This window comes from Myotis myotis, unplaced genomic scaffold (genome assembly GCF_014108235.1).
Source record: "Myotis myotis isolate mMyoMyo1 unplaced genomic scaffold, mMyoMyo1.p scaffold_m19_p_6, whole genome shotgun sequence".
Classification (NCBI taxonomy): Eukaryota; Metazoa; Chordata; class Mammalia; order Chiroptera; family Vespertilionidae; genus Myotis; species Myotis myotis.
Window position 1 is genome coordinate 55,690,155 of NW_023416368.1, and position 72,089 is coordinate 55,762,243.

Here is a 72,089-nt window from a genome sequence, read left to right on the forward strand (position 1 = left end):
CTCACACAGAGCCCTGGGCAAAACTGAGAACCAAGTAAAGTTTATTCTCAGTATTCTCTCTTTCTTTTCTTACCCTTCCACCTCCCCAGGTACCCAAAATAGGCCAAACTGCACCTCTCTTAGCCTTTGTGTACCCCAAAAGCAAAAAGAATCTACCCAAAGGCGGGGGGGGGAGGAGAGGGGGGGTAAGCTTGAGCTCAAACTAAACCTAAGATTATTGAGAGAGAAATTAGTCTTAAATAGAATCATACAATTTCATAAGAATATAGAGAACCAGTAACCAATTCCTGCCATATTACTAATAAAGTAACCAGCCCAGCAAGGTTAAAAATGAGAGTGCAATGAGTTACACTACAGGCATAGCAGACTAAAACCCAGGTCCACTGGCCTACAAAACTGAAAGAGCTTAATCTTTACTCTCTGTTGTTGACATTTGTAGCAGAACATAAAATTCAGAAATCACTGAGATGTGAAACTACCCAGTTTCTAACTTACAGTTCATTGCACATTCACCAGCACTAATTGTTTCAAGTATCTATCCAGGGATGATTTTATATCTGGAGTACTTGTACTATGCTATAAACTTTCAAGTCTTGGTGTACGAGGTGAAATTCCAAATAATCTTTCAATAACTAGAAGAAGAGCGCCCATAAAGAAAAGAAGATGGACAGACACAAATGAGGAGAATGAGAGAAAGTAAGTAGTATACAGGTTAACTACAATTTTTTAAAAAGTTGTTTAAAGAACCAGCATTTAAGTGGGTGACAAATTTTCATGTTAGAAAACTTTTTCAGATACTTCAGAAATCGGGATGTCTTCAAGGTTTGGCCTGGGGATGCAGACAGATTTTCTACCAAGTACAATAATCCCTGGGAGATACATTCCAAGACCCCCAGTGGATGATAGAAACCACAGAGTACCGAAATCTATATATTGTCTTTTTCTATGCAAGCACACCAATGATACTATAAATTAGGCACAGTGAGAGATTAACAACAATAGCCAATAATAAAGTAGAACAATTATAACATACTGGAATCAAAATTAGTTGACTTGTGGTCTCTAAAAATATCTAATGGCACTGCACTCACCTTTTCACATAAGGAAGTGCTTCACGGCTTCTCTTTGGCATATCTGAATTGCCAGCATCACGGCTCTTGGGCTTTGAGACCATAATTAAGTAAAACACGGGTGACTTGAACACAAGCACTGCGACACCGACAGTCTAGTCCAGTGATGGCGAACCTATGACACGCGTGTCAGAGGTGACACGCGAACTCATTTTTTTTTTGGTTGATTTTTCTTTGTTAAATAGCATTTAAATATATAAAATAAATATCAAAAATATAAATCTTTGTTTTACTATGGTTGCAAATATCAAAAAATTTCTATATGTGACACGGCACAAGAGTTAAGTTAGGGTTTTTCAAAATGCTGACACGCCGAGCTCAAAAGGTTCACCATCACTGGCAGTAAGCGAACGTCTACGGCATAAAAACGTAAAGATGTAAAGGCGTAAAGATGCAAAGACATAAAGACTCCGGGCAAAGGGGGACTCGCGAGATTTCATCATGCTACTCAGAATGGCGTGCAATTTCAAACCTATGAATTCTCTCTTTCTGGAATTTTCATCTTTATATTTTTGGGCTGTGGGTAATTGAAACCAAGTAAAGAGAATCCAACGGAAAGCAAAACAGCGGATAAGGTACGTTCCTTGTACCTAAAAAGGTGTCACGGGTTCAGACTTCATTCTCGTAAGTAATTTCTCCTTACTCTTTAATGTGAGATATAAAATACATTTACATGTACCAAAGCCAAATAAAAAACAAATACAGCCCGGCCTGCGTGGCTCGGTGGTTGAGTGTCTGCCTATGAACCAGGAGGTCACGGTTCGTTTCCTGGTCAGAGCACATGCCCGGGTTGCGGGCTCAGTCCCCACTGTGGGGCCTCCAGGAGGCAGCCGATCAATTATTCCCTCTCATCATTGATGTTTCTATCTCTCTCTGCTTTTCCCTTCCTCTCTGAAATCAATAAAATATATATATTTTTAAAAACACACAAACCATTAGCTAGCAAACTTATGATACTACTTGAGTACAATAAATAATTTGGTGGGGAGACGCTGAGTAGACCCAATCCAATACGGTGAAAAACATCAAATACAGGTTTTGGATTGGAGGATGGGGAATAGGCGTGATTCTTATTTTTCTGAGGTCCTTTTCTGAAAATTAGTATTTTGAATCCAGGAATTTTAATTGACTTTTCTGTCTGATTATAATATTGCTGTGTGTGTTTTTCTCTTCATTTAAGTGGTTGACTATTTTCTGTAAACTCTCAAAAGCCTCAAGATTCCACTTTCTTTTAAGACCAGAAGTTTGTATTTAAAAATCTTTAAGGTAGTTAAAGGTAAATAACACTTTTTATATGATTGCCCCAAATTATGCTTCTAAATTTAATATGATGATCATAATAATTGTTGAAGTTGCCTCAAGTGATATATAATAAATTAACACCATGACAAGATCTGCAGAGAAATCTAAATCAATAAGTAATATATACATGCCCCGCCCCACTCCCCGCCCCACTCCCCACACTCCCTCCAAAACTTGCCAAGACATTCTTTTCCCACTCTGTTGTTTCACCCCACTTTCAAAATTCCCAGGAAGTCTACATTTACTTCCAAAATTTAGCCGGTGACTTACAAAGCAATTATCATGTCATTGAACACTGTGTATTAGCTGCTTCCCTGGCTTCGTAGTTTCCTTGATAATAATTTTACCTGTGCTTCCTCAAGTTCAAGTCTAACATTATTAATGCTTAGCCATGTCCAGTTTCTACATTCTTTCTAGGAAGATAAGATCACACATAGATGCCACATGACAGGACTATTGCTTGCTAAATTGGCATTGTAGGAAAAAGTAGAGAATATCACATGCCAGCTTCAAAACACCACATTAAGTTGGAAATATGTTTTATCATTCAACTTGACCTTCAATATTTCATTTTACACTTGGTGGGTAGGCATTCCTCATATTGTTGATAAACACTACGCAGGTGGTGAGGTGGAACTAAATGTGCTGTAGCTACATGCAAAACTGCTTCAACAAAAAGAAGTGCCTGACATGTTAACACAAAATCGTTTCACATTTCATTGCTCATTTAAAGCACTTCCTTGGTGGCAGCCATGGGAGACTCCCAAGCTTTTCATTGTACAAGATTAGGCTCCTAAAGAGAGCTATTCACCTCTTTCTCAATTTCCAAAATTCCCAGGGAAGGATTCTGATTGTTCAGCGGACTAACCTTGAACCAATCAAAAGTGACCAAAATGGAGTCTCATTACAAGTGATATGTAATAAGAGAATATAGCACAGGAAAAAAAATAAGAAAAATGAGTATTGCTATGAAAACACACACCTACACTCATAAACCTTTAGATAATAGCAAAAAGGAGCCCAGAATTTAGTGCTCAGATGTGTGAAATAAGCAACTTAATCTATGGGACTTAAAGATTTAATGTAGCTTGAAGATAATAGAGGAAAACTTTCTGAAGGATGAGTGACATGAGTTGACCTCTGATGTGTAGGTAAGGTTTTATGTCATTGCTGAGAGCCCAAGGCTCAAAAGGCTGAGCAATCACAAACAGAGACTTCCAAATCAATTCAACAAAACTGTGTCAAGGATCTGTGCTGTATAAAGGATTGTACAAGAAAGCAAGGACCAAAGATCATCAGGAAGGGTTAGGGAATAGTATGATCATTTTGACTTACTTGTACTTGGTTGAAAAAATGAGCTCAGAGAATATTAATAGATTTTTGTCAATATTGAGGGAAGTTTCTAGTTGCAGTTTATGGAGTGTTATATTCAACTCTGACTCTTACACATTTTATCAACTTGAATAAAGGCATTTAAAGTATGCTTCCAAAATCTGCTGAGAATACACATTTGAGAAAGCTATTTACTAAATCAAAAATACTTCAAAACATTAAAATAATAGATCAAAACTAGCATAATAAAATTTGATACAAATCAATATGAAGTACTACACTAAGGATCAAAATGAAAACTGGTTTGAAGCTCAAAATGTGGCAGATCTGCAAAATAGCCATCATTTGGGGCAAAAAATCTATGATCTTTTGTTAACCGCAGCATTGCTACAATCCAGCCTTCTGAGAAGGCACTGACATATCAGATGCAATCTTTAGTGGGATTAATGGAATTATTGTGCCCCTAACAAGAGTGTCAGTAATGCTGCTTGCTGGGTCTGATCACATTTAGATGATTCGGTTCAAATCTAGATTCTGTATTCAAGAGACACATTGCCAAACACTTCCAAGGAAGGGGACCAGGAAGTGGAAGGATCTGGAAACCATATTATAAAGAATAACTAAAGGGTCCAAAGGAGGGTAAAGGAACCAAACAAGAAATAAGTTTCATGAGAACAACAATTAGACTAATTCTGAGGGTCTCCAGCCAGTGGAAAAAGTACCAATGAAAGGTAGTGTTGTGTTGAGTTTGCAAAAGAAATCAGTAACAATCACTGCTGCCAGAGAGAGAGAGAGACAGAGAGAGAGAGAGAGAAGAAACAAAAGAATTACCTTTTTAAATAGTGAACTGAACAAGTATCTGCCAAAGACCTGTAGATCATATCCCTGCAGTGGGGACAAGGTTGGGCTCAATGACCTAATAATCTCTTCCAATATTCTATATTCCATTCTCTTCTTTTTCTTTATATATCACACCAGATGTCCAGTGCATGAATTCGTGCACCAGTGAGGTCCCTTGGCCTGGCCTGTGGGATTGGGCCGAAACCGGCTCTCTGACATTCCCAGAGGGGTCCCAGTTTGTGAGAGGGTGCAGGCCAGGCTGAGGGACCCCACCAGTGCACAATCAGGGCTAGGGAGGGGCGCAGGAGAGGTTGGCCAGCCAGGGAGGGACTGCGGGAGGGCTCCAGGGTGTGTCCAGCCCTTCTCACTCAGTTCTGATCAGCCAGACCCCAGCAGCAAGCTAACCAGGGAGTATCTGCCCCCTGGTGGTCAGTGCATGTCATAGGAAGCGGTTGAGCGACCTTAGCATATCATTAGCATATTACGCTTTGACTGGCTGAACAAAGGACTGGATGACTGAACTCTTAGCATATTAGGCTATTATTTTCCTATATAATAAAGAGCTAATATGCAAGTGGTCATCGTGCCCTCACTTCCTCACACCAGGGCTGGGGGACCTGAGACCGCGCCCCCTTCCCTGGTGCTGGGGCCAGAGGACCTGAGGCCAGGCTGGAGGACCTGAGACCGTGCCCCCTTCCCTGGTGCTGGGGCCAGAGGACCTGAGGCCAGGCTGGAGGACCTGAGGCCAGGCCCCCTTCCCTGGTGCTGGGGCCAGAGGACCTGAGGCCAGGCCGGGGGACCTGAGACCGCGCCCCCTTCCCTGGTGCTGGGGCTGGGGGACCTGAGGCCGGGCTGAGGGACCTGAGGCCGCGCTCCCCACCTGGCGAGGCTTGACGGGGTACCTGAGGCTGTGCCTTCCTCCCTGCAGGGCTTAATGGGGGTTGGGCCGGCCTGGTCTGTGTCTCGCATGATTTCGAGGTGCACGTGGGTGGGCAGGGACTTGACTCTGGGTCCCACAGCATGCCCCAGACTCTGACAGGAGGGAGATTTTCATATACATTTTACTAATTTTCTTTCATCTCTGACACTTCTATTATAGAGAAAGGGCAAATAACAATATTAAAATATTTCCTCTAATTAATTCCCTTTTAATGTGCACGAATTTCATGCACTGGGCCACTAGTATAGGATATAAAGGTAGGGGGAGCTCCTTTAGCCAAACTGAATAAAGGAGCCAGCTGACATATATTGCCTTCAACACTTTTAGAATTCAAAAATTACCATCTGCTTGGACAAAATGTTTAGCAAATTTATTTTATTCTAAAACTTCAAATTAAATTTACCCAGAGAATAGATGTAATAATATCAATGCATGGACTGCTTACTTAAGTAGGAGTGAACCTAGGGAAGCCAAATGTAAACATTTCTGGCCTGAAGATCAAAACCATAACAGTGTCTACAACTCATTTCAGGACAAAATGAGGACTCCTATGTGCTCTGATATGGAGCTTTTATATGATGCTGATGAGGCACACTCTTCAAATAGAAACAGGATTTAAGTACTAGCTATGTTGCTTGCAGGTTGCTATTAACTTGGGCAAGTCATTAGACTGTCTGAAGTCTAATTTTTCATCTGGAAAGTAAAACTATTGATGCAATAATACGTCCCACATACCTTTTCAGAAATGTGTAGAGTTTAAACTAGGTAATACATGTGAAAATATTCATAAACTAAATACTAAGTGTTATATACAAAGGAAAAAAAGCATGTATTCAATTACAAATTTCTGCAGCTGGGATTTCTTACATTAAAACATTTTTAATGGCCCATAAAATTCCTGCTCCCACCTGCAAGGTTGCCTGATTTTACTATACCGAGTTACATTTTAAAGATATAACCATCCCCTGATTATGGTTGTTTCCTATATTATAAGATTAACTGCTACACTTTAGCACTGCATTGAGCAGCTGGCGCAACTTTAATGCTTTCTACTCAGACCGCACACTGATTCCTTTCATTATATTCCAGTGTTTCATATTAATTTTATATTTCTTAATTGTCCATTATAGTATTTCTGTCTTTTTTTAAAATTATGGAGTCAAATAAAACATATCCTGGAACCAGGGGCTACCACACAATCAGAACTTCAACTTTTCCAAATGAGTCACAACAACTTTATAAAACATAAACTTTTACAAAAGATAATAAAATTACTCAACACCAAGGCTGGGATTTCAATCTAAATTATTTATAAAGCAGAAGGGAAGGATTAGATATTGCTGAAACAAAGGGATTTTGCACTTGCAGTATTTTAAATAATTCTACATGCACAGTATGTTTTTTAAAAGTGTACTGATCCTACATTTAGTAATAAACTCCATGGGATGTCTGGCAGACATTCCCTGCCACAACAGTTTACATCAACCATCTGTGTCGGCAAGCAGCTTTCAGATACTCTGCCACCTGACTCACTGTCCCAACTCTTCTCACTTCTATTCACAGGCTTCGTTTCATTTCCATTGCATACTATATCTGCCCTAGAGAGGAAGAAAATATTACCAAAACAATACAGTGTTACATGTTTCTTAAACCAAAATAAGGTTGAAGAAATTGTAACAACCAATCTGATGTGTGATGGATGGATGAAGCTCTTGTTCTAAGTGCTGAGGATACATGTGCATCAGAAAACATTTACAGAGGAGGTGTCTTGAGAGAGATTGCTCAATCTACTGCCTGCCTTAGGCCTATGAGGAAACTGAGGCCCCACAGACTGATGTCGGTGAGCAGAGAGAATGTGGAGGGCAGGTGACTCCCTGCCCCGGCCCTTCTCAACACAGCACTCAGATTCAGTATTCCTAGTGACTTCCTCTATTCTGGACCCAAAGAACAGTCTCTCAATGATCCTTGTGGCTTTGGAGAAAATGTTCAAATATTTCCCCAAATTTCCAAATGCTAGCTTTCCTCAAAGGACTCTTTTTACTCACCCCCAGAGCCCTATTTCCCTTCACCCAGTGTCCCCAAACTCTTTGTTTTTCAATTGAGATGTAATTAGCATATTACATTTTGTTCTTTTGAGTCCTACAACATAATGATCCCATACTGATATATATTGCGAAATGATCACCACAATAAGTCTAGTTAACATCCATCACCACATGCAGCTACAATTTTTTCTTGTGATGAAAACTTTTAGATTTACTCTTTTGGGCACTTTTAAATATACAATACAGCATGAACTCTAGGCAGCATGCTATACATTCTTATAGCCCCAGGATTTAGCTATTTTATAACAGGAAGTTTGTACCTTTTGACCCTCTTTACCCATTTTCCCACTCCCCACCCACTTCCTCTGGCAACCACCCCCAGTTACCAGTTACCAGTGGATTAGAGGAAGGGCAAAATGGGTGAAGGGATCAATTGTATGATCACGGATGGTAACTAGACTTACAGTGATGAACAACACACTGTAGTATATACAAATAGCTAATTACAACATTGTACACCTGACATATATGTAATCTTGTATACCAATTTTACCAAATGAAAAGACGAGACTATATATATATATAGTCTTCTCTCTAGAAAAAGATGGCAACAATTGTAAGAATTCCAAAGCAAACTAATGCAAACACAGTAAAGAGAATTGGGGAAAGAGTGAGCTAGCTAATGAATAATTTTATTGTGTCAAAAGCAGCTGACAAGAAAATAGTAATATTACTTAATACCAACTGGCTTCTCAAAAAATAGCTAGCAGCCCCTGTCAGGAATTGTTATCACTGGGTCAAAGTCCACAGATTCATGTGGCATCTGGAGTAAACCCCGCATCTCTCAACATTCTGGACTTCGAAGAGCCCTCAGATGGAGCAGTAATCATGCCAGGTCTTGGGTAACTTCCCCATCTTGTATCATCTCCCCAAAAAACTGTGGGTGTAAGGCATTAATGTCTCAGGAGGCAGGGGTGCGGAGTTTTCTGTGTTAAAATGTTAACGTGGGCGTTTGAGTTTAAATGTTTAAAAGAGGACAAGCAGGATTTTCTAGAGCAAACAGATTCTCTTTTTTAAAATAATTTGCTTAATTGCAAAAGTAAGGCCCATTTATTTTCTAGAACTTGGAGAAGACAGACATGTGCATAGAAAATAAATGAAATCCACCCATAATTCCCTCCATCTTACTGTAACAGTTGATCATGATTTTTGCAATATAACTATTGCACCAAGACTATGATGTCAGGGCTAGTGGGAAAGGGGACACTTTGGCTGAGCCAGATGTACAATGACGTTTAGGGCAAGAAAAATGGGATTAAAAAAATTTTTTTTAAATGTTAAGGTTTATTTTGACAAAAACGTGATGGAACACGTTTCACAGCCTGACTGTCACACTCAACCAGTTCATAGGGGTGGAGACTGAGATGTGCACCTTTGCATCCTTAGCACCTAGCACACCTGGGAGGCAGAATGAGAGGAGGTCCTTTCTGTTTCTTACCTGTGTGCGAAACAGCTGGATCGCACAGTGCTGAAGCAGAATGCCTATCATTGCAATTTTTCCATTTAAGATTCACATTCTACACCATTTTTGTTTTCTCAGTTCAAAGTATCTTAATCCATAGCATGTCTATCCTTACCAGTAAATCCATCGCTTTCACGTGACATCTCTCTCTTCGAGGTATGCCCCAAAGTCCTCCCTGCAGCTGAATGGTGCATCACATACTCTCTATTTAAATAGAAAAAGCCCCTAACATACACCAAAATTGAGAGATACTTGTTCAGCCATTTTCTCACAGTATAGTAGTAGCTTACAATGAGAAATAGATCATAGTGGTTCGGTTCAGTTCAGTGCAAGAAATATTAATTATGTGTTATGTGCCAGCAACTATCCTAGAGATAAGCACATAAAAAGAAGGACATTCTCTCTGCTCTTGAAAACCTTGTTCTGAAGAAATTATTTTTGTGCCATGTATTAAGTGCAATTGTCTCTGGCACATGGTAGATAAAAGAAGGGCACTGTATTAACTTCCTTCAGTTAATTTTCTCCTATTTATAAGACTTACTCCTCCATTTCATTGATTTTGAGATATTGGGGGTTTGGAATTATTTTTAATTCATTTAGCACTTATGTATGACAGGCATTGTATTAAATTAGAAGTCTAAGAGAGGGAGCCATGAAGTCCTAAGGAGGCCCAAAATCATTTAAGGGTACACTGCTCTTTTTTAGAAATAACTTCATGACCATCCATGAACTGCTTAGCAACACAGCTGGAGGTTGTCAGTCCGGACAAGATAGAGAAAAAAGTCCAAACTCAACCAAAGTGGAAATCTTTTACAAAACCTGGGGTACAGGACAAAGCATGGAAGGGAAATGGGAGCAGCAAGTGTAAAATAGAAAAGGAAACCATTCATTCTATAGTTCCAGTTTTTAAATGGCAATGAAGTGGGTGTTTCCCTTTTTGCCTGACCATCTCCTAGGCACCTTGCATGTAGTACTGCATTTTATACTCACATGAACCCTATGAGATCAGTACTATTATGCCTCCTTTTGCAAATGAGGAAAATGAGGCACAGAAGAGCTGAGTAACTTGCCCAAGTTCACACAGCTGGTTAATGAAGGACTCAGAAATCAAATTCCGGCAGTATGGCTCCAGAGCTTGATCGTTAACTAACTGCTCTGCTCTGTCTTTAAACTGTCGATTTCTGGGAAGGCCATCCCCAGAAATGGGAAGAAGAAAGTGTCTGCAGTTAAATGTCTCCACCAAAGCCAATAAAGCAGAGTTTTCCAATCCAAGCAGGCAACTTGGAAGTACAAAACCTACCACCATTTGTTAGGGAGCGTCCCTGAGGAATCTCACAGATACGTCACCTTTGTAAGCCTACAACTCTGAATCACACCCTGACTCCTCCATAGTACCAATCTCCCACAAACCGCTGGTCCAAAAAGAACCTTCCTCATTCAAACATTATCAATAATTAAAATGTGTCACCATCAGATCTATGCTAAGATAGATTTTTTTTAAAATGACGGAGGGGAGAGGGAGAGGAGTCACACATGAAACTCAAATACTGGATAAAAGTAGCCACAGAGTCAATGAAAATTATCATCAAAACTCTGTAACATCACCCAGCCAGCATGGTTCAGTGGTTGACCTATGAACCAGGAGATCATGGTTCAATTCCTGGTCAGAGCACATGCCCGGGTTGTAGGCTTGACCTCCAGCAGGGGGCATGCAGGAGACAACTGATCAAGGATTCTCTTTCATCATTGATGTTTCTATCTCTCTCCCTCTCCCATCCTCTCTGAAATCAATAAAAAGTGTATTTAAAAAAAATTATGACATCAAAAATATATACTAGATAAGTAATAAAGACTTTTGTAAAATAAGAATTCAAAGAAAGATACAAGAATTTAGAAAAGTTAGCAAAATAAAAGGAGATGAAAGTAACCTGGCAGACCTTACAAAAGAAGTAAAAAAGGAAAATGAACTACCACCGAAATGAAGACTCATTTTGAGACAGTAAGACCCTGCTGGAAACACAGTATGGGTTACAAAAGACAGGAATAAGAAAAGTGAAAAAGTACAAATAAAGAGTAGAGAGAAAATGACTAATAGCAAAGCCAAAGGGAGATCCACCATAGGTGTTTGGTGGATCTAAATAAGAGAGACAAAGTAAATTTTTTAATAGTTTTAAGTCCAGAATATCATGCTAAGCGAAATAAGTCAGACAGAAAAAGTTAAGAACCATATGATTTCACTCATATGTGGAATATAAAACTGAAAGCAACAAAAGAATAAACAAGAAAAGCAGACAAAAATTCACAGACACAGACAACAGTATGGTGGTTACCAGGGGGGGAGGGGTATGGGGAGTAGCAAAGGTAAATGAGGTCAAATATATGGTGAGGGAAGATTATTTGACTTTGATGGGCACACAATGCAATATACAGATCCTGCATCAAAGAAATGTGCACTTGAAACCTATATAATCTTATTAACCTATGTCACTCCAAGGAATTTAATTTTTAAAAAGTTATGTCAAAAACACACAGTATAAATCAAATAAGATTTAATTTTAAAGACTTAAAAATACACCCTGTCTAGGAAAAAAATTAACACGTATCGCTTAACACCCAAACATATCCACATAAAATGAAAGGAATTTAAAGCATCCTTTAGACACTGAGGCATGAAAGAAAAGCCATCGAAGGAGGAAAGTCAGGATCAACTTAGATTTCTCCTCAGCAACTTTAAACACAAATACATAATTGGAAAAGCAAAGGTACCCCAAGGATTTAATAATCTCGAATCAAACAAGCCTTAAATATAAAGATAACAAAACACATTACTTGGACTTTCAAAAACTCAAAGAATATATTTCTCCCTGAATCTTTCTGGAAGATGCTTTAGAGAATGAACCAACCAAGAGATGAATAGAGGTCTCTAATAAAAAGAACAGACTGTGAGCATTGACTCTAGTCATAGGACTAAAACTAAAGTAAGTCTAGAAATTTAAAAGTGGAGACGAGTGTAATTACGCTGAGGGCCAAAAGTCATCCAATTTCCCTCTTCTTCCTCTGTCACAGAATTCCTGATTTTTAGCTGCATACGTGGCTTCATTTTCCTGACTCTCATACAGTTCACTGTGGCCTTGTGATTTAAGTACTTAGCCAATGGAATGTATGCAAGATTGGTATGGGCAGCTTCCAATAAGTGTCCCTAAAGGGAAAGGAGAGGCCTTCCTTTATTTTTCCCTCCTTCCTGTTGGCTGGAATCCCATGTTTTGTCCAGAGCTCAAAAAGCCATCTTAGACTATAAGGTGACCTTGGAAATGGAAGGTCATAGTGAAGCCATGAGGTAGAAAGAACATGAATCCCTCATATTATAGAATATTATACAAGCTCTGGAACTACTACCTCCATGGGAGAGAGATATAAACCTCAATTTTGTGTATTACATCATTATTTTACTGTATTTATTCTTATCAGCTGAGCTTAGTCCTAACCAATGCAGTTCCCTTTGTCCTAGTATTAAATCTTACACAAAAATAAATTCCAGAAGTCTTAAATATTTAAATGCTTTTAAAAAAAAAAAACCACAAAATTGCTAATAGAAAAAAAGGGAGAATTATTTTTATAATTTTGAAGGAAGAAGTCCTTTCTAAATATAACACAAAACCTAGACAATGTAAAATGAAAGGTTTTAAATTCAACTACATAAAAACTAAACAGCAAAAACAAAACACCATAGCCTGGTTACAAGACAAAGAAGCTGGCTAAAATATTTGCAAGGCACTTCGCATTAGACTAGGGCTAAATTTCATTCTATATGTTGGTCAATAACACCAAGCAATAACCCAATAGAAAAGCTGGCAATGATTATGAACAGACAGTTTGAACAAAAAGGAATGTGACTAACTCTTAAATATTAAAAGATGTGTGGCCTTATTCATAATAAGAGAAATACAAATTAAAACTACTAGGAAGTATCATTTTCTATTAGATTGGCAAAAATCACAAACTTTGGCAATATATTCTTTGGACAAGGCTTTGAGAAAGAAAGGTAGTTACATATTACTAAGTGTGAATTGGTACTACTTATACTGAGAGCAATTTGACAGTATCTATAATAATAAAAGCTTAATATGCTAATTAGACCGGCCAGCCGAATGACCTTCCGGACCTCATTCCAGATGTCCTTCTGAATGAAGCTCCGGTGGTGAAGGCTGAGGCAGAGGAAGTTAGGGGCGATCAGCAGGCAGGCAGAATGGTTAGGGGCGATCAGGCAGGCAGGCAGAGGTAGTTAGGGGTGATCAGGCAGGCAGGCAGGCAAGTGGTTAGAGGTGATCAGGCAGGCAGGCAGGTGAGCGGTTAGGAGCCAGCGGTCCCAGATTGTGAAAGGGATGTCTGACTGCCAGTTTATGCCCGATCCCAACCTAAACTGGCAGTCAGACATCCCCCGAGGGGTCCCAGATTGTGAGAGGGTGCAGGCCTGACTGAGGGACCCCTCACCCCATGCACGAATTTCATGCACCAGGCCTCTAGTATATCATAAGTACAAGTGCACATGCCTTTGACCCAGAAATTACGCATCTAGAAATGCATGCTACAATGCATGTGAATATTTGCCAAATAATGTATATCCAAGGATTATTCATCACTGTGTTATTTGGAAAGATTGGAAAGGACCTAAATGTCCTTCAATAGGAACTGGCTAAATGTAATGCAGTTTAATTATGTACCAGAATCCTATGCATCTGTTAAAAGGAGCTCTCTATACACTGATATGGAATGAAAAGAGATACATTGTTGTGTGAAGGAGTGCAGAAAAATATGTTTTATAACTCATTTTGTGTTTGAAAGTGTCCCCAAAAATGTATACACACACTTTGAATAATTATAAAGGCAATGTTTATTAAACAAAATATACTTTATTTTCAAAATTAAGCTATCAACTGTTACAGTGTGTATATATTTTTGGGGTATACCCTGTACATATATTTGCTTAAGTAATGAATATCTTTTGAAACATACACAAGAAACCCATAATATAAATTGCCTCCAGGGAAAAGAAGCAAGGTAGGCAAGAAATAGGTGAAGCTAACTCTTACAATTCACATCTCTGCGCCTGTTTTTAATATTGCAAAATGTTAATACATTACCTATTCAAATTAATTATTTAATTAGATTTATATGAAATAGAAGAAAAGGGAAAGTCTCACACAATGAAAATGATAAAAAAAAATTACTCTTTATAATCTCCATTTACATGTATCATCCTGGGCTAACATAAATGTTTGAAAAAAATTTAGACTTTCAATCTCAGGTAGTAGTCCAGATATAAGTCAAATTATATTTAAACTAGATAGCTCTATAGAAGACAAAATGTTAAAATAATTTGTTAATAACTAAAACTTAAAGAGATGATGTCATTTCATTGTATAAAAGCAATAGCTACAGAAATCCCAAAATAGTCTCCTGTTCTTTCATTTAAAGAAAACCAATAAATTCCATGACAGCAGATTCTTTGTCATGTTCCTGGCCATCCCCAGACCTGACACGGAATAGGGGCACAACAAATATTCACAGAACAAGTTAAAGGTTTCAGTGGAATTACACTGAAAGAAACAATAAAAAATGTAATGTCCTACTGTGTTATTGGAATTCATTGGCACCAGCTTTATCTTAGTGAGTATGAATCCAAGTTTCCAACATTCTTACTTTCATAGAGTCTTTTTACCTGTCACATTTACATACTGTTTGCTCTAGTGAACACACTGTAAGGTTTACAATTTCTAGGGGAAATTTTCTTGTTGTGTCACTTGCTCTTTTCACACACACACACTTCTCAGTTTTACTGTTGTCAGGCTGCTCACTTCTTCTCATACCAGCTGCTCCTCCCACCTGCTCCCCGAAATCATAATGTAAAGCTTCCATCTGATGCACAGAAGGGACATCAGTGAAGATAAGGGTAAATTTCCAAGGATAGTTCTATTCTCGACAGAGGCAGAGTGTTTTGAAAGAGCTCAGAAGCTAGGTAGCAGGCAGATAATATGATTTCTGGTTAGACACAAAAAATAGAGATGCTCTGGCTTCAATCCGAAAGTAAAGGCAGTTTTGATCTTGGGGAGGATTTTTTATCTTTTGGCTGAAGTCCCAAATCACAAATTTCTCCTTAGAAAGAAGGCAGTTAGTGATGAAGACGTTAGTCTCTTCTGAGAAAGCCGTGAGATTCAGTTAAGAAATATTCTCTTAATAGCAGCGTCTTAGTTTTCAACTTGCGATGAGATTTAATGACATCTTACGCAATAATTTTTTATCACATAAATTGACACAAAAAATTTAGGTCAGTGGTTCTCAACCTGTGGGTCGCGACCCCTCTGGGGGTCGAACGACCCTTTCACAGGGGTCACCTAAATACATCCTGCAGATCAGATATTTACATTACGATTCATAACAGTAGCAAAATTACAGTTATGAAGTAGCAACGAACATAATTTTATGGTTGGGGGTCACCACAACTTGAGGAACTGTATTAAAGGGTCGCGACATTAGGAAGGTTGAGAACCACTGATTTAGGTACTCTGAGGTCCTTAGAGCATATGAGGAGAATGTAGATACTTGTTCTAGAGAAACTTTCAAAAGTTGCTCATAGTGATGTAGATTTGTTAACCTTCAAACTGGAGTGTGGAATTTAAAAAGTAATTCATGTAATATTTTAAAAATTGCTAATTAAGATGAGTTACTATTGTAAAATTATCTTGTTTTTCTTTTGTGATAGGATAGGTTATTTTTGTTCAATTAAATTATTTTATTTTTAGTTGCAATTCATCCACTGTGGGAATTTAGAGCAGAGAGGAGGAGGAAGACCCAGTCAAGTCAGTGACAAGGGCAGGAACCATTGCTAAGAATGAAAGCAGCAGAAGCTGGGAGAAACCAGGTTAAAACCAGAACCAGACACAAAAGCTGTGGTGGAGAACCAGGCTGTCACAGAGCAAATAGAGCAAGCATCTAACAGAGCCACGGCCTATGGCCCCGCCTAATCAAAATAATAATATGAGAAGAATCCTATTAAGAAGCAATGTAAATATAAGCATAGAGGTATTTTCCAAGTGCTGCACTGCCAAGTGGAGAAAAAAGGAGCTACAATGGTCTATCCAACTGACTCCGGAGGGTCTTGTTCATACATTATCCAACAAAATATTAATTGTGACATAATCTGTGCAAAACACTATGCTGAGTGCCGGAGTAAATAAAGCAAACATGGTCTCCCACCTCATGAAGCTTATACTGTGTCAAGGGACAGGGTGGGCAGAGCAAAGAAAATAATAAGTAACCTGATTTGAAAATAAGAAATAAAATATTTCAGATGATAACAGTACAATGAAAGAAACAAGCACAATGCTGAGAGGTAGAGCAGGAGAGGGGCCCTATTGTAGAAAGGGTGGCAGGGAAAGGCTGCCTGCAGTGACCTTGAATTGAGGCATGAAGGATGAGAAGAAGCCAGCCATGAAAAAAAAATGGAGGGAGAGATTTTTAGTCAAAGAAACAGAAGCAAGAGAAACTCAACTTTATTCAAAGAACTCTGAGAAAATCCACGTGGCTCCATACTGGTGCTCCTCCTGCAGCTACCTTCTCCATCACAGTTTATACCCCAGTTCACAAGCACCCGGGAGTCAGAGCTGCCTGGAGTGTCTAAATTATTCCTCTTCTTGTGTTTCTCCTTAAGAAAGGCTGACTAAATCATGACCTCAAGCTGCTGACAAATAGAAGAAATGTTTCTTTAAAAGTTGTTTTGTGTTTTAGTATAATGATATACTTAAAATACTGAAGTGACACCAGGAAGTTATCTAATGAATGCAAATGCATTTGTATGTGTCTCTGCAACCACCCACCTAATTCAGAATCACTGGCCCTGCTCAGGAGGTTACCATGGCAGCCATCTGCACAGCACACAGCTCACTTACCAGCTAGCTAGGTGTTTCCCTGGTAGGTCTCAGTAGGAAGAGGTCTTTTAAGGAACACACACAGCTAGAAAGAATCAGCAGGCAGCCTAGACCTGATGAGAGAACAAAATACACAAGATTAAGTTACCCAGTCAAGTCCACTCCTCCCTGTATTCATCAATGGTAATGTTAACACTTGGAAAATAGATTATTTTATATATGAAAAATGTTTGAATTTTGGTCCACAAAACAAAAATACAAGAAATGACACATTTCTTTATTTCCTTTTTGTGAACCTAAATAAAAATCTCTGTCCCACCAAGTGGTAAGAAATTCAGTTTTATTCATTATGGGGTTTCTTTTCCTCCTACTCACTGCTACCTCCTACTCACAAGCAAGGTCATGCAAAGGGCTCATCTAGAGAGATCAGGAATGACTTTAAGGCTCTAGAACAGTGATGGCGAACCTATGACACACGTGTCAGAGGCGACATGCAAACTCATTTTTTTGGTTGATTTTTCTTTGTTAAATGGCATTTAAATATATAAAATAAATATCAAACATATAAATCTTTGTTTTACTATGGTTGTAAATATCAAAAAATTTCTATATGTGACACGGCACCAGAGTTAAGTTAGGGTTTTTCAAAATGCTGACACGCCGAGCTCTAAAGGTTCACCATCACAAAAGGTTCTAGAGTCTAGAACCACACCATCTACATTTGTATCGTGGTTCTGCCACATAACAGTGACAGTGGGTGACTTAATCTCTTTCATGATTAATGGGGATAATGATAGTAACTATTTCATAGATGGTTAGAGGAGTTCATATATACAATGTTCTTAGAATAATGTGTGGCTCGTATGTGTGCAGTAAGAATTTATCACCATCATCATCACCATTTCTACTTGATGTAAAAGTGTCTGGGGCTTTCTTCCAGTAACTGATCCACTGTGGTTATCAGAGATGCCCAATCTCCCAGCCCTAAGGGTTTCCTCATATCCCAAGGCCCTGCTGCTTCTGGCTGGAAGCACCTAAGCTTCTGAAATGTTGCCCCCACCCCAGGATAACACCGTGGAATGAGCCACAAGCCCTCACCAACGTGCCAACTATTTTCCAGGAATCTCGCTGCGAGCCTCTCCCCATCATCCCTCTCGGGATCCTTGAAAGACTCTCCTCCCTCTGAGAACCCAACAAAATGTGAGGTCAGCCTTCACAGCAACAACAGCAGCCAAACTAAGCTTCAGAAACGTCAAGCAATTGTTGTTGCTTGAATAAAAGACTATCTAGCTGCTTGGGAAGGGGTAGGAAAATGGAATAATACAGAGAGAACACATAGGAGTCTTCCTTTTCCTGCCACACTGATTGTCATGCTTGCTTAGGTGAACTGGCTCCAGCTTCACTATGTGCTCTCTCTTTTCCCTGACAGAGGTTACTTGGCCTCCTTTAAGTCTCAGTTTCCTCATCTATGGAATCAGGATAATAACAGAACCTACCTCACAGGGATGGTGTGTAAATTTGATAAAACGTGTATATAACTTGCAGCAAAACGCCCAGCACAGAGTAAGCACTCAACAAATACTAGTTCCCTCCCTTCATTTTTCCTTTTCTATCAAGAGACCACCACCTTTCTGTCTTTCTGACCTGAAAGTCTCATATAAATCATCCCTTTGAGTTTAGGCAGAAGTGTGGTCTTGAAAAGGCAATGATTAAATGCAATTTAGTTACTAAGGAAGGAGTGGGGGGGTTGGGCTTTTAACCCTTTCCTGAGGCCACATTAGTCAGGATTTTGTTTTATTAAGTGGCTTGTCTACTGTTTATTTTATTAGGAAGTAGCAAGAATTGCCTAGGGACAATAGGCATCAGACCCAAACATTTATAAACTTAGAAGTAAGGGAAGGGGCACGATCCAATGGCCTCTAACCAAGAGATAAGTATCAGGTCACAAGGGAAAGAAAATGAAGACACAGTTTTGTGAGTTCAGAATTCTGCCTAGAATCAGCCCTGGCAAACTGCATTGGAAAACAAAATAAAATAACACAGATCATTGTGATGACAAGTAGGTATTTTAATCTACTCTGCTCAAATATGTCAATAAGAACTTGCAAGCAATACTTCTTATCCTATGAGAATTAGCTATATTCTCTTTCAATGACAAGATTTCTCTAAGAGTAGAGAGTTCAATTTAGTTCAGCCAGCACCCATCATGCCCCTATTACATGCTCTCACACTGGAAGTTCTTGCAATGACAGGGAATCAGTTCTCTCAACTAGTAGTAAACTCTGAAAGGTCCACTCTGAAAGATCAAACAAGGGTTCAGAAGTAATGTGCTATTCACATAAACTTTAGGGATGTTTACACAGAATCCATTGTTTCTGTTCCACTTACAGTTGGCTTGTGACTGTCATATTTGAGAGAGAGAAGATGGCTGATGAGGGTGTGATTCTCAAAAGCCTATAGTGCTCTTCAAAAGAAAAGTCACCACTTTTGCGATAATCGGAGCCCAGCATACTGAAGAACTATGGAAGATATGGAAACCTGGGGTGCATAGAGAACTAAAGACAGGCACGAACTGCATGGAAGACTTCAAGAACAGGTAACTGGTAACCTGTGGGATAACATATGCCAAAGAATATCCGGGGTCTTGATGACCATGAGGGTCTCGGTAGCAGAGCAGAGGAAGGGTAAACTGTAAATGGTACTGTGTGTGTTGTTGTTTTTTAATTTTGTTTTCCACTTGTTTGTTGTCAGTACAGAGAAAAGCTATTGATTTTTTTCTGTGCTGATCTTGTATTCTGTGACCTTTCTGAACTCACTTAATACTAAGACTTGTTCATTGGTTGGTAGGTTTTAGATTCCTTGGGATTTTCTACATAGACAATCGTGTCATCTGCAATTAAAGACAGTTTTATTTCTTCTCCAATATACATGTATATTATTTCTTTTTCTTGCTCAGTTTCACTAGGACTTCAGGCACTGTTTACAAGAATAGTGATGGCAGACATCTTTGACTTGCTTCTGAAGAGGGAAAGCATTTTGTCTTTCACCATTAAGTAGGTTTTTGTTGAGACTCTTTTTGAGTGAGGATATTCTCCTGTATTTCTAGTGTACTGAGAGTTTTATTATGAATGAGTGTTGAATTGTGTCAAATGTGGGGTGTTTTTTTGGAAAATTGGTAAAGGAGTGTGATTTTTCTTCTTCAGTTGACAAGTTGTCTTACCTTGATTGAGTTTTAGATATTGAGCCAAACCTGTATACCTGGAATAAATCCCACTTGGACGTATTATTCCTTTTATACATTGTTCTATTTGATTTGCTAAAGTTTTGTCAAAGATTTTTATACCTAAGTTCATGAGAACTATTGCTCTGTAGTTCTCTTTTGGAGGCCATTTGTCTGGTTTTTTGTTATCAGGGTAAAACTGGCCTCATAAAATGAGACATGTTTCCTTCTCTTCTATTTTCTAGAAGACATTGTAGAAAATTTGTGTTAATTTTTTGAATGTTTGATAAAATTCAAACATGGGCCTGGATATTTATTTTTATAAAGAGTTTTTTTTAACATAATAAATTATATTCCTTTGATTATTGTTGGTCTATTCAAGTTGTTTATTTCATCTTGGCTGAGTTTTGGCAGATTGTGATTTTTAAGCAATTGGTTCATTTTTTTTCTAAGTTGTCGAACTTGTAAGTATAAAGTTGTTCATAGTTAATCCTTATTATCCTGTTAATAGTTGCACGACCTATAATTATATTCCTTGTCATTAAGTATATTGGTGACTTTTTTCATCTTTGTCAGTCTTACTAGAAGTTTATCAATTCTATTGATTTTTTTTCAAAGCACCAGCATTTTGGTTTATTAATTCTCTAATATTGTCCTATTATAAATTCTATTTATTTCTGCTACCTTGATACCTGCTATCCATCCTTCTGCTTCCTTTGCGTTTATGTTTATCTCATCTTTCTAATTTCTTGAGATAGGAACTCAGATGATTGATTTGAGATTTTTCTTCTTTCCTAATGTAAGCATTGAGTCCTCTCAGCACCACTTTAGCTGCATCTCATAAATTTTGGTACTGCGCTTTCACTTTCATTCAGTTTTATGTATTTTTAAATTTCCTTCGAGATTTTCTCTTTGACCCATGTATTATTTAAAATTGCTTGTTTCATTTCTAAGTATGTGGAGATTTTCCTGTTGTCCTTCTGTTAGTGATTTCTAGCTATGTTATTACATTATGGTCAGAAAGCATATTCTGTGTGATTTCAAATTTTTAGATTGCTTAATGTTATTTTTTTATGATCCCAGGATATGGTCTATATTGGTGAATTTCCATGGGGCTTAAAAAGAATATAGTCCTTTTGTGTTGGATGGTGTATTCTATAAATGTCAGTTGCATCCTATTGTTTGTGTTGTTCAGTTCTATAATAGTTATCAGTTTTTGAGAGTATAATGTTGATGTCCCTAATTATAAGCATTCTGTGTTTTAACAATCCCTCCAAATGATTATGACATGCACTAAAGTTTGAGAACCTCTGGCCCAGAGTAGAGTAACTCAATAAAGTTAGCTGACTTGAGTAAAACTTCACTATTTTATAAACTATAAATGATAATGTTTTAATGAACTTGATACTGTTTTTCAGTGACTAGAAAAAGTTATTCCACATTAGAAGGTAGAAATATAAGGGAAGCTTTCACCCTATTTGTTTTCCCATATATAATTAAAATAAGCAATCAGTTGTGCCACTACCTAACCCCATGGGGACAGGTCTACCGCAAGTAGAACTACACATGGGAGAGTACCCAGAAAACTTGGGAATTTTAGCTAAAGCCAAGTTTTATTTTTAAAACAAAACTTTAAACTTAAGTGATGATCCACTTAATCACTTAATTCATCATTTCTGATACTGGTCTATATATTTACATGTGCACTCAATTATTGAATGTTTTTTGATCTCCTCTTATGTTCCAATAACTGTATAAGGCACTAAAAATACAACAGAGAACAAGACATGGAGTTCAATATATACACAGATAATTATTTTGTTTGTAATTATAATAAATACTAGCAAAAAGGACAAAATACTAAGATAGCATATAACAACAGCAGGCCTAGCCTGGTCCAAAAAGATAATGGAAATTTTCCTGACTACCTGACAGGTAATCTGAAATTTAAAGGAAGAATTAGACTTGACCTAGTGAAGAGGAAGGAGATGAGGTTAAAAACCAAAGAAGTTGCATTTACCAAAGCTAAAAGAAATATCTTGGCCTTATACTGGGAAGTAAAGATACACTAGCAAGGAAATCAGGCTGATGGTAGGGTCTAAAGCAGTGGTTCTCAACCTTCCTAATGCCACGACCCTTTAATACAGTTCCTCGTGTTGTGGTGACCCCCAATTTCATTGTTACAAATTGAACATAATTAAAGCATAGTGATTAATCACAAAAATAATATGTAATTATATATGTGTTTTCCGATGATCTTAGGGGACCCCTGTGAAAGGGTCGTTCGACCCCCAAAGGGGTCGCGACCCACAGGTTGAGAACCGCTGGAAGGAAGGACCATCTACCTAAAATGGTCTATATGGAGATCACAGCTTTCAGCCAACTCAAGTGCATCTCACTAAGTCAGTGAAACAGATTTTAGTAGGCTCCTTTCACCAAACCTACTATGCTCCGGGAACAATACCAGGAGTCTGCTGAACATTCATGCCTGCAAGTTCGTGGGTCTACATCACTACGTTGGTTCTACTAGAATGAAGGCCATGTGGGGCATATAGGAAAGGGGAGAGGGAAAACAATCCAATTCTGCATTTGGAGACATTCCTCCATTAATCCCTGGGCATTGGAGAGGATAAGCAAGTAACCCAAAGATAGGAAAGAACATTAACTTTTGGGAAGTGCTTACTACATGCCAGGCACTAGACTCAGAGTTGTCTGTGTTTATCTCTTCTAGCCTTTATTACAACCCTAAGAAACGGGCAGTACTTTTCTCATTTTAAAGATTTTTTTTAAACTGGCTTATAAAGAGAGGGGAAGAGAGAAGGAGTGAGAAAGAAAGAAGCATTCGTTATCATCCCACACCTGTCAGAATGGCTATCATCAACAAATCAACAAACAACAAGTGTTGGAGAGGATGTGGAGAAAAAGGAACCCTTCTGCACTGCTAGTAGGATGCAGACTGGTGCAGCCACTGTGGAGAACAGTATGGAGATACCTCAAAAAACTAAAAATGGAACTCCCATTTGACCCAGTGATCCCACTACTAGGAATATATCCCAAGAAACCAGAAACGCCACTCAGAAAGGATATATGCACCCCTATGTTCATAGCAGCACAATTCACCATAGCTAAGATTTGGAAACAGCCTAAGTGCCCATCAGCAGATGAATGGATTAGAAAACTGTGGTAGGGTGGGGGAGGCCAGGGGATAGTCAAGGGCAGGGAAAAAAAAAAAACAAACACATATGTAATACCCTTTGTAATACTTTAAGCAATTTAAAAAATTAAAAAAAAGAAAACTGTGGTACATATACACAATGGAATACTATGCTGCGGTAAAAAAAAAAAAAAAAAGGAACTCTTGCCTTTTGCAACAGCATGGATGGAACTGGAGAGCATTATGCTAAGTGAAATAAGCCAGTCAGAGAAAGATAAATACCACATGATCTCACTCATTTGTGGATTATAGAGAACAACATAGACTGATGAAAAGGGACAGACCCAAAGACTGAGAAACAGCAATCAGGCTATCAATCCCCAGAAGGAAAGTAGGGGAGGGTGGGGGTAAGGGGAAGAGATCAACCGAAGGATTTGTATACATGTATATAAGCCAAACCAATGGACATGGACAACAGGGGGATGGGAGCATGAGTGTGTGGGGCTGGGGAGCAGGGGGGGGGGGGGAGGTTGGGGGTTAATGGGGGGGGTGAGGACACATTTGTAATACCTTAACTAATAATAATAATAAAAAAAAGAACAGAGAAAAACCAAAAAAAAAAAAAAAAAAAAAAAAAAAAAAAAAAGAAAGAAAGAAGCATTGATGTGAGAGCAGAACATCGATCAGCTGCCTCCTGCAGGCGCCCCCTCCGGGGATCGAGCCTGCAAACCAGACATGTTCCCCTGCCTGGAATCGAACCAGTAGGGAACCCAACCAATTGAGCCACAACGGCTAGGGCTATTTTTCTCATTTTAAAACATGAAAAGCAAGACTCAGAAAAGTGCAGTAACTTTCTCATGGTAAAAGCTGGTAAATAGCGAAGTCAAGAGCCGAATTCAGGGCCTTGTGTGAAAGCAAGCTGGGCTGATTTATACTTGGAGCTGCTGCCCTAGGAGCTATGTTCCATCCCATGGACACTAGTCTGATTTTTCTTCTATTCTCATTGTTCCTTTTCCTTGCTTTCTTGGTCAGCCTCCACCCCAGACCTGCCCCTGTATGGCTCTCCCTCTTATATCCACCAAACTCCTTCTGGAATACTCAAAAACCAAAGCAAGATTTTTTCCCCCAATATGAAAAACCTGAGAGCTAATAAGCATAATGTCAAGAATTGATACTGCCAGCCATATCACCTTACGAAAGTCCAAATCCATTATTTTACCCTCCCTCCTTTATCACAGTGATGTAAACAAAATTTTAGGACTCAGAGTCTTAAAGAAAACATTTTTTAGCTCTGCTACTGATATATTACTCTGTTTCAAGATCTTATTGCTATTGTATTGGTCTGATTTTATTTGGATTCTAATATTTCTTTGGGGGAATGTAACATCTGTAAAATATATTTATGTAGCTGCAATAAAAGAATTGAGATGGCTGTGAAGGGAACAAAAGAGAACAAAACACTAAAAGATTCTGGGAGTTAGTGTGGATATTCCATTTCTGTTATCTAGTATGGAATTCATACAGGAACAATTTCCTAAAGTACACAGATAAACACTGAAAAGCCAAAATATAATTTCAGTGGGGAATAAGGTTGTGTGTAAAAAAAATAGATTGTGTGTAGTGGGCTTTTTTTCTATTCTAGACAAATAAAGAATATAAAGTCCAGAAAACTATGTTTTCCAAGTTCTGGCATACACATTAATAATGACTTTAGATTTTAATCAATCGTGAAACACACAAACATAATTCACCCAGGCTGTAGTGGGAACTATCAAGTCGAATGAGTATAAAAACATGTGAATACTATTTGCAATAGGAGTGGTTTAGTTTGATGAAAAAAATACTAAATATCTATGAAGCTCGTGTATTTTATTTTCTTCATCTCTAGAACAAGGCACCAATAAGCATTATTTTAAAATGATCCAATTTTGAGTGTTGTTTCGAACAAAGGTTATTTTTTTATACTTTAGATGAACAAATGTTATACAAACATCAGCATTAGGTTGATATCACTGCCCAGCCAAGCAGAGTCCTGGAGAGTTCAAGGAAAAGGAATAGAAAACCAGCCCCACTTACTAGGAGCTGCCCAGGAATACTGGCAGAGCCTGATATTGTTGAAAAGTAGAGTGAATTATTTGGTTTCCTATGTGGCATTTACTTTTGAATCTCTACATTATAATTGGAACATAGATTTACATCCTTAGAGGGGGAAAACTGCCAAGAGAAATATTAACCTGACCCCCAGCGACCTAAATTAAAATGCTCATTCAGTGCTAATGAACAGACTCGGAAATCCTCTCACTCCAGGTTAGGGAAATCACAGGGGAGAGGCTCTTCACTGCTCTTAGAAAAAAACTCTCAGAGTTGACCTTTATCTAAAAGATATTCAAGTGGGTGGGCCTACACTGACCAATTGATTAAGTTACTACCCTAAAAGTGAGCATGTTTATATATGTGTATGGGCATGTGTGTCTGTGGTGATACTTAGGTAGGGGAGGAATCTGTCGTCACCCTTAATCAAATATCAGATATGCTGAGAGCTAGATCCTGATATCTATAAACTGTGTCTGGACCCACCTCCCTCACCAACACCTCTCAGATGCATTTATCTTATAAGGAATCGCCTGGATTACCACACACATATCCAATCAACCTAGGAACACATGTGTGAAGCCAATGTGATTCAGCCAGTCTTTACTGGTCACTTACATGCTGTGAGCACACATGGACAGCAGCGCTGGAGATAGGAGGATGAGTGGAGGCCTTGATATTTCACCAGCGAAGGAATAGTGAAGGGAATGAGGAGGACCCTGCAGGTGGAGTAAACCACATGAGTCATGGAAGCAAGGGTGTCATATGAAAATAGCAAAGCACAAAATAGTCGGGTTGGTCTCAATGTATCTATGAGCAATTAGGAGTCATTGAGAGGTTTTTACGGTTTCTGTTTGGGAAGAAATGAGAGCACCAGATCCATGTTTTAAATACATGACTCGGGCAGCACTGTGGGAAAGGGATTGGTATGGAGAAGTCTGGAAAGCAGTGGGAGAAGTCAAGAAGCTATTTTCATAGTGAAGAGATAATATAAGAGGACAGCAGAAGTGGAAAGTGGGTGAGTTTTAAGGAATATAATTTACAAAAACAATTCTGAAAGAGATAGAAAACCTAAAGAAAAGCTAAAATAGAAGAAATAGAAAATGTCAGAGTTACTACCACCCTCTCATCAACACAGATACACACGTACGTACACACACACACACACACACACACACACACACACACACACACACACACCAAAAGACAAATAATTCCAGTGCTACTTACATTATTTCAGAGTATAGACAAAAGCATGTGTAAATAAAACATTGCAGTAATACCTAAACCTGACAGAGCACAGCCCTGGACAGTGTTGTTCAGCAGTTAGCGTGTCAGCCTGCACACCTAAGGGTCAAGGGCCTGATTCTCAGTCAAGGGCATGTAACTGGGTTGCACATCTCTCTCTCTCTCGCTCGCTCTCTCTCTCTCTCTCTCTCTCTCTCTCTCTCTTCCCCTTCCTTCCACTCTCTTTTAAAAATCAATGGAAAAAATATCCTCTGGTGAGAATTAAAAACAAAATTATTTTAATAAAACAAAAATTACAGAGCACACAAAAAAATACCAACCTACAGATGAATAGTTCAAGAATGTCCAATGCAAATTGCCTAACTGAAGTATCAGCAAACAGAATCCAGAATTATATTAAATGAACAAGGGAAATTTATTTTAGAAATTAAATGCATATATTTAGTCACAGCTATATATTTAATGTTAAGAAATTATCAAGGATTATCTCCAAACATTCTGCAAATGCATTTTGAAAAATTTGGCATCCATCTGTTTATGACTTTACCTATTTTTCTATTGGGTTACAAGTCTTTTTTATTAATTTGTAGAGTTCATATGGGAAAAATATTAATTTGTAGGAGTGCTTTCATGCAAATTCCTCTGTGGCAAATATTTTCTCCCAGTCTGTGGTTTGTCTTTTAATTCTCCTTATGGTTTCTTTTGAAGAACAGAGGTTTTTAATTTTAATCTAATCAAATACATTAATATTTTCCATTTTGTTTCTTATTATTTAATCTAAGCATCATTTTCCAAAAATTCTGAAGAAGTTTTATGTTTCAACATCTGCTCTTAATAAAATTAAGATTTTTTTAAAGTATGTTTTTATTTATTTTAGAGAGAGAGGAAGGGAGAGGGAGAGAGAGTGGAGGGGGAAAAAAAAACTTCAATGTAAGAGAAACATTGATTGTACACACCCTGACCGGGGATCGAAGCTGCAATCTGCATGTGCCCTGACAGGGAATTGAACCAGTGTCCTTCCAGTGCATGGGATGATGCTCAACCAACTGAGCCACACCCGCCCAGGCTAAAATTAAGCTTTTAATAAAATGGAACACATACACCTTCTTAACATAATAAAACACATACATTCAATGACAAAGTTAGTGCCATGCTTAATGAGGAAATATAAGAAATATCTCATTAAAGACAAAACCTTACAAAGATGTTCTTCAAACCACCACTATTCAACATTTTTCTGCACATAACAGGCAAAGCAATTAAAGGAGAGAAAGATACATAAAGTATGTGAATTGGAAAGGGAGAGGTTAAATTACTTGAATATGGCAGGATCTTACACCTGGAAAATCTAGAAGAATTCACTGAAAAACTATTATAAACAACAAGAAAATTGGTCAAAGTAACTAAATGCACCATTAATATTCAGAAATCAATAACTCATTAATGAAACTAATAACCAACTAAAAAGTCTAGCCATTTTATACAATAGAAATACATTTTTTAAAGCCTGCAAGATCGACATTATTAAATGTTTAAAATGCTATGAAGACCTAAAAGAAGAATTGCACTGGAAAGTCATATACTCTCTGACAGCAAGATTAAATATTATGAAGGTGATATACCTGTAAATATAACATAATCCTATTAAAAGTATCAAACCAGCACAGCCAGTGTTGCTCAGTGGTTGAGCATCAACCCATGAACCAAGAGGTCCCTGGTTTAATTCCCAGTCAAGGCACATGTTGGGGTTGCAGACTCGATTCCCAGGTTCCCAGTAAGGGCCGTGTGGGAGGCAGCCAATCAATATTTCTCTCTCATTGATGTTTCTATCTCTCTAACCTTCTCCCTTCTCTCTCTAAAAAAATCAATAAAAACACATTTTTAAAATATCAAACCAATTTCTTTTAACTAGACACGCTTATTCTAACGAAAAATATACACAAAGATAGGATAATTCTGAAAAAGAAGAAGAAAAGGGAAGGCTAGCCCTAAAGATATTGAAATGTACCTATATAATAATGTACTAAAAATTAAAAGTGAGATATTGCAGCAATAACCAAGGAGACATAGCAACTCAACAGAAAAATAAAGTGCCAGAAAGAGGTCCAAACACCTGTAAGAACATGTTATATAATAAAGGTATTATTTCAAATTGGCTGGGAAAAGTTGGCACTGAGAAATGGCCAGCATGAGGTGATGGCACCACAATGGTGATATAGAAGAGCATGCCAACTTCCAGGGCCCCTGGATCAGGCCTTGTCATCTATCACTGGCCTGAAACATTGCACTCACCTACAAAACCTCCAGCTGTGTACCTGAATATCCCTGCTGAAACCGTCATCAGCCTCCACTGCCATGTGCTGTGGTGAGTCTCAGCATCCATAGTAATGCATGCCAACAACCAGTGTGCTCACAGTTAGGCCTGGCCCTTGCTGCCTGCCCAGGCCCCCACCACTACGTGTGTCTACAACCAGCCCCTGCCATTACACAGGCACCTGCAGCTGGACCCAGCAACCAAGTACCTGCACTCCACTGGCTCCAGCCACCACTGTTGCTGGTTCCTAAGTGCTGGACCTCAAGGCAACCCTGAGAACCCCCATAGTCCTTGCAGACACTGCAAACCAGCCCACAGTGCTCACTAAGGACCACAGAGTAGCCAGTGCTGTGAACCTCAGAGCTTGAGCCAAAGAGACATCATGCCCCCTCAGATGCCTGCGCTTAACATCCTGCAACACCAGACCCAGGCTCACAACACAATCCAGCACACACCACCTGCAGGTGAAAGTCTCCCTTACCAAGGTCAGTCCATAAAGTCTAGAAGAGGTGAGTGCTTCTTCAAAAATCACAGACACCTAGACAAAGTTACAAGGATCATAAAGAAGCAGGGAAGCCCTGGCTAGGTGGCTCAGTTGGTTGGAGCATTGTCCCATACTCCAAAAGGTTGCAGGTTTGATCCCCAGTCAGGGCACATATTTAGGTTACAAGTTTGATCCCTAGTCAAGGTGCAATAAGGGAGGAACTCAAGAAACTAGAAAAATGATTAAATAAGCCCCAAAACAATAAAATACATAAACTTCACCAAGGAGATAAAAGATCTGCACACTGAAAACTAGAAAACTTGATGAAAGAAATAGAAAAAGACACAAACAAATGGAAAGACAGGAATATTTTTGTATGGATTGGAAGAATTAATATTGTTAAAATGTGTATGGAACCAACAAAAAGAAAAGATCCCAAATATACAAAGCAATCCTGAGAAAGTGAATAAAGTTGGAGGCATCATGCTTCCTGGTTACAAACTATCCTACAGAGCTATAGTAATCAAAACAGTATGGTGCCAGTATAAAAATAGATACATAGGCCAATGGAAAAGAACTGATGGCCCATCCTATCTAATAAAAGAGAAACATGGTAATTAGCCATACGTCCGCTACCCTTCCCATTGGCTAATCAGGGCAATATGCAAATTAACTGCCAGCCAAGATGGCAGCTGGCAGCCAGGCAGCTTGAAACGAACATGGGGCTTGCTTGCTTCAGTGACGGAGGACTCCAACGTTCCCCACCCACCTTGCTGGCCTCTGAGCTTGCAGTCTGAAACATTGTTACAAATATAGAAGCTAAACAAAACCCCAGAAACCTGCTTTCAGCCAGCCGGGATCCCAGAGCTGGAGTTGATACAGTGTTTCGATTATAGAACCCAAACAAACCAGATACCTGCTTTCAGCAGCAGAGGCCTCAGAGCTGGAGCCAGAGCTAAAGCTGGCCCAGAATAAAAAAAAAAAAAAAAAAAAAAAAAAGAGTGGTTGGGAGCTTCAGTCACCCGCCAGCCTGAAAACAGCTCTCAGCCCCTCACCCAGACTGGCCAGGCACCCAAGTGGGGACCCCCACCCTGAAGGGGGTGTGACCAGCTGCAAACAGCCATCATCCCCTCACCCAGGCTGGCCAGGCACCCCAGTGGGGACCCCCACCCTGATCCAGGACACCCTTCAGGGGAAACCAGCCAGCCCCCACCCGTGCACCAGGCCTCTATCCTATATAGTAAAAGGGTAATATGCCTCCCAGCACCGGGATCAGCGGAGCCGAGAGGCCTCCCGGCACTGGGATCAGCGTGATGGGGGGCAGCGCCCAAACCCCCTGATGGCCCTGCGGCTCTGTGTGTGACAGGGTGCGGCGCCCCAACGCCCCCCCACGGGCCCTGCTCTGTGTGTGACGGGGTAGAGCCATAACCTCCCCATCGGCCCTGCCCTGAGTGTGAGAGTGGCGCGCCCCAACCCCCTGATCGGCCCTGCTCTGTGGGTGATAGAGGGCGGTGCCCCACCCCCCCCCCCCCACCCCCACGGGCCCTGCTCTGTGTGTGACAGGGTAGAGCCATAGCCTCCCCATCGGCCCTGCCCTGTGTGTGACAGTGGCGGCGCCCCAACCCCCTGATCGGCCCTACTCTGTGCGTGACAGGGGGGAGCTCCCCAATCCCCTGATGGGCCCTGCTCTGTGCGTGACAGGGGGTGGCGCCGCCACCTCCCCATCGACCCTGCCTTGAGTGTGACAGGGGGCGGTGCCCCAACCCCCCAATCGGCCCTACCCTGAGCGTGACTGAGGGTGGCATCGCAACCTCCAGATCCGCCCTGCTCTGTGCATGACAGGGGGCGGCGCCCCAACTCCCCAATCGGCCCTGCTCTGAGCCCAACCAGGGGCTGCAACTAGGGATTGGGCCTGCCCTCTGCCACCCGGGAGCGGGCCTAAGCCAGCAGGTCGTTATCTCCCGAGGGGTCCCAGACTGGGAGAGGGCACAGGCCGGGCTGAGGAACCCCCCTCCCCCCCGAGTGCACAAATTTTTGTGCACCGGGCCTCTAGTAAATAATATTTGACAAGGGAGCCAAGAATACTCAAGGGAGAAAAGACAGTCCTTTCAATAAATGATGCTATGAACATTGGATATTTACATACAAAAGAAAGAAAATAGACCCCTATCTTACACCACTCACAAAAATTAACTGTAAATGGATTAAAGACTTAAATGTAAGAACTGATACCATAAACTCTTAGAAGAAAACTTGGGGGAGAATCTCCTTGACATTTGTCTTGGCAATGATTTTTTTATATATGCCACCTAAAGTAGAAGCTACAAAAGCAAAAATAAACAAGTGGGGCTAAATCAAACTAACAGATTCCTACACAGCAAAAGAAACAATCAGAAAATGAAAAGTTAAATAATCCAATTTAAAAATGGACAAAAGACCCTGGCCTGTATGGCTAGATGGTTAGAGCGTGAGCCCATGCACTAAAGGGTCCTGGGTTTGATTCTAGTCAGGATTACATACCTGGGTTGCAGGTTAGATCCATGGCCCAGGTCAGGTGTGTGCAGGAGGCAATCAATTGATAAGTCTCTCTCACATTGATGTTTGTTTCTCCGTGTCTCTCTCTCTCTTTCTCTCTCTCTTTTCCCTACCCCCCCCCACTCTCTCTAAAAATCAATGAAGAAAATATCCTCAGGTGAGGATTAACAAAAACATTTTAAAATGGACAAAAAACTTGAATAGAGAGCTTTCTAACAGTGACATACAGATGACTAATAGGTGCATATTACTAATCATCAGGGAAATGCAAATCAAAATTTAAATGTAAAAAACTGAAACCAAAATGTATAAAAATTATTTTTCTATAATGTTAAAATTTTAAAAATGTATAAAATTTATTTTTCAAATATCAGAGTAGGAAAGCCTTTAAGTATAACTCATAACCCAAAAGTAATTTTTTAAAATTCTGAAAAATTCCAGTGCATAAAAATAAAACAACTTCTGTTTTAAATAAATAAATAAATAAAGCCATGGTAAATATGTCCAAACTAAAAAGTTTGCAACAATTATCATAGGCAAAAGGCTAATTTTCTTATTTAAAACATCAACATACAGGGGAAAAAATGGGCAAAGAAAATAAATAAAGAGTTCAGAAAAAAATACAGTTAGTTTTTAAATATATTGCTAAATGCAAAAGCTTACAAAGTATACTTTAAGACAATGTTAAATTAAAATTACACTACAGGGCTTCAAAATGCATGAAGCAAAAACTAGCAGGAGAAATAAACATGCAATTTATAATTAAAGATGTACTTGAGCAACACCATCAACCCTTGACCTAATTGATATTTATAAACCACTATACCCAAAACCAGCAGAATACTCTTTTCAAGTGCACATGGAATATTCACCAAAATATATCACATGGTAAGACATAAAACAAGCCTCAATAAATTTCATCGGAAATCATATACATTCTCTGACCAAAACTGCATTAAATTAAAATTTAAAATCAGATAGGTATTTGGGGAAAATCCCTATATACATGGAAATTAAAAAACACATCTGTAACACACCAAAGGGTCAAAGAAGAAATAACAAGGGGAATTAGAAAATATCTTCAACTTTAAAAAAATGAAAATAATTTATCAAAATTTGTGGTAGGTAGTTAAAGTGGTGCTTAGAGCAGTGGTTCTCAACCTTGGCTGCACATTAGAATCACCTGGGAATCTTTTTAAAATCCTGATTTCTAGGCCTCATCCTCTGGAAATTCTGTTTCCAAAGAAGAATTTCAAAGAAACAGAATTTCCGGAGGATGAGGCCCAGAAATCAGGATTTTAAAAAGATTCCCAGGTGATTCTAATGTGCAGCCAAGGTTGAGAACCACTGGCTTAGAGGGAAAATTAAAGGTTTAAATGATTAATCATAAAAGAAGGAAAATTTTAAAAGCCTCCAATTAATTATCTAAGTCCCTCTTAAGATGCTAGAATAAGAAGAGCACATTAAGAACCAAAGTATGTAGAAGGAAAGAAATAATAAAAATAAAAGTAGTAATCATAGCTATAATATACAGAAAAACAATAGAAATAATAGAGCATAGTAATCATAGATAGAGCATACAGAAAAACAATAGAGTCAATAATTCCCAAATTTGGTTCATTGGGAGAAAAAAAAATCAATAAAAAATAAACTTCTAGCTAAACTATTCAGAAAAAAAAAGAGAAAACAGATGATCAATATCAGAAATTAAATATTCCACCGACATTAAATAATAAGGGGAATATTGTTGACAACACCAATAAATTCAATAACCTAGATGAGATGAAGGAATTCTTTGAAAGATATAGACTACCAACGCTCAATGGTGGATCAAAGCTCAATGGCCTAGAATGGATGCTTCACTGATTAGTTCAGTGCAACAGTTAAGGCAGAAATGAAACCAAGCCCATACAAACTCTTCCAGAACATAGAGGAATGCCAAAGTCAGCACCAGATGTCCCTGACTAGAAAGCCTTCCCAGTGTTTCAGAGAGTGGCTCTCTCAAACCCTTAGGAAAGCACAGTTCCACACAGGGGGACCCCAAAAAATGTACACACACTTTAACAACTGGTTTCTATTACATTTTGAAAGTGAAATGTATTTGAATAAACCCTGCCTTTATAATTATTCAAAGTATGTCTACATTTTTTGGCGGGGACACCCTATAGATTAAGTGAAAGGAAAGAGTAAGAAATATGTGCAAATATCCTCTGCCCACTTTGTTACCCAGTTTGAAATCATCCAAACAGCTTCTTTGGTGTGTGCTTTGGTAAATGGTTTTTAAGACACTTCATCTGAGATTCTGATCTAAGGTGACCTACCATCCCCCTGTGCAGCACTGAGTCCTGCATCCTGAGAAACCTCCCAGTCCCAGGAACCCTGGAATGAGGGCCACCCTTTCTGACCCTGAATTCCCTTGCTCTGTAAACCCAAAACTTACTTTAACCTTCAAGGAAATTCTGCTTTTTTCATTTTGCTTCTTCCTTTACTCCCACAAATTCCAATCAAAAGATGATTTAATTACAAAGAATAAAATATCGGCATGAGGGTATCATTCTTATCCTCGTTTTATAAACTCCAGCCCCGGCTGTTTACAAGTACTACTTAACGTGATTTTTTTTTTTTAAAGAAGTCCTAAGGACAGAAAAGAAAATAAGAAAAAAACCTATAAGGGCAATTTTTACATTACAAAAGTTAGAATATTCAAAGCACTGTTTTTCTGTGAACCTAAGAATTTTAACAAAAGGCTTTAGGAAAACAGTATTTGCAAGATAATTGCATTCAGTTGCATCCAGTCCTGAAGGTATGGCTGTATTTACCTCTTATGTACACCAGATGGCAGAAATGAGCGCTATTTGTTTGCTTCTTCCCTTGTAAGATTCTGAATTGAGTTAGATTTTTCTCAGTTCAAAGTCATAAATCAGAACTGTCCTTAGAGTGACCTATGGATGTAAATTACCAGAATTTATCATCTGCTGTTACATATGTGGGATCCTTCCTGATGTCCTGCCTCAGAGAGTCATTTATTAAGTGTGTTCAAAAGGAACTTTTTCCTTTGAGGCCCCACAATGTGGTCACTGCAGTGGAGAGCCCATTTCCATAGTTAATGACATCCCACTCTCTGGGCAAGGGACAAAGATGAAGAACACTTGGGAGGCACGAGAAGGAGCAAAAGGAAGGGGCCAGATAACACATTCCATGTCTTAACATCTGTTACAGTCTCTACAATGAATATATAAACCGAAAAATAAAAAAATCCAGCATCTTAAGAAGTTCCGATTTCTCGTGACTTTCTAAGTCATCAGCTTTGAATAATGTCAATCTTCCTCTGTTCTTGGACCAAAGGCATAAGCCTGCGTCTTTCCATTTGTTATATGATTGGAGCGGTAAAATGTAAAATGCAGTAAAATGTATTCACACTGCACTGAGATATGCAAAGAAAAATATAGCTTCTTTATTTTTCTGTTATCTTGCCAACCTCCCAGTGGGTAAAGGAAAACTTTAAACTTCCTTGGAAATTACACACTTATTAAGCAGTCTGCTTTCAGTTTGCATTAGTTCTTCTCAGGTTAAACTCAGTCTTTTCAGAAAATTTCCCCTCTCTCTCCTCCCTTCTCCTCTCAAAGTGCCATCTTGGGATGGGGTTAAAAAAAAACACACACAAACTTTTGCTTATCCTGGAGACCTTGGAGTGTGACAAGAGAAAAATTCTGAGATGCCCCAAATTACATGACAGTGGGCCAGAGAGTGAGAGAAAGAGACAAAGAGTAATGAGCCAGCTAAGAGCTGCAGGCCAGCTAAGGAAACACTATTCACATACCTGAATGGATGTTGGCGCTCTGAATCAACTTCCAGGCAGCTAGCTAGAGAGGTAACTGACCCCCAGACCTCCACATCTTGCACATGCATGAACTTTCAGGAATACTGCCCTGAACCAATCAAAAAGTAGTAATTTTTTTTTTCTTTATGAACTGTGCACCTATCCCAGAATTGCTCCCGCTTCAACTTTTCCTGTCCCCCACCCCTTATCCATAGCCAATGTAAATATTTTCAAAATAACATCTTTCTTCCCAAAAACATGAAGTATAAAAGAGCCCAACAACTCCAGGGAAACGGACCTGTCTTTCCCACCTAGCCCTGCCATTCCTGGCCTAAACGCCACGCCCCGGAACCTGTTCCTTTCCCTGGCTAGCATATGTCTCCATCAACCCTATCTTTCAGAAAAGCTTTCAGCCGTGGACGGTTTTGTTCCGCAGGTGTTCCCCAGGCCCCTGCTGGCCTTGGAGAATGTTGTATTTTCTGCACCTGGTCACACTCACCCTGTGGGCATCCACACCTGCCATCCACTCTCTCCCTCCATTCCCTCGGGGCTCTGCAGACCTCCCTGCTGATTTAGCAACACCAGTCCCAGCTCTTTTCTCAACTAAATATCCCTCCTGAGATGGGCCTTTGGTTCCAAGGGCCAGTGATCCACTCTGCAGCCTTTGGTTTTAAGGTCCCCTACATTCCTAGTAGGATGACCGGCCTTCCTCGCCCTCCACAGGACAAGCCAGGACCTCTGGATGCCTTCTTCCCACATCAGAGATAAGGGCGTCTCTGAGGAGCCAGAGTCAGGCTCTCCCTCTGCCTAACCAAGTTATGCTCTGAATCTTACCAGTTGTAGCTGCTCTTAGGGTACCAAATGGGAAAGAAACCAAGGAACCCTCTGACTTCAAACTCTGTAGTATTCACACACATACAAGCACACACATACACGCACACACATACATACACACACATACATGCACACACACATTCTGGGGTTTTAGCAGAAGCAGGAAAGCCAGGACACACCTTGGATGTCCGACTGCTTCCCTGCCTCCCTCCCTCCTTCTCAATGTCCAGCCAACAGGGTGACACTTCCTTGTCCTCCCTGCCTTGGCCTTCCCAGTATCATTTTCAATTCTGGGGCCATTAAGCTTGGCAGTTCATCCCTTAAGTCTAATTATGACTTTAAGACTACTTTCTTCTACCTGACCTGACTCTCAATATGTGAAAGTTAGGTCTTTGTCCAAAATGCCTTATTTTCCAAACCTTTGCCTCTTGACCTAATGTAGTCAAGAAACAACGTAGTTACCTCTCTGTTCTTATCTGGTATCACTTTTCCTTCACTGGGTAAAGGAAGCCTCAGAGGATGGCCTCATACTTTAGCTGATCCTCTCTCTGGGTTGAGGTTAAAAGAGAATGAGATTTAGGGGGAACTGAATATAAATCATTTTTCACATATTATCACTTCCAGGGGTTAAGAACTCTATGTGTAAAGTGTTTAAAATAGGAGTTGGCACATAAGCACAGCTATTATCGTTATCAATATTATTTAATGAGTGCAAAGTAAAAGGCCTGCACACCAGAAATAAGGAGACAATGTGAGTTGTCTTGTTGAGATTGATTATTATGTAGGAAGGATTAAAAATGGCAGCAGAGTAAGTGGATGCTGCACGGACATGCTCCCAGGAACAAACTGAAATTACAACTACAATACAGAAAAGTTGCTTCAGCTATAAGTTTTATGGAATAATCAACGGAAGAGTCATAGGCGAGAACCCTGATACCTGAGGACTGAAAGTGGAGACCACATAGAGACTGGTAGGAGGGGCGGAGGTGCTTGCAGAGGTGTGAAAGGGCTGGCAGGGCCCCCACAGAGAGCAACTGAAGTCCCAGAGAGATATCTCAGCTGTGGGGGATTGCCACTGAGAACCCTGGGGTCTAATCCCCAAGTTGGGCCACCCAGCAGAGAGCACCAAAACTGAAGAGGGTACCCACATGGCATCTGGCTGTGAAATGCAGCAGGGTGCTGTCTGCCAGAGAGTAATAGCTGAAAATTCAGGTACCCTCTTAAAGGGCCAGTGCACAAAATTCCCTGTGGAGCCACTCACCTTGTGCTCCAGCAGAGGGAGGGTAGAGTGGACTGGAGTTGTGTTAGCAGAAGCCAGGATTGGGGACTCGAATTCAAAAGGTAGACACCCCTAGTTTCCCAGGCTGAGTCATTCCCTCACACAGCAGAGGACATCTCTCCCACACAGATATTTGCCTTGCCTGGGGGAAGACAGTGGACCCACCCTATTGGGACATGCCTTACCATAAGGCCACTTAAGAGATTAAAAATAACAATTAGCCTACAGGCAGAAGCAATTGCCCCACCCTGTTGAAAAAAAACTCTTCTTAGCCACACTTGAGGACAATTGCCTGGGAAAAGGGGGATTCAAGTTGAATCCTATGGGTCTGTAGGCAGAGGTGGTCTCTGGAGGCTTTGAGTCTTTGCCTGATCTAATTAGTCAGAAACAGCCTTTAACACTGGCCTGTACTAGAGATTGAGAGGCATAGAGGATCTACCTAGTACATAGAGATTGGTTATTATGAAAACTTACTCTTATGACACAAGGTACCTTTGAATTTCCATTTTTAAAATGTTAAAGATATAAAAAGTGAGAAAAACTTAAGCATGAAATCAGAATATACTTTGCATTGGCTCTGTGAAAAAAGGTTGATTGCCCAATATAACATCTGAAACAAGTAACCTCCCGTTTTCTTTCTTTTTTTTTTCTTACTTTGACTGCATGATGAATGAGTGTTGTACTTAAAAATGATACCAACACATTTTTTTCCCACATCAACATAAAGTCAGTTGCCTCACCTCAGAAAATAAGGGGTAATGTGGCACATAAAGGATGTTAAAGCAGCTACAGCTGGCAGCTAAAACAAAATCATTTGAAAAGAAAATTATCGACAGAAAATCATTGACTCCTCATGGTGGAGCCATTAGGGTGGGAAGGACAAAGAGAAGCTACACAGCTAATTACAGCTAATAGAAGTTGCTTCAGCTATAAGTTTTATGGTCAAAACATTCAAATTTGAAATGTACATGTTGTTTCTGTTTTTTCTCAATGTGACAGTTGCTAGCCCTGGTCCATTAAGCAGACAGGGCTGGGTGTGAATCTGCCCGGTGAGGTCATATTAACCTCTCTGACGTGGGTTTACCAACCCTCTGGTTCTAGTTTCTTCAGTTAATGAAGTTTTGGTGTTACTGTTTCCAACCTTCTCAAGGACATGCTTATAGATGCCACCTAACCTTTGAGAATAATTACACTCTTTGTTACACAGGACCTAGTATCTTAGAAAATCAATAAGACAATCCAAATGTATAAGACTAAAATAAAAAATCAGTGTAGTAGGAGGGCCAAGTATAGTCTCCAGCCATTTAGATATCTCAAAGGTTATATGATGTTAAAATATCAGAACCATTTGGGGGGACTACTGTTTTCAAGGTGTGGACTTCATAAAAGCCCTCAGGGTTTCATTGTTATGACATCTTTAGTCATCACTTAAGGAACCTGAAGGCCTTGCAGGGCTTCTTGGAGCCACAGTTATAAAACAGAACTGAGAATAAGAGCAGTGGCTGGTAATTTATTGTCTGTAGGACTCTCCCAAAAGTGTGGCCAGATCCCATTGGAAGGCAGAGTACATACAGAGTGCTGCTCCCCTGCGACTCTTCATAGAAGAGGAGTCTAGCTGGGCCTGATGCGTCCTGTGTCGCTGACTGTTATCTTCAGACAGGATTTTGCAAGGCCTGCTCTGTGGGGCCTGGAGGTTCTCCTGCAGTGCTCAGTGGCCACGGTGAGGACCCAGCAGGGCGAGGTTCTCAGTTATTCCGAAGAAAGGGCTTTTCTGTTTTAAAAACAGTTATAAAGCCACTATCCAAAGCCAGTTATCCCCACCCCCCAAACTAGTGTGAACTAAGAACATGTTTTGATAATTGGGGTATAAAAACAACTACAACTGATTGCATGAAAAATATCTTACTAACATTTATTTGAAAATAATGAGAGGTACACACAAAGTCATTCTCAATCCAAGACACACATCTGAATGACTGGGAACTTAAAAAAAAAAAAAAAATAGGCAGCCCTAGCCAGTTTGGCCAGTGGATAGAGCGCCGGCCTGTCGACTGAAAGGTCCCAGGTTCCATTCCAGATAAGGGCACATGCCCAGGTTGCAGCCTCAGTCCCCAGTGTGAGGCGTGCAGGAGGCAGCCAAATCAATGATTCTCTCTCGTCATTGATGCTTCTATCTCTCTCTCCCTCTCCCTTTCTCTCTGAAATCAGAAAATAAAAAAAATTAAAAAAAAACAAACAGGTACTCACCTGAAAAGGTTCTGATTTAATTGGCCTAGAATGGAATTTAGAAATTTGAATTTTTTAAGTTTCCCAGTGATTCTAGTGTGCAGTGGGGATTGATAACCACAGCATTGCAATTATGTGAAGAGATTATACACCCAGAGAGCAGAGAGCAGAGGTACCTCTTACAGGATCCTGAAGCTTCCAGCCAGGCAGAGGCCTCCCAGCATCTGCGGCACTCGAAGGCCACCTGAGGAACAGCTGTTACTCCTAAATATTAATGGAAGCACTTTCCACACCTATGTCAGTCTTAATCACACTATCATTTCCTTTGTCACAGTATTTTCAAAACTTATCATCTTAAGTGTCTGGAATTTCAAAACTAAAGATTCCAGGCTCTCCTCTTCTTGACTCTGATTCAGTGAGTCCATGCCACAGCTCAGGAATCTGTATCTTCAAATGCACCCCAGGGAGCCCTGGCCAGTTGGCTGGGCATCATCCTGTGCACCAAAGGGTTGCCAGTTTGATTCCTGGTCAAGGCACATGCCCAGGTTGTGAGTTTGATCCCCGACTGGGGTACGTGCAAGAGGCAGCAATTGAAACACACGTCGATGTTTCTATCTCTCTCCCTCTCTTTTCCTCTCTGTAAAAATCAATTTTTTTAAAAAAAATTATTAATAACACCTCAGGTAATGCTTATGATTTGACAGACTGGGAACCCCTGCTCCAGAACCTAAATTGCTAAAAGAGCCTCTCAGTACCAGTCTTAAAATTTCGCCATTTCAAGCCATCACACACACCAATTCTAGATCAAGTTTGTAACTTCCTATATCCATTATGGCATTCTGTGCTGCCTAGTGTGGCCTTTCTAGATATTTTAGCTCCCCTCCCCTCTGGGAATTCAGGAATTAGGTCTGGGAAAGAGGGTTCCATCTGGTTTTGAGCCCACAGAACGTGGAGGTTAGGAAAATCCAAAAATTTAACAAAACAAGGCTAATGAAAGGAAGAAGTCACATTTGGAAGTCAAGCAGACAGTACAACTGAAAAGCCTACTGAAGTGTGCTAGCCCATGAGTCCCACCCATGCACCTGCTGGCAAGAAGCAAATGCAACAATAAATAATGAGATAACATTTTTGCACACTTGATGCTGAGCGCTTTACATATATTATCTCATTTAATCCATAGTCTATGAGCTGCATAGTATTGTTGTCCGTTTACCTAGGAGAAGACATAGATGTGTAAACTAAGTAACTTGCCCAGTGACACCCAATGGTGAAAAACATAGACCCAGGAAGCAGGTCCCAGGCTAGGTTGCCTCTGAACCACTGAGCAATACAGTCTCCCACTTACAGAGAACAGAAGCAAGCAGGTTCAGGAAGGAGCCTCAAGTCCATTGTCATCCTCATCCCCTGCTTCCAGGCAACAATTGACCTAAAAAAACACCTAAGCTTAGGCTAGAGGCTAGTGTCCCAGGGAGATGGACGCCCCAGGTATCCCTCTCATGCCTCTTTTGATTAATGATTTGTTGTTGAAAGTTGTTGAACAAAAGTATGTGTTAATCAAATGCAATCTCCTTAGAAATGACTGTATTCCCAAGTATGAGAGGTTTGTTGGGATCCTCTTTATTGCCTGACAACAAGACCAGAATTCTGGTACCTAGCCAGGGTTCTGTGTTCTGCTTCACATTAGTTTTTCATCACGATTCTGAGAAATGGGGCCATTCTCTTGAATGTGTTTCTTGTAGTAAGAGGTTCCAGAACATGGTAATGAGAGAGAGAGAGAGAGAGAGAGAGAGAGAGAGAGAGAGAGCCCACTAAAACCTGGTGTCTCTCCTTTCCTGAGGAATCTGAAAGGAAATCCTTTAGGAAATGGACTATAACGTAAGGAATAAAGGAAAATAAATGGATTGGGAGCTAAACACAGCAAGCTTGGCCTCACTGTGAGCTGTGTGCCCCAGATTAATGACTTCCCTCTCTAAGCTATGATGCTTCATCCTGAAAGGAAGGATAGTATTACCTATCCACAGGCCAAATCTGGCTCCATTGGACTGGTTTTTAAGGCCCTCTTTCCGAACAAGTTTAATTCTTATATTTTTTAGAGGTTGTTTAAAAAGAAAAAGAGGAGGGAAAGATGAGGAAGAAGATACAACAGAAATCCTATGTGACCTGTGGAACTTAAAATATGTACTATCTGGCCCTTTGTAGAAAAACTTTGCTAACCCCTGACCTAAAACCAAGATGATCTGATCTGCTCAGGTTATCATAAACAACAAAGCCAAGATGGGCTGCAGAACCGATATTGTAAACAGTCCTCTAATTAGCTAATTGGCTCCCAAGCAGTCTCTCAGTACTTGACATTCAAATTTGTGCTTCAGCAACATTTCAAATGACCATGGGGTCCCTCACAAATGAGAGAACCCTCAGAGTCATTCTGTGAAAGGCAAAGATCCACTCCATGTTGAAACTACATCCATTATTGCTAAGCACCGAGTAGCACAGAGGTCTTATAACAGAGAAAGAGAGGGGACTGGGAATCCATGCTCCTCCGAAAAGTCACACACAAGCCTAAACAAAGAGAACTGGTGGTGTTCGGAGGGGAAGGGTCAGCTGAACCCTTGCTTGACCTTTCCGGGAAGAGCCAAGAGGCCAGTTTAAAAACCCTGAGGGAGAGAAAAGAAATGGACTTGGATTTGAGAGGCTTCGTGGAATCCCAGCTCAGCCAAAGTTACTACTTTCATAAGTTTAGGCAAGTCCCATTCCCTCTTTAAACCAGTTTTCTCAATTTTAAAAGGTTATCTACATATCTTTTAGAATTGTTTTTTTAATCTAGTATTACTATATGCAATTCATATATGACCACAAAGAATATTCGTCATATATACATTAATCAATTATATATCCTTAATTTGTTCAAACTTTGTAACATATTTTATATTTTCAATTTTATACAAATATAAATAATTTTATCTATAATATATACTTCAAAAATTGAACAAAATGCCATTAACATGCTAAAAAGTACAATAGAAATGCTTACAATACCATGCTAAAACATAGGATAGAAATGCTTATAATAACACTAGAGGCCCGGTGCATGAATTTCTGCACCAGTGGGGTCCCTTGGCCTGGCCTGCGGGATCAGGTCAAAACCAGCTCTCTGACATCCCCCAAGGGGTTCTGGATTTCTAGAGGGCACAGGGCAGGCCAAGGGACCCCACCGTTGCACAATCTGGGCTGGTGAGGGACACGGGAGGTTGGCCAGCCAGGGAGGGACCATGGGAAGGCTCCAGGACATGTCTGGCCTGTCTCATTCAGTCCTGATCGGCCGGACCCCAGCAGCAAGCTAACCTACCGGTTGGAGCGTCTGCCTCCTGGTGGTCAGTGCACATCATAGTGAGTGGTTGAGCGGCCTTAGCATTCATTAGCATATTACACTTTGATTGGTTGAACAGACGACCAGACAACTGGACACTTAGCATGTTAGGCTGTTATTATATAGGATGCTAAAAGGTTGAATAGAAATGCAGTATATTGTGAAAGTCTGAACTTCCCCTCATCAGTATGGTTAGAGAAAAGTAAATGTTTTAGCCAGAATGTGGAGAGCTTGCATTCTCTATGGCTGCCTCCAGCCATCCCCTCAGTGTTTCTGGTTAAGGAACTCATATCCGTCACAGGGAAATTTAGCTTCCATCCAAAAGGAGGGGGAAGAAAACAAAAACAACTCCACTGTAAAACAGAAAGGAAAATGAGTCTGACAGATTTATTCCTTTCTGCATTTCCTGTTGCTGCTTCCCAAGGCCGGCTTTCAAAAGCAAGACTTAGTCCCATGAGACTAACCCCTACAGCGGGGCAGCCCTCAGAGAAAGATCTGCCTCTCCCCCTTCATTTCTTGAATTTAAAAAAAAAAATTCTGGAGCCAAAACAAGTTCCAGGTGTCCCGTGTGTCCAATACTCACATGTAATGATCTCTTTCCCCTGTTTGTATAAGACTTTAGAAAAGAAAGAGGTGAAAGTTGTCAGAGTCCCAAGGATAGGGAAGGGGAACTCAGAGGCACTCCCAGAGGGAAAAAGAGCCATGTGATATTTTCAGAACAAACAGAAATAATGACAAACTAACACTTTCCAAAAAAATGAGAACCATTCTCATTCATGTGTCTGTTTAAAAATGTATGTTTTGTAAGTACATGTAAGTGATACCCCAAAGACAGATTCAGGAGATTGGAGATAGGCAAGCACATAAGGGCAAACTCAGGCAAAGGATGGAATGATTCCATGGGGGCAGAATGGTGAACTAATGTATATTGCATGTCAAAGTTTCTGCCAATTGGGTATGTTCTTATGAAGAATTAATGTTTCACTCACATTCAATACAGTTGACTTGCTCCAGTCGAAATGGACCTAGATAGCTATTTATTATTTGAATGGCTTTAACACAGTATTCTCTATCCTGCAGCTGAAGTTATTGAGTCTAACATGTGGTATTCATTAGGTGAAATCCTGGAGTGTAATTGTCTAGATTTTAGGCATAAAGCTTTGCAATAAAATTTTGCATTAAAAAGAAAGATTTATTTGAAATCTCCTGAGTTCTGCCACCAACATAGTGGAAACAACATCAGTTTTCTTTTTCTTTGGCCTAAAATACACATTTCATTGGCTTCTTGATAGGCAATTACATTCAGAAAAATTAGAGTTACTATTGCAAACAAATTTTAAATAATATTTAGATATTCTTTCTGGAAAATGATTTAAGAAAAAGAATTCAATCCCTCTTGTGATTTCTATACCCTAAGCATTTAATTCCCTCCCACTTTCTTCTTCCTCCTCCTCTTCCCCAATTCCCCACCCCAACCTCTTACTTGAGAATTATAATTACATAAGGAGAAAACAATGTTAATAATCTGAAAAATAACTTGTTAAACTCTGCTAATTAGCAAAATTGTATTTAATCTCTTTTCATATAACTTAGGTTTTGCAATTTATTTTCATTCACTTGTTATTTATTTTCACAGTGAGAAATCATAATGTCAAGAGCCTAAGAAAAATCTGGGAACCTTTTTAAGAGTGAGGTTTAGGAAACAGTTGTGTTGTTGTTTTGTCCTAAGCACCTTTACTTCCAAAAGAGAAACGTTTTAGATTTTCAAATTTTGTTGATGATGAATAAAATATTTAAGATAAGGTCTTCAAATATTGAATAGCTTAATGAAAACTGTACTACCATCAACTCCACAGTAACCTAAGGAGTATGCAACAGAAGATGTCATAGCAAATGACCTAAAGTTTCAAATCATGACACATACCTATACACTAACTAAAAATAATGCATTGCGGGTTGTTGGTTTTTTGCCCCCATTGCCCCCCTCCACCCAGCTCCTGCCCCACCCCAGGCCTTCACCACACTATTGTCTGTGTCCGTGGGCAATGGATATATGCATATATTTTCTTTGATTAAGCTCTTCCAACTCCCCTTCCCCCTGCCTCCTTCCCTCTGAGATTCTTAAGTCTGTTCCATGTTTCCGTGCTTCTGGTTCTATTTCACACAATAGAATACTATTCAGTTGTATAAAAAAGAAGTATCTCTTATCTTTTGAGACAACATGGAGTGACCTGGAGATAATTATGCTGAGCGAAATAAGCCAATCAGAGAAAGACAAACAGCATATGATCTCACACTTATCTGCGGAATCTAATGAACAAAATAAACTGATTAATGCATAGTCTTTTATGGTTTTTTATTTATAGTGAAGCAACACATATATGTACTTTAAAAAGTTAAATAGTACATGTAAAAGAATGAAGTTGGGTGCTGGGGTTCTTGTTCCGGCATTAAGAAGGGTTCAGCAATCTGGAAAACGGGCTGTGTGTAACTTAAGTAAAAGTCCAGAGACGAAATATAATTTTGAAAGGCATTTGGGGGTCAGAGGAGCCTAGCTTAAGAAACTAAGTTCTCCTCGTCTCAGGACCCCTGCTTTTTATTTGTCCTAAGGCGAGGTGGAGATACACACTTCAAAGGGTCAGGTTTCATATACATAGTCCATTGTCAGAATGGGGAGAATTAGGCTACAGCTGTTCAGGTGTTTGGCCAGTAGGAGGCAATAACATGTAGATTAAGATGCCCTGAGCCGTCTGGCAGCAAACAATCAATTTAATGCATCCTTTTCAGGTTTGGGGAAATGCCCTTGCCACTCCAGATGATTTAGCCCTGCTGAACATGCTGGAATTGGCTTCCGGCAGTTGGACCCTTACCTTATACCATATACAAAAATTAACTCCCAATACATCTAAGATCTAAAGACCTAAAACTATAAAATGCTTAGAAGAAAACAGGTGACTATCTTCATGGCATTAGGTTTGGCAATGATATCTTTGCTATGTCACCAAAAACACAGACAGCAAAAAGAAAAATTGATAAAATAAACTACATCAAAATTAGGAGCTTCTGTGAATCAAAGGACATAATCAACAAAGTGAAAAGGCAACCTCTGGCTCTGGCCAGCTTGGCTCAGTGGATAGAGTGTCAGCCTGCAGACTGATGGGTCCCAGGTTTGATTCCGGCCAGGGGCACATGCCTGGGTTGCGGGCACGATTCCCAGTAGGGGGTGTGCAGGAGGCAGCCGATCAATGATTCTCTCTCGTCATTGATGTCTCTCTCTCTCTCTCTCCTTCTCCCTTCCTCTCTGAAATCAAATCAGAAATATATAAGAAAGAAGAAAGAAAGAAAGAAAGAAAGAAAGAAAGAAAGAAAGAAAGAAAGAAAGAAAGAAAGAAAGAGAAAGAAAGAAAGAAAGGGCAACCTCTGGTAATGGTAGAAAATATTTGAAAGTGGTTTGATAAGTGGTTAATATCCTATATAATAAAACCCTAACATGCAAATCAACCCAACAGTGGAACGACCGATTGCTATGACATGCAATGACCACCAGGGAGCAGACGCTCAATGCAGGAGCTGCCCCCTGGTGGTCAGTGCACTCCCACAGGGGAGCACCACTCAGCCAGAAGTCGGGCTCATGGCTGGCAAGCGCAGCAGCGGTGGCAGGAGCCTCTCCCACCTATGAGGCAGTGCTAAGGACCCCTAAGAGGATGTCCGCCTGCCAGCTAAAGCCCGCTCCCCTGAGGGGTCCCAGATTGCGAGACGGCGCAGGCCAGGTGGAGGGTTCCCCCCACCCCCGGAAGTGCACAAATGTCATGCACCAGGCCTCTAGTCTATAATATATAAAGAACTCCTACATCTCAACTAATAACAGGGAAGCCTGTTCCTCCCCACTCCTATAGAGGTTTGTGGGTTATATTTTAACATTTGCTCTATTGGCACCTTTTTGCTGACTCTTTTGCTATTGCAGTCCATGTTTGCTCTTCTGCACCTTTTTCACTCATTCCTCACCCCCTCCCCATGACTACCATCAGTTTGCTCTGTGTATCTATGAGTCTGCTTCTATTTCCATCCATGTTGTTATAAATGGCAAGATTTCATTTTTATAGCTCAGTAATACATCATATTTTTTTTATCCACTAATCTATATATATGCATCTAGATTGCTTACATATTATGGTAAATAATGCTGCAATGAACATTGGGGTGCATATCTTTTTGAATTGGAGTTTTCCATTTTCTTCAGATAAATACCCAGAAGTGAAATTGTTAGATTGTATGGCAGTTCTACCTTTAATTTTTTTGGGAAACTCTATGCTGTTTCCCATACTGACTGTATCAATTTACAGTCCTACCAACAGTGAATGAGTGTCCCTTTTCTCCACATCTTTGCCAACACCTGTTATTTGTTCATTTTTTAATAATAGCTATTCTGATGGTTGTGAGGTGATATCTCATTGTAGTTTTGATTTGCAATTCCTGATGATTAGTGATATTGAGCATCTTTTCATATGTTTATTGGCTATCTTATGTCTTCTTTGGGAAAAAATGTCTTTTGCGGTCCTTTGCCCATCCTATATAATAAAAGAGTAATATGCAAATTGATCCTAACAACAGAACAACTGGGAACGATGTGTAGTGAACACCAGGGGGCAGACGCTCAACACAGGAGCTGCCACCTGCTGGTCAGTGCACTCCCACAGGGGGAGCTCTACTCAGCCACAAGCCGGGATGATGGCTGCGAGTGCAGCAGCAGTGGAGGGAGCCTCTCCCACCTCCTCAGCAGTGCTAAGGAGTTGGACATCCCCTGAGGGCTCCCTGGCTGCTAGAGGAATGTCTGACTGCCAGCTTCATCCTGCTCCCCCTGGGGAGTGGGCCTAAGCTGGCAGGTGGACATCCCCCGAGGGGTCCTGGACTCCGAGAGGGTGCAGGCTGGGCTGAGGGACACCCCCCCCCCCGAGTGCACAAATTTTCATGCACCAGGCCTCTATCCTATATAATAAAAGCCTAATATGCAAATCAACCGAACAGTGGAATGACTGGTCGCTATGACACACACTGACCACCAGAGGACAGACACTCAATGCAGGAACTGCCTCCTGGTGATCAGTGCACTCCCACATTGGTAGCACCGCTCAGCCAGAAGCCCTGAGGTGGGCTCACGGCTGGCAAGCACAGTGGCAGTGGCAAGGGCCTCTCCCACCTCCTCCGCTCCCTGTGGGGAGTGGGCCTAAGCCATCAGTCAGACATCCCCTGAGGGCTCCTGGACTGCAAGAGGGCAAAGGCCAGGCTGAGATACACTCCCCACCAAGTGCATGAATTTCGTGCACTGGGTCTCTAGTCCTATCTAATAACAGACAAACATGGTAATTGACCACACCTTCGCTACGCCTCCCATTGGCTAATCAGCACAATATGCAAATTAACCACCAACAAAGATGGCGGCTAATTTGCATACTGCAGGCTGGGCAGGACAGCGCCATCCTGTCTGCCCTGCCACCATCCGGGCCTGCTATCTGCAACCCGGGGTGGCGGGTGTCCATATGCGACCCGACCCGGGGTGGCTGGGCAGGGCAGCAGCGATCGGCTGGCCCACTCAGGCGTCCCGTGTGCAACCCGACCCGGGGCAGCGCCCCAACCCCCAGATTGGCCCTGCCGGGTGCACGACTCAGGGAGGCGGGGCAGGCACTGAGGGATCAGGCCTGCCATCTGCCACCCGGGGAGTAGGCCTAAGCCAGCAGGTGGTTATCTCCCAAGGGGTCCCAGACTGTGAGAGGGCACAAGTGGGGCTGAGGGACACCCCTTCACCCCCCTCCCGCGCCAGTGCACAAATTTTTGTGTACCGGGCCTCTAGTATTTTAATAAAATTATTGGTGTGTTTATTTATTTTGAATTGTATGATTTCTTTATATAGTTTGGATATTAACTTCTTATGGGGTATATCATTTACAAATATCTTCTTCCATTCGGTAGGTTAAATTTTCATTTTTGTTGATAATTTCCTTTGTTGTTTAAAAACGTTTTAGTCTCATGTACTCCCATATGTTTATTTTTGCTTTTGTTGTCCTTGCCTGGGGAAGCATATTAAATATATATTGCTAAGACCAATGTCAAAGGGTTTATTGCCTATGCTTTCTGTTAAGAGTTTTATGGTTTCAGGATTTACATTTAAATCCAGTGGTGTCTTAGTCTTTGTTTATCCATTCCATCCAGCGCAGTCTGTAGCTGCTGACTCAGTGCAAAAGCCCTTCTTCCTTCCATCTGCCATGCCAGGTCCTGGAGCTCTGCCTTCCTTCCTGGAGCAAGCCCTCTGCTTCTGCCTGAGAACAGAGTTTTCTACCCTGAAGCTCTATGTTCTATAGCAGGAGTTGACAGCTGAGGCCGGCAAGCCAAATTCAGCTCACTGTTTGTTTTTGTAAATAAAGTTTTATTGGAACACAGCCATGTTCATTTGTTTACACATTGTCTATGGCTGCTTTCAAGTAACAACTTCAGAGCCGAGTAGTTGTGAGAGAGGTCATATGGCCTGCCAAGCCTATGATATTTACTAGCTGATATATAAAGGAAAAAGTTTGCCAGCGTTTGCTCTATGCTTCCATATGAGAAGAGGGTTTTGACCCTGCTTCCATGGGAACAGACTCTTTTTTTCCTGTCTGGAGTAAAATTGAAAACTATTCCCCCATTTGTACAGCACAAAGACATCCACTGTGTAACAGTATCACAAACCATTACCTAACCCCATTAGTGTCTAGGGATATTATTGTTTATTCACATCATCCATAAGAACATACAGATTGCAATAATTTTTTTTGAAATGTTTATACACATTAGTTCTGAAGAGGCAGTTCAGGCCCATTTACATATGCAAAAGGTAGGATGACAAAATATGTAATGGCCCCATCACTTTTCAGATATTTTACGTAAAATACACATTATATTAAGCTTTAAGGTCACAGTGTAGGAATTCTTAGTAGTTGCCATTAAAACTGCTATAAAGAGTATTTCCTGAATGGAATTATGCAAAATCTACCATTTAATCTCTGTTATGCAGCATATTCATATGCATCTAGAAAAATATGGCAGGAGTGCTGAGCAACAAAAATGGTAGACATTTGTAATTTCAAAAAGCATTTAGGAAAATATAATGCAGAAAAACACATGTGTCTTATATGCACAGAATACTCAGATAATTAGCACCCAGATCTCAAAACAGAGTATTACCAGCATCAGTTACCCCCACATTTTCAGCTTTTGCCAAGGCTAACCACGATTCTGATTTCCAACTGCATGGACAAGTTTTGCCTGTCCTTACACTGTGTATAGATGGAATCATACACGATGCTCACTTTTGTGTCTAGACTCCTTCATTAGACATTTTTGTGTGAAACTGAACTGTGCTATTGTTCATTCATTCTCTTTGCTTTACAGAATTCTGTGGTGGAAACATACCACTTAGGTTTATTCACTCTACTGCGTATATGCCTGCAGATAGCTCTGGTTGCTGTATGAAAGGAAAGAAGACTACAATAATTTTTAAAGTGACCTACAAAGAGAAGATATTTTATTATCAGATAAAATGGGCATTTTGAGGTGCCTGATTAACCATGAATGTGTATAGAGAAAAATCTATTTTAGTTTTATTAGCTGAAACACTTCATTGGTTTGCAGAACTGCTGATCAAATATTTTCAGAGATGCTAGGATTCAAACTATTCTCTCCATGATAGCCATTCTTGATAACTTCAATGAAAATTCTATTCACAAAGCTGCTTTCCTGTATCAAGTATTTGTATATATTCTTTTATAATAATTGGAGCATTTTATAATAATTAATTTTTAAACCTATGCACAATGACATTAAAGCAAGAAGACAAAAAAAACCTAAATCCTCTCTCTCCTCTAAAACTCTCTATCTCAATGAACGATTGAGAATCACAGAAATTTTGTTCCCTCCAGTCAGTATATTTTATAGATTGCCCAAAATTTGCATTTTAAATGAGAAGATATTGAACTCCATTATTTTGATGTTTTTTAAATATCTAGTTAATTCTGCAGCATAAAGAATGGTTTGAGCTCAAATCCAGATTCTCAGAATGCAAATGATCTGAGTGTATTTCTCTGCCTGGCAGAAGGTGGCACTAGAGTTATGCTTGCAAAATCACTGCTAAATGTCTACAGTGCTTAATTAGCCAGGCCTCAAACAGCTTGCTAGAGTGGGAATTGTGACATATTCAAGTCAGTTTGTAGCTTCAGATATATTTACCAGAATCAAGGCCGTGTCAATCAAATTTATCAGAATCCTCCTCCAAAAACAAATTGCAACATATTCATTTTACAAAATGTATTGATCCCTAATAATGTACAAAGCAGCCTGTACGTATGTATGTATGTATACATATGTGTGTATATGTATATATATCATTAAACAATATAGATGTTGAAATTTACATTTTAATGGGAGAGACAGACATCAAATAAGCCCTAGACAATTGCTTACTTAAATGACAATCATCGCAAGTATTACAAAGCAGATGTATAGGATGTTATGACAAGATATGAAAAGAGAACCTGACCTGGGTATAGGGCAGAGTAAGAGGTCTTCCTTGAGTCCTTCCTAAAAATGCTTATTCTTCATTCCTTAAATGTCATTCTTTTAGGCCCTGTTTTTGTTCCTGATCTTAAATACAACTCAATAATTAATTACATTATTACAGTTCTGTCCCATATTCCATTAGCTCATCCAGCACTACGTAATTTCCCTTGGTTTTGCAATGGTAGTTTCTTGTGAGCATTCAATAGAGCAGTTCTCACCTGGGGTAGGACCACCCTTGTGGACAATGATTTGGAGGGTGCTCCTGGCATTAATGAGTGACAGCCAGGATACTCACTCATTATCCTGGGCACCCTGCCAGGTATGGAATCATCCTGTACAAGAAAAACTTACTCTTCATCTCTCATAACTTTCCAATGCCTCACTAGTCATTCATGAATGTGAACAGCCTGCTTATAATTAGCTCATGTTTTACATGTAAACACAAAGTCTTTTGCGTGGTTTATAATGTAAACTGAATTTTCCAGGAATACAACATGAGTATAAATAGAAGGAATACTGTTCCTTGTTTCATTTGAATCTTTACCAGAAATTCTTAGCCATCTTGGAAAAATCCTTCAACTAATGGCAGTGCCACAGCTGGTATTTGAATTATGGATATGTCACACCAACACCATTCTGCTTTTATTGTTGACACGTTCATGAAGATTCTACAGATGGTATAAGCACCTGACCACTTCATGTCTTCTAGTGTAATCAAGTCAAACAATTCATATATTGAAATATATATTATTTCATTAAAAGTTACTTTCCTTGAAATTCTCCTTTATATTAAAGCCAGGGAATTTTTTTAAAATTATGTGTGTAGGGAGCTTATATCATCTGTGAATTTCATTTCAGGATAGTAAACAAGACATTACATGATATTTGTTTTTAAAAGAGATCATTGGTTCTGATGAGGGGAGAGCCAATACAGCAACAACTAATAGTTAGGGAACCAGGAGACAGCCAGACCAGGATTAAATACCCCCTACACTCCTCACGGCCTTCAATACTGTCTGTGTGTCCTTGGGAAAGTTCTTAAACATTTATCATTTCAGTGTCTTTATCTACGTAACAGGACACCAATAGAACGTATCTCACAGAGTACTGTTGTTTCTATGAGGATTAACTGAGATAATGTTCAGAAAATGTGTAGTGCAGTACCAAGCACATCGTAAAAATTTATTAAATGTTATTTTATTATTTTAACAGTCTAAGTAGCAACTGATAATGCTTTAGAGATTATTTTCCTAGTCAGTTTAAGTATACTTGTGTCTATCCTCTGAATGTTAAACTCCCTGTATTCTGATTAAGAGTCCATATGGTACGTGTACTTTTTTAAAAAAAGTTTTTTAATTATTGTTGTTTTAGGTTTTAATCCTTCAGGATTAAAGCCATCTGGCTCCCACTCGGAATCCAGCTACAGCCTGTTCCATCATGTTCATTTACATTCCTGTTGCATTCGCCTAACACATAAATGCATTTGGTGACCCAAAAATGGTAAATAGAAGTCAAGATCTTATATTTGATGAGGAAATATCCTTGGCCCCATTCTCTCTATAACCCCCAGACCTTATAAGCCCCAGACATTTATCAGAACCAAGTAGATCATTGCCCAAATGAAAATTATTGTCAAATAAATCAGGTTGAAAAAAAAATGATTGATATTTCTCAATAAACTACTATACTTTTTTTATAATGCTGAATAATTCAGTTATTCAACAAATACTGATTTGGCTCTTACTTTAAAAAAGGAGATACACTGGGAGCTGGAGTGAAAACTGAACTATAGACTTGTAAGTTAGTATTCACTGATTTATTCTTTCAATAAATATGCATTGGCAAGGTAGATTCTGGGCCAGGTGCTAGGAATACAAAGATGAGTAAGATATGATCTTTGCTTCAAAAGTCTGAATCCTTGGGAAATAAACCAGCAGAATTTGAAATGTTAACAGTCTTGATTTGTCTCCAGGAAAGTTTGTAAGGTAGGAAGTAAACTAATTATCGAGTTGCCATCATGACCAACATACTCTAGAATATTGTGTGACTGAGATTTGGAGTTTGACCCACCCAGGCAGAGGCTCTCGTGTGGGCAGAGAAAATAGGAAGCTGTTAGTTGCTCCAGGACTGGAGTGACAAAAATTGGAGACTTCAGGAGCCTCAAACGCACAGAGTTAATCATCCACGATGTCACTAATTCTGAAGTTGTATGAGGCAAGAACTTAAAAATCTAAATCTAAAATCTCTCATAAGCAGAGCTGACTTCCCATTTGTCTTTCTCGGTGCTAAAGAAACAAAAATGTGCCAAGCTCTGAATTAAAGCCCTGTGGAATCAGGTCTTAGGAATAGGGACAATCTTACTGAGTCTTACTGCCTTAATCAGCTTGGGCCACCACAACAAAAGACCATAGACTGGGTGGCTTAAACAACAGACATTTATTTCTTGCAGTGCAAGAGGCTGAAGTCCACAGTCAAATTTGCTGGCTGAATTGGTTTCTGGTGAGAGCTCTCGTACTGGCCTAAAGATGGCTATCTTCTCACAAGTCCTTACATGGTGGAGAGAAAGATCTTTCTCTTTTCATATAAAGCTACAGTCCTATGAGATTAGGACCTCACCCTTATAACCTTATTTAACCGTAAGCATCTCCTGCAGACCCTGTCTCTAAATTTAGTCACATTAGGGGTTAAGGCTTCAACATAAATATTAGGGGATGACATAATTCAGTCCATAGCACTTGCCAAAGTGCAGTCTGGCCTGACACACCTAACTGTGGGGAAGTTAAATAAATATGATTTCCTAACAATGTTGTAAAAGGTTGTAGCTTATATTTTTATAAATTTAGACTCTGAGTGTGAACTATCTACCAAAAAAATAAAAAAATAGTTGAATGTATTTTTCTCGTTGTTGAAACTACTACCTCAAGATGTCGATCTCTGAAAATAAAACATAAGCAATTAGAAATTAGCAATAAACTTTCATAGCATTCTATTTTATAGCATTCTTTTAAATGCCAACATTATTATGTAGAGCAGTTAGATCTTGCTGCAGAGCTAAGTGTTTGCCCGATTTGAATTTTCTGGATCTCATTTGTGACATCAATTAATGATTTGCTGAAAAATACTTAGTCAGACTATGAGTTCATTTTATCAGATAACTCTCTGGGGTCTTATTTCTTCATTTGTTCTTAGAAAATGTGTCAATGCCTTATGATTGTGAGGAAAACCTTAAGTGTTATAGTTAACAGGCACTCTTAAAGGATTCTAAAGTTGTGTTGAAGTCAAGGGTGTTTCTTCCTAATTTGGAGTCAGCCAAGTTCAGCCTCCAGACGCAGGGAAAATGCAGGACAGGACTATCAGTCTTCTTTGTTCAAAACAGATGACTCTGTAAGTATTCGCTAGTTAAAAATAACAGCATTCTTTCCCCTCAGTTATCAGCTGGACAGTCTAGCCTGCTCGTATTTTTTTAACCCAGTCAGGGGAATTAAGGTCAAAAGGCTATGTACTCAGAATTAAATTTTTTTTCACAATAGATTATACTAAAAAATTTGTCTGCCTTTGATATTTCCCTTCAATGATCTTCCTACTTCTCAATTGTGAAAAATGTAACAAATTTACTTTAAAATGTCACTAAACTGCTTCTCTTTCACCAATTTGCATGTTGTTAATAGAAAAGCTAATTTGTTTCCAGCAAATTGTTGGTTTTCTTTATAGATGTTTCTAGTAATTCCAATAACAACAATCTTGTTTGAATCATTCCATCTCTTGATAGCTATTTGCTATGCCATATACCTGGCATGTTCTCATTCTCTTGTTTCATTTCTATAGTTTCCATCCCCAAATAGATATATCCTTTTATTTGATTTAGATAGAAACTTGTCACATTCTTTCTTACTTTTCCTTTTTTTTTTTACTTTCTCATACCCACTCTTTTTTCCAGCTCAAGAATTTCATGCAAGAGTTAATAAATAAATTTTGTTTTATGATAACATATTTTAGGATAATGTATCAGTGCAATATCCCAGACTTTTTTTATCTCCTCCCTGTTGCTCTATGCTCTGACCCATTCCCAGCACCAAGAAAAGAGAGAAACCACTCAGAGTAAATAAAGTTATATGAACTTGTAAAATAAATGTCCATGCTTTCTCTTTTAAAATTCAGGTATAATTTATTGCTATCATAAAAGAGTTACACTGAAAGAGTAGTTGGTAGCATGATTTTTGGCTATTAAAACATTGTGAGTATTGAGGAGATATTTATATCCCAGCCAACATTTCAAAGGCTTCAGGAAGTCTGCATGTGGTAGTTTTTATTTTGGTAATTCATTTGATATGCTGATTGAATCAAATGTTGAGTCATTCAGCATTGCTTTTCAGATCTTCTGGAAAGAAATTATGTTGTTAGAAAATCCCTATGGGATTCCTATTGCTTCTCCTCTTAATGCCCGACGATGTGGTACAAAAGGCAGTGCCTGATGATATATATCAATGTGGTTCCTGATCCCATAGATAAAGATCACACCGCTGGTCCTGCATGTAAATAATCAGCACTGTTGATGCTGATCTTGACAATTTGCACAGTTTGGGTCCTGCCTACCTAAGATCATCTTTCTCCCCAGGGTGCTTCACAGTAACCCGCAGGGCAATGGAAGGCAGTAAACTTGGTCACAGACACATGGAGCCACGGGGAGCTTTGAGGGTCACTGAAGGGCAAGTATGCTTTGTGCACCATTTGCACCCCCTCCTCTGTGATCACTGGTGATGAACTGGGGCATACTTCCTCTAATGATTCCCCAAGGAGGGTTTTTTTCCATCAAGTTCATGCCCTTGACCTTCAGATCAAGCAATGAAATTAGGAAGTTCAATAGCAACAAGGCTAGGAAAGTTTATGCTTCTCTAAATACCTGTAATGTAGCCTTCGTCGTATGATTTCTGAGCTAATATTGCTAATATACAATTTTTAATTTAACTTAATGAATTTTTAATTAGGACATAGAGGTGAGATGACCCTCCATCCAAGTGAGAACAGAAGTTAGCCTTTTCAACTTTCAATAGAACATTAAGCTTCCCTTGTGCATGCTGATATCCACATCACGGGAGTCTTCCTTCGATCAATAATGCCTGATACTTGCACTCTAGGATTTTTGCCAGAATTTAATTTGAACAGACTGCTCCAGAGTTTCTGCCAAAAGGCAACAGAGAGAAGCAATATTTGTGCAAGAGAGTTTATCCATTCATCTCTTTAGGTATTCTAAACTGTCTTCTTCATCAAAAAATAGATCTACAGAAAGCTGTTTACTTGGATTGTATATACTTAAGCCCTTGGAGAACTATATAGGTCCTGTGACTACTGTTCAACTCCACTGTCCTAGTGTAAAAGCAGCAAAGGACAATATGTAAATGAGCAGACATGGCTGTGATCCAGCAAGACTTTATTTATGGACACTAGATTTTAAACTTCCTATAATTTCACATGTTATAAAATAGTCTTCTTCCCCCCCCCCCCCCTTATAAATATAAAAGCCATTCTTAGCACTCGGCCATACCAAAACAGGTGATGGGCAAGATTTGGCCTGTGGGCAACAGTTTGCAAACCTCTATCTATCTGGTCTCTCTCCCTCTGCATGGCCGCCAGAGATGACTCTCTAAACACATCTGAACATACGTAGTCTCCTTCTTGAAAACCACTGATTTCTTCTCTGCAGACACTCACTAGACTGAAATACAAGGCTCTTCCACCAGGTGGCCCCAAACTTATTTTCTAAGCTCATTTCTTTCTACCATTCTCCCCTCACAAAATGTTCCCCATGCTCCAAAGACTGTAAACCTCTTGTGCTCTCTCGCCTCTGTGCCTTTATACTAGCTCAAAGTTGACCTAAGCCAATTTGGTCATGCTCAACTCTTACATGCTTTATGGTAGAGAACAATAGCCCCAGAAAAACATTTATAATGAAAGCAAGTCTCAGATCAAATTTTTTCACAACAGACATTTATTAGTAAGCAGTCATAAAACAGGGAAGTTTGAGCTCTTTGTCACATTATCTCACTTGAAAGTCCCCCTGAGGCAAATGAGACAATCCCGGTGATGAGATCCCACTAACTATACACTCGGATTCTGGCAGCCAAGAATCAGGGAATAAACTATTAGATCCAAAACTGATTGGGGATCAAACCTGGGGTGCTATTTTTAAGAGTATAAAAAACCTGGCTAAATTTCTATACCCCATTCATACAAGGTAGGAGCATCTCCAAAATATAGTCACCTATCCACATATCCTGAACACCGCTAATTTAACCACTAAAAGCCCATTTCTAATATCATTCATGCTAATTAAGTAGCCACTAATTTTACCTACAAAAGTCACATAATATTTATTATGGTATATATGATATCTTGATCTCTATATATAACAGTACATATTATGTATATATATTTTGGGGTTAGGGTTGAGGTTGAGAGAGAGAGCCTGTAATGATGATCAGGGATGAAAATAGCTAAAGTCCTTACAGTAGCCACGTCTAGAGTATAGCTTGGCATTAAACAACAGTGTACACACTTTTTAGGTATGCATTCAAATTAGATCAAGTAATGACCCCCCCCCAATAGAGTGTAGTTTTAACTAATAAATATTATATTGTCTATGTACATAACACCACCTGACATTTCTTCTACCCAAAATATTATTTTTTCTTTCCCTAAAAAAAAAAAAAAAGCCTGCCCTTAGTTGAAAGACTGCCTATTTTCATAAAGAATCTCCACAAAATTATAGGAATTACCTGTGATAGTACTGACTTAACCATTTTGAGGCTCAAGGAGGTTAAATGGTCATCCCAGGTTAGGTGACAGAACCAGAATTAATACCCAGGACAATGGTGCTGAGTCCCGTGAGTAAAATAATGGGGACATAATGAACAAAAGAGACCTAAGAAGTCCGATTCTAACCAACCTTAGAATTTGTGCTGTATTTGGTGTGACTACTTGCTTGAAGATAATTGAACTGGGATAAAATATAGAGAATTAGGAGAAACAAACGTGTCTGACATACCTGGCTGAGAGCTGTGATTTTATTGTATAGGTTTGAGATGAAACTAGCACTATACTATGTCTTTTTTTATTAGGCATGTACCAAGTTCAATAAAGTCCTCTCCACACAATAATCAAGATGCCTGGGTCTCTCTTCGCCTGAAATAAATGCATTGATGACTTATTTCAAGTAGCCCGACATATAATAAGTGCTCAATAAATATTAAATAAATGAGCTACATGGCTTACCATTTATTTTACAGTCTGACTCAATGCCAGGCTATCAGACATAGGTTCTAGCTAATGATCTTACAGAAACAATTTCTTTGATATACTTCTTATCATTTGGCTAAGGTAATGTGAAGATCCTCTTTCAGAATTCACTTAGTCAACTGTTATTGAACCTTTATGGGTACTGAGAAACAGGGTAATTTTCCCACACAAGGCATCTTTTGTAGAAGATAACTCATGCATATGGTTATTTAAATTCCTTAGGATCCTCAGGCATCTCATCTACACTCAATGTAAGACAGAAACAGTGTGGTAAACTCTATTTTGTTATCTATTTAGTCATCTGGGAAAGGTGAGTCAGAGCAGTTATAAAAATGCCAGAATTTTTAGCTACTATAGCAAAGCACAATCCAACTTCCCCTATGGCAAAAGGATCAGGGCATCCGTATTTAAAGTAACTCTTCCCAGCTCACAGACAAGTCCCAACATATAGGATCTCAACACAAGACTGCAGAGCTCCTCACATGGTGACCTAATTAAGGGTATAGAATTATCCTTATACAAGGTCACTGTAGAGGCATTTGATCAATCTATAATAATAAAAGCATAATATGCTAATTATACTGGATGCCCTTCCAGACGTCCTTCCTTCTGGACAAAGCTGCAGCAGGCAGGGGCCGAGGCAGAGGTGGCAGAGGCCCCTAGTCACGGCGATGGTGGGCAGGGGGCAGGGCCAAGGCCCTTGCATAAATTTCATGCATCAGGCCTCTAGTATAAAATAAAAGGCATGACTAGAAAGGTGGTTGTAGAACTTCTGGACCATGCTGATAATGACAAGGATTTCTTTGTTGGCCTATGTTCCATGGATGACACAGGTTTTAATTAGAAAGCTATTAATAACTCAATGTCTTCTCACATTTTGTACCTTAACACCACTGTAACTGTTGGGAGAGCAGCAGTATAAGAAATAGGTTTATGCTCCTCATAATGTATCACCTTTGACTAGAAACCAATAATAACTTGAGATTATGGATAATGCTCTTCATCTGGAAGCTCAACACCATAGAGGGTCCTCATAGTGTGTGTGAGAAGAAAAACAATGTTCAAAACTAAATAATCCTCGGTGTTTGGAAGCTTTTCTTTTTTGAGAAAGAGTATCATGGGTTTTACATGTTCTTTTGTGAGTAGGGTAAAGTCATTTTCACAGGTGCCTAAGGAGCACATTTCCTTTCATCATTTCATTGAAATGAACATTTTCTGCAAGCTCATCTTCTGCTGATAATCCATTTATGTTCATATCACAAAATTAGAAATAGTTCTTTGAATTATATAATCTACAGTCTAATTTAAAGACAAAAAGCAATATCCTAGCTACAACAGAAATTTCTGGTACTTGACTCCAAAAGCTCCTGTTGAACAGTTTATTAGCTCTAGTAGAAGGAAGGAAGGAAGGAAGGAAGGAAGGAAGGAAGGAAGGAAGGAAGGAAGGAAGGAAGGAAGGAAGGAAGGAGGGAAAGAGAAAGAGAAAAGGAAGGGAAGGGAAGAAAGAAAGAAAGGAAAGAAGGGAGGAGGGAGGGAGGAAGGAAAGAAGGGTGGAATGGAGGGAGGAAGAAAGGAAGGAAGGAAGGGAGGAAGAGAAGAAGGAAAGAGAGAAGGAAGGAAGGAAGGAAGGAAGGAAGGAAGGAAGGAAGGAAGGAAGGAAGGAAGGAAGGAAGGAAGGGAGGGAGGAAGGAAGGAAGAAAGGGAGGGAGGAGGGATGGAGGGAGGAAGGAAGGAAGGAAGAAAGGGAGGGAGGAAGGAAGGAAGGGAGGGTTTGAAGAGCAGTGCAGTCTGCTGGATAACCTCTGTGCTAGTCAAGGTTTCCCAACTGTTTTTACTTATATGCCAGATTCTTCTCTGGCACTGTCGATGAGCCACTGTTGATAAGCTATAAAGGCTAAGATTTGCAAAGGCTTCCACCTCAGGGGGGACAAAGTCAGAATTTGTTGAGAGCATTCTCTAAGAAGCATACTTCTTAATATAGTCCCAGCTTACGTGACTTTGGTACTAGCATAATTGATATATCTCCTAGGCTTGTGAAACTGATGGGAAACATATGCCTATACGTTTTATCTTGTGCATGATACTGAACTTTCCTGTATTTCATTTTCCTCATCTATAAAAATTGAAGTAATAAGAGCACTGCCATTCCTACAAAATGTTTAAACCAGTCCTGGCATGTAGTAAATACTTAATAAATGGTGACTATTATCATTTTTTCTGACTTTCAAGTGAAGTGAGAGAATCATTTACTGAAAACAGTCTTACTGGGCCCCTCTTGTTCTTGAGAGAAATTGCCTTAAACTTCTCATTCTTGTGAAATCTGCTGACAACTTCATGTCATTTAAGAAATTCTCAAGATGAGAATGCACTGGAAGATAATGCAGCTTTACAAAGTAAAATAGTGATGCCCTTACCAGTTTGGTGATTTCATTTGTGAAATGTAAACCTTTGAAAAGTGACTGATGGTGTTGTGAGAGCTATGCTGCCAATTATCTCCTCAGGTTATTGCTATGGTTCTGTTCTACATATTTTAAGTGAAGCAGGAGGGGGGATGGACCTTATTATGCCTTGACATTTGCACACACAGATTTCTGAAGACACAGCCTATTTCTGTCCTTGTTTCTCTATGAAAGCTTCTGGAACAGAAAATAAGCTGATCAACATCAAAATGTTTAATATGCTCCCAAAACAGCTCTTCACACTTTTTATATAAGTAATGCATATTCAGCATAGAAATTTTTAAAAAATGTTCCCATATCCAACAGAAAATACAATTATCTTAATTCAACCACACAAAGATAATCACTGTTAATATTCTGATGTGTTTAATTCCAGGCTCCTTGTGAAGACACACACACACTTAGGGTGGAAAAATAGGTAGAGTTCTGGCAAACAGGCCACAGGTTGTGGGGAATTTCTCAAAGGACTAGAGGGAATGGCCAGAGGAGGGAGAAAATGCTCTGCAGGAGGGGCAGAAGATTGTAAGACAGAGAAAAAAAGTTAGGAAACAAGACAGAGACCCCACAGCTGAAATTGGAATGCAAGGTAGAGACTAGGCAAATTGGAAGAAAGAACAAACACTCAAACAAAATAGAGTACAGTTATTAGGCTTGGGACTAGTGACAAGATTGTCCTGATGTGTAGATGTCACTGCGGTGAACAAGCAGGTCAGACTGACAGACACGAGGGTCTGGGACCAGATTCCACACCGCAGTGCTGGGTCAGCTGTGGGGGGGGCTGTGGTGCTGTTGCAGCAGCGTCTTCCTGACCTCTAGATTACAGTTATGCTGGCGAGACCCTGAAACTCAAAGTTCAGTGGCAGCCCCCAGCTTCCACACTTTCATCCCTTCCTAAGATCCAGTAAGTATCTAATCCTTTGTATTAAATTCCTTTCTGGGAGACTTCTGGTGTCCAGTTCAACATGGAAAGAGTTTGGAAGCTTGCCACTCTGTCCTAGCAACAAGAAAGATGCTGGACAAACTGAAAAATCAACAACTCTTTTTAGGTGATCAGAGAATGAGGTCACAGGGCAAACTGCTGCCCCTGAAACTAGAGAAAGAGTTGGTACAGAGAATCATAACTCGTTAGAAGCGGAACCCACAACAGGAGTCAATATGCAGCCCATACCTAGAGCTAGTCTTGGTAGGAAGACTTCAAGCTATAATTGAGGAATTTTTGGAGACTCAGTGTAAATTGGCTTGAAAGTTATAAACCCCAAATGGGCGAGGGCAGTCTTGGGGAGTGGGGAGAAGTTCATAAATTTTATCTCTTGGAATTCCGCAGCGTTTCTCACTGTGACAATCAGGGGGAAATCATCTAGTAACTTCCCACAAAGGGAAAAATAACCATTTTGGAATATGCCTAAAGACCTGTTATCCTTAGTAAGGCCTGTTAAGGGAAACTATTTTATAAGAGCCTAATGGGACAGGGTTTTACCAAAGCTTAATCTCCCTCTGGGAAACAGAAATACTCACCTACAGCGCCCTCTACCATTTCTATGTCACCTAAGACGGGGGTTGGGGGTGCGGGGGGGGGGGTGGGGGTGGTGACTGAGAAGCACAGTGAAGGTTACAGCCCAAGGACACAGGTTCACTAAAAGACAGACCTAATCATGGGACTATAAAATGCTATCTTCCCCCCACACCTCACCAATATCAGTAGGGCACCTGTAAAAAATGGGGAGATTATAGCTGAAAGAACAGCAAGCTCCAGACCCCATTTAAGGACTCTCTAGCAAAACATAAAGACAAAAGAAACAAAGGCAAGGACTAGAGGAAATTTCAGCCTCTGACACCACAGCTGCAGCAACAGTAAACCCAGCTGCACTCCCAAATTAATATAATACTTCAGGTGAAAGGCCTATTTATATATATGTACAACAAATCACCATGGTGTACATTTTAAATCTTACAATTTTATCAATTACACCCCAGTAAAGCCAAAATGGTTTATTTGTGCGTGTGTGTTTTGTGTATGGGTGTGTGTGTGTGTGTGTGTGTGTGTGTGTGTGTGTGTGTGTGTTAATTCAGAGAGAGGAAGGAAAGGGAGAGAGAGATAGAAACATCAATGATGAGAGTCACTGGTGGGCTGCCTCCTGCACGCCCCCCACTGGGGATCGAGCCCACAACCTGAGCATGTGTCTTGACTGGGAATCGAACCCTGACCTCCCGGTTCATGGGTTGATACTCAACCACTGAGCAACACCAGCCAGGCAAGCTGAAATGTTTTTAACTCCATTTCTTTTACCTGATGTATCATGTTAAGCTTTCAAAAACAAAATTGCAAAGCATGCCAAAAGGCAAAGACACAGTTAAAATAACAAAGTATTAGAACCAGACTTAGATTTTGCAGACATTTTGGGGACTATCAGAGCTGGAATTTAAAATAACTATGATTAAAATGCTAAATATTGTGATAAAAAGAAATGAACAATATGCAAAAAAAGAAAAAATGATGGGTAATATAAACAGAGATATGGGAACTCAAAGAAAGCGCCCTCTACCATTTCTATGTCACCTAAGACGGGGGTTGGGGGTGCAGGGACAAAACAAAACATAACATAACTTAAAAAAAAAGAGAACTTTGTCTGAATTTCTCTAGAAAAAAAAAGAAGTTATGCATAATACCTATTCAAATCACTTAAGAAAGACTTTGCTTAACTTTTTAAATCTTTGTTTGGATATAGCTGAAGCTCAAAGCAAAATTCAAGTGGGGAGAACTCATAGAACTGAGTAGGATAATCCCATTTAATAAACGTTGATACACACACACACAATGCTTACTCAGTGCTACATTTAGAATTTTGTTAATGAAAACAAGTGTTTAGTACCTGGTGATGAACCCAATGAATTTATTATTGCTCACTTCAAATAGCCTAGGGATAGAAGTAGGAAAGCACCTAGAGATTGGGTTATATCTAGCATTTCACTTTTTCATAATGTTTGGTAGCTCACAGAGGCCATGCTGGGTCATACCTTCAGAGATCAATGTGAGACATTTTGTTACCTTTTGGCTTAACAGAAAAATTAGCCTGAATGGCCAAATCAATATAAGACAAAATTCTTAAATATTCATGGATAGTGACTAAACAAACAAACAAACAAAAAAAGCCTAACTTGCTGCTGTAAGGGCAATAGACATTAATTAAATACTTGTTGAATTACATGAATTTGATTGTATTTCTATCTCTGGGTGCCTGCATTTATTTTCAGCCCTACCGGTTACTAGTTTTATTCATGGGTAGTTCTTTAACTTCTCTAAGGCTTAATTCCATATTCATAAGATCTTGTTATGAAGAGTGATTGAGATAACCCATGTAAAGTTCTTAGCACAGTGCTTAACATACTTTAAGTGCTATTGAAGGTTATCCTTTATTATTACTATTATTATTATTATTATTATTCCATTTCTCAGAAGTTCTTACTCATTAGATACTATCTGCTATCCTAATACCACACTGTTAAAATATCTCTATGTATAGTGTGGGTGGATAAAACAGCCTACATTTTAGAAGTATTTTTTAATGTTGATTTTGTCATTTCTTTTGCTTAAACCCAGTGTTTGGGATGACCTAATTTTAGAAGCAAGTGAACTTAACATTTATTTTCATCACAATTAGAATGATTTGTTCTACTCTTTCTGTAGGCAGAAACTTAAATCCAAATGAGATTCTGAAGTGGAAAACAACACTCACAAGTAAGTACTGTTAAGGCTTATGCCAGATGCTACTCTGTTCATTTTTAATACATTCATTTCAGTATCATGATCCTATATAATAAAGAGGTAAAATGCAAATTGACGCTTGCTCCATCACACCATCACAAGAGGGCTGCACCCACAGCAGAGGCGGGGTTCCCATAATGAGCCATAACAAGCGATCAGCAGGGACCTGAGGCTGCGTGATGCCGGGCTGGGTTGGGGGACCTGATGCTGCACCCCTGGCCCAGCGGGGCTTGACGGGGGACCTCAGGCCTTGCTCCCCACCTGGCGGGGGCCTCAGGCAGTGCCCCCACCCCGGCGCTGGGCTGGGGGACCTCAGGCCACAACCCCTGCCAGGCAGGGCTTGAAGGGTGACTTCAGGTCACGTCCCCCACCCTGGCGCCGGGCCGGGGGACCTCAGGCCGGACCCCTTGTCCCAGCACCAGGCTGGGGGACCTGAGGCCATGCCCCCGGCCCAGCAGGGCTTGATGGGGGACCTCAAACTGCGACCCCTGCCTGGCAGGGCTTGATGGGGGTGGGGCTGGCTGGGTCTGGGTCTCTCATGATTTCAAGGTGCACACAGGTGGGCAGGGACTTGACTCTGGGTCCCATGGCATGCCCCAGACTCTGACAGGAGGAAGATTTTCACATACTAATTTTCTTTCATCTCTGACACTTCTATTATAGAGAAAGGGCAAATAGCAATATTAAAATATTTCCTCTAATTAATTCCCTTTTAATGTGCATGAATTTTGTGCACTGGGCCACTAGTATTTTAATATTAGCTGACACCACAAAGACTCAAGCATATCAAGATTCTTGTATCTTTTCACTCATGGACTGTCCCCCTACCTTTTTTTCAGTTCAAGAATCCACTCCCTGTTATGATTGGGTTTATGAATTTATCTACCTGCCTATTTGCATCCAAGACTAATTCTCTTCTAAAATATAATATGGATAAGTAGCTTTTTGTTTAATATCAAACCTGTTTCCTCACCTGTAAAGTGGACATGCTAATAGTATCTTCTTAGCACAGAGACTCACACATTAAACAAACTTTTTAATATTAGAGATCATGACTTTTTTATTTAACAAGCTCCATCCTGATATCTATGCTTTTTCTCAAAGATCACAATAGATTCTCACTTCTTATCTGCCCTTCTGGGGTTTCTACAATCACCCACTAGGCAGTGTCCACTAACCCTATGCCTACAGGTTGGCTGTAATTATTCCTGAAAGGACTAGGACAAAGTCTTCTTTTTTTCATATCCACTACAGAAGCCAGCACAAATGTTAACAAAGCTTTTAAAATAATTCCCTTTTATTTAAATTCCCCCAAAAGTCACAGAATATATTTTTCAGAAGTTGCTTTTTCCTTTTTTGTAGTTATTTTTTAAAAAATTATGATAGAATCATGCCTACTCTCTATTGGAGAAAGAAAGTGAGAAAATCAGAGTCAGTTAAAGAAGAAATGAAAAAGTTCTTAGTCCTAGATTAAGAATGTCTGTAAGGAGGGAAAAAAAATCTTAAACTAGAAGGGTTCCCAAGATAACGATTTCCTTTGTGCTCAGTGATTTGAAAACAATATAACTGTTATTTAGAAGTGATTCAATACTTTAAAATTTGCTTTGAAAGTGTACAGCAAACAAATGCAAATGAAATAAATTTGAATTTATAACTATTAAAAATCTATGATATCAAGAAAATATTTGCTTTAATAATACAGTTGTCCATTTATAGTGTGTGAGGGGGGCTAAACTTTTTTTTTAAGATATGGGGTCCTTCTGTTAAAATCACTTAGATCCATGAATCTAAATTAATAGATTTTGAGGGGAGATCCAATTATTATATGGCCACAAACACTTGGGATCCATGTCTCCACATAAGGAGAAATAGTGGAACTACCCAGTGAAGATCAACTCTTCACCACGTTTCCCACCATGCTTCCTGCTGGCAGCTCTTCTGTTATTCTGCCTCTGCAGGGAAGGCCAGCCCTTCTGCAAAATCAACCAAACCAATCGTTTCCTGGCCAATCGCAGTGGTTAAGACATTAGGCCTCCATATAGATCCTAGCTCAGTTATTTACTAGACCTGTGGCTTCACATAAGTCACCTCTCAGCACATTTCACATATTCATTCATTCATTCAGTAAATGTTTCTAAGCACCTACAGTGTGCCAGGCACTGTTCTGGTCATTAAGGATGTAATCGATGGTGTGTAAAAAAAAAATGAACATAGTCTTTGAGGTAGACCCCATGGGTTGGCTAATCAGTACCCATTGTTAACTCTCTTCACTACTGCAGTTCCGCAGCCAGCTGCATGACATGACTTCCGCTCCTTGAACCACTTTTCTCATATGTAAAGTAGCTGGGTTGGTTTCTATTTACTCTGTGATCTCAACCAATTCTGTGACTGTATCTGCCTGAATTCTGGGTGTTATTACTTCAGCTTCTACCTTATGTTAGTGCTAAATGAAACTGAGCTAGAGAGGAAAGATAAAACATGAAGGCAGGCTGAGGCAACCAAAGCTTTAGGAAGAGTAAGCCATTGTCTTTAAGAATGTCCATGGCAGAACTACAAGTTGTCTTGGCCCAAAATATCTCCCCTACCAAAGCATCTGTCAATGGAGGTTGTGCAGAACCTATGAAATCACAGCATGTTCTTCCCAACCCCTCAGTTTTACACTCATCAGACTGTACTAATCCAGGTCAGAAAGAGATCACAAAAGAGTGAGGAGATCCTCTCTCCTGTGGAAAAAAGAATGGCAGGCTCATATAATTTGCCTTGGTAATGGACTGCCCATAATATGTATAGCATGTTTATGGTAAAGAGAATTTGCTACTGAAGGTGTAGATTTTGCTATTTAACTGTGGTCATTTTGCATTGCTTTGGTTATCTTGTCGCATTCTCTAAGCCTACGTTACACCTGGGTGTAGACCATTTCTCTCTTGAAAGGTGCAGGAACTTCCAATGTTGTGCAGATAAGAAGGTAGACCCTGAATAGGACTTAGGGACCAAGGGAGAAGGACTTAAGCTGGCAAGATGGAGGAGTCAATCTTGCTCTTCTGTCTTCCTTTTCTGGATCTATACTTTGGTGGACAAATGTAGCTAATAATTGCCCTCCCATTAGAAGGAAAGAGAGTCTTTGAAATGGGATTTTGGAGAATTTTGCATGGAGAATTGGAGGTAGGGAAAAAAGAACCCATAATTTTCCCACATTATCTGGATTCATATTATTCTATTTTTAGTTTATGTTATTATTCTCCATCATTGGGATAAAAAAAAATAGAGCCATGTATAAATGGTTGATTGATTTCCCACAAAGATATCAGTGTAACTCAGTGGGAAAAAAACATTTTTATAACAAACTGAAATAAATATTTATGGGGGGGGGGAGATTGAACCTATACCCCTGCTTCATTCTATGTTTAAAAATTAATCTAAGGTGGATTATAGACCTAAATACAAATCTTAGAACCATAACATTTCTAGATAAAAACAGGAGGATAATTTCTTAGGGCACCAAAAGCACTAACAATAAAAGAAAAAAAAAATGACAACTTGGACTTTATAAAAATTTACAATTTCTGTTCATCCAAAGACCCTATGAAGCAAATGAATAGGCCAGACACAATCTGAGAGGTAGTGTTGATGATACACATATGTGACTAAAGATTTATATTGAGAATTATAAAGCACTATAAATCAATAAGAAAAAAATTAAAACCAATATAGAAATAAAGTATTTAAATAGATACTTCAAAAAATATACCAATGGCCAACAAGCACATAAAAAGTCATCAGGAAAGTACAAATTGAAACTACAATTTTATACCCACTAAATATCTGATATCAGAAAAAAATGGCAATGAATTAATATTACCAAAGACGTGGAACAGCCATTAAGGAAAACTGCTTGACAGTTCATATAACTCTACATAAACCTACTCTATAGCCAACTAATTTCACTCCTTGGTAATTACCAAAGGGAAATTTTAAACTATGTCCACAAATACTATTCAGCAATAAAAAAGAACAAACTACTGATAAATCAACAACATAGATGAATCTCACACACATAATACTGAGTGAATGAGGCCAGACACAAATATATATATACTAGAGGCCTGGTGCACAAATTTTTGTGCACTCGCAGGGGGGTCCCTCAGCCCGGCCTGTGCCCTCTCGCAGTCTGGGACCCCTCAGGGGATGACCACCTGCTGGCTTAGGCCTGCTCCCAGGGGATTGGGCCTAAACTGGCAATCAGAAATCCCTCTGGCAGCCCAGGAACCCTTGGAGAATGTCCACTTGCCAGCGGGGAGCAGGCCTAAGCTGCAGTCGGATATCCTTAGCGCTGAGTAGGCGGGAGAGGCTCCCACCACCACCGCTGTACTGGCAGCCATCAGCCTGGCTTGTGGCTGAGCAGAGCTCCACCTGGGGGAGCACACTGATCACCAGGGGGCATCTCCTGCATTGAGGGTCTGCCCCCTGGTAGTCAGTGTGTGTCATAGTGACCAGTCATTCCCAGTCATTCTGCTGTTAGGGTCAGTTTGCATATTACCCTTTTATTATATAAGATAGAGGCCTGGTGCATGAGTGGGGGCTGGCTGGTTTGCCCTGAATGGTGTCCTGGGTCAGGGTGGGGGTCCCACTGGGGTGCCTGGCCAGCCTGGGTGAGGGGCTGATAGCTGTTTGCAGGTTGGTCAAGCCCCCCTCAAGTGAGGACCCTCACCCCATGGAGGTTTGGCCAGCCTGAGTGAGGGGCTGATGGCTGTTTTCAGGCTGGCCACACCCCCTTTAGGGTGGGGGGTCCCCACTGGGGTGCCTGGCCAGTCTGGGTGAGGGGCTGAGGGTCGTTTTCAGGGTGGCCAAGACCCCCAGTGATGGAAGCTCCCAGCCTTTCTTTTTTTCTTTTCTTTTTTTTATTCTGGGATTTATTTACCTTCTATAATTGAAACTTTGAAGCCTTGAGAGGAGCTCAGAGCCGGCCAGGGTGGGCAGGCGGGAAGCTTGGCTTCCTCCATCATTGGGGCACCCAAGCTTCCTGCTTGCTCCAGCTCTGTGGCTGCCGGCCTCCTTCTTAGTTGGGTTAATTTGCATATAGTTGCTCTGATTGGCTGGTGGGTGTGGATTAAGGCATAGCGAAGGTATGGTCAATTTGATGTTTGTCTTTTATTAGTGTAGATAGCCTTACTTCAGTTATAAGAAGTCCAAGGCCCATGGTAATGACCATGTCTGTGATATTAAAACCAAAAAGTCATTGCCTAAAGCAGAAAGGATTGACTGGAAAGGGCAAGAAGTGATATTCTGGGGTGAGAGAAATATTCTAGATCTCAATTTATGTGGTGTTTACATGGGTGTATATAATTATAAAACTCATCAAACTACACATTTAATAACTGTGTATTCGATTGTATGTAAATTATCTAAAAAATGTAAAATAAAAATGCATATATTGAAAGTACATAGATAGTTGGGATAATTTTACCACTTACTATTCTAACCTACCTGTACAATAATCAGCAAACATTCAGTTCTGAGCTTCCTGGAAACTGAGATCAAGGGAATGTTCATATTTTACCTGAAAGAAAAGTCTTTGACATATAAAGGTTTGTTAACACTGAATAAGGGTAAAGATATCAGATTTGCTAGTTATCACCTTGAAGCTAGCTCAAGGTCATAATCTATACCACTAATCTTTAGAATCCTTCATTGCAATAACCTCCTAAATATGCACCTGGTGAAAATTCTCCCTCCAATCTGTTCCTCAACTTAAAATTAAAGAGATTGAAAAGAGTAATATGTCAAAATATGGCAGTGACTCCTTATTAACTACAAATAAAACAGAAACTTTTGTAGTGTGACATATATGATACTAGATAACCTCATCCCTAAATACCTCACTAGCTTCTTCTCCTACTACTCTTTGTTTTGTACCTTAAAGTCTTGTAAAACCCAATTGTTTAAATGTCCTCACACATACTGTGTCACTTAAAACCCCAGGCCTTGCTCATTATCACACTTTCCCTTATGCCCAGAGTGCCTTTTCAGCCTATCATATTCTGAATAATTTACTCATCCTTTTCAGGCTCAGCTCAGGTATCTTCTTGTCAGGATATGTTCCTTGAATCATCACAGCCCCACAGTACCCAGTGTTGACCTCTACCTTAGCACTTAGAATATTTTTATTTCATCAACAAATACTTATTGAGCAAATGCTATGCACCATGCACTGTTTTAGCTCTTAGAATAAATACATCAATTAACTAAACAAAGTGTTTTAACTTCACGTAATTAAATCTTCAAATTTATGGTGTTCAACCAAACCACAAACTCCATGAAGTTCAGCCATGGTTTTTTTGTTTTTTTTTTTTAATTAAATCTTTATTGTTTAGATTATTACA